Source organism: Equus quagga, chromosome 6 (assembly GCF_021613505.1).
Source record: "Equus quagga isolate Etosha38 chromosome 6, UCLA_HA_Equagga_1.0, whole genome shotgun sequence".
Lineage (NCBI taxonomy): Eukaryota > Metazoa > Chordata > Mammalia > Perissodactyla > Equidae > Equus > Equus quagga.
The window spans coordinates 70963704-71035792 of record NC_060272.1 but is presented as its reverse complement, the minus strand read 5'-3'; the positions used below and the strand labels follow the sequence as shown (position 1 = coordinate 71035792).

Genomic DNA, 72089 nt, shown 5'->3' with positions numbered 1-72089 from the left:
TCTTACTTCAATGCTGCTATCTTAAAATTCTTTTTGGTACTTTTGTACTAATGATATTTAGTTCATCAAGTAATTATAAACAATAAAACAAAAATTTTTTTCCATCAAGAACTTGCAATACTAAAGAGAGAAATCAATCAAGGTTTAAAAATAATCTCTTTTTCTTTTCTGAGAACTATAAAACAGTAAATTTAACAATTTACTCAGGATTACAAGAACCCTAAAATTCTTTTTAGCAAAGAAATTTTAATTTTTTTTTATTGAACTAAAATCATTTTAATCTCAATCTATTTGAGTCCCATGTTGTGTTAATTTAAATGTGGGAAACAGAAAGAGAGAAAGTAAATGGAAAAGAAAGAGGCAATGGGAGGTGGAGAGAAACACGTGAGGTAAAGAGAAAAATGGAAGAAGGAAAAATCACCCAATTACTCCATCAGCAAATATTTATTGAGGGTCTCCTATGTGCCTGGACCAGTGCTTAAAAGGTAGAAGGGGAGAAAGAAGGAAGGAGTAAAAACAAGAGGAGAAGCCCAGTGGCTTCTGAACCAGAGAGTGTCCAGGGTTAACCGCATTCTCCAAGGCTGTGCCATCTGAGGTGCCGTCACCTGGAAGATGAACCTTCAACACTTTGCTGAGTTAAAATCTGCAGTTCAAAGTTCTCCACAGCGCATCATTAAACCTTCACAGACTCTTCCCAACATGAAATAATCCCGGCAATAAAATTACACTGGGGGCTGCAGAAGCTCTTGCCAGGCACTCACACAGGGGATATTTGCCAAGATTCACAAGAACTAGAGCTGAGGCCCAAATTTGGCCCATGGGCTGGAGGTTTGCCAAATCCAAAGTAATACAACATGTTTTTCCAACAACTATTCTGCAGTACGGGATCATGTCCTGAGTTCAGAGTTTCATGTAATGAAAAAAGGATCACAATCAAGCGTTACTTTTTAACGGAATGCCAACCTATTTATATTCCTGAAAGAGACATTAAATGAAAAGTGTTCAAATATAGACGAAAGACGTAATTGGAGCCTGTTATCAATTTCAACAAAGACTCAGTTTACTAAAATTAGTAATGAAAAACTTTTTAAACTACAGAACTAGTTCAACATATGCTAGCTAAAGACAGACTCCGCAGACTTAGATTTTCACTGTTTGCTTCAGAAAATAAGGTTCTGGTTCATTCAATGACTAGAACTCTGGACTGTGGACGATATTTTCTCTCTCTCCTCTCTAGTTTCCTGTTAGCAAAGGCTTCCAAAAAGGGCCAGCAAACATGTCTGAGAATGCAAAACAAAGATGAAATACATCCTGCTTTAAAATATTGGAGAAAGAATTTCATAAAACTGCAACTTTCTAATTTAGCAATTGTGTTCAGTAAACTTCTCATTATTTATCATTTAAACCTTTAAGCTAAAATGAGAAAAAGTTTTGCGTAGATTTTTTCTTATATTTTCCTAGATCTTATTTGCATTTTGTGAAATTATTTTACTGGAATTGCAATATCTTTCTTTATATACATTAGTTTAAAGGATATGCTGTATCATGAAACATGGTTTTCCTGACATCTTAAGGCCAAATATTTTCTAAAGAAAGATATTTTTGGTTGTATAATGAAAATCAATGAGTCTTCCTAACCCAGTGGAAAGAAATTTATTTTACAAATACTATTGTCAAGAATGCAACTATTTCAAGATTCTCTTGTGCATTAAGAACTTGGGCTTTCGGCAAAATTCTTTGACAAGGCAGTTCCCACTGAAATTCTGTAAGATACGATGTGTAACAAAACAGAACCCAGCTAGTGGCCCCTGGCTTGCTTCCTGCCAACCTGTCTTTAAAATACTCATGAAAACAAGAACCCGGTAAAAACTTGCTACAGCGCTGGAAGTTAGAAATGAGGGTCAACATCTAGGGGAAGCATTTCACCTATGCAAAGTGTAGATGGGGCCCACAGGTAGAAGAGTGGGAGTAAAGTAGAACACAGCATCGCACGTGTCTCTCTGTGTTCTCTACTTCACAGTTACTGGAACCTTGCTGGGCGGGGGGTGGAATGTCAGCCTCCGAGTTCACAGAGTCTTTTTGAGGTAAACAAGCTTTCACAAACATAGTAAACCCTTTCCTTCTTAGGAACGCTTTCCGCTTAATTTAAGGACTATAATTTCCAGTGATACAATAGACCCAGGGGTGGCAGGAGTTATTCAAGTAATATAATTCAACATATTATACATATGTATATGGCAAGGACTATGTTAAGAATCCAGGATAAAATGATGAAGTCACAGTCTTTGCTATTGAATATAGTACTAAAATGAACACACACAAATTACAATATAAAAAGGATCCTAGAAAGAGATTTCCTAAGGTCTGAAAGCTAAGGAAGGGTGATTTAGAGATTGGAAGTTGACTATTGCAACATCCCTTCTCTCCTTCCTTTTTAGTAACTTTACCTTGTTTTTTAGCTTGCATATTGCCACCTGGAATGAAAGACGACCTGTCCTATTCTCTCTTGTGGTCTGAGCCCTTGTTGACATAGCGGAGCTACCAGACCAGCCCTGGACAACCAACATTTCTAAAATTACTTTATGTGAGAAAGAGAGAAATTTTTCTTTTATACTGTTATTTATACTTCAGTAGATAAACATAAATCTCATACAAGGGGCTAGTCAGATTAGGGGAAAAGGAAGAAAGTGCTGGCTTGAAAGATAAAAGCATGCACGCTGAATCATACACAGGGCCAGAGAGGGGAAGTCTTCTGACAGCAGTGCACTCTGCCATGGTAGTTTTTCATACCCTATTTCTAGTAAAGGAAGTCCTAAAATCTCAGAGTGTCACTCCTTATTCTAATAGAGCCAGAGTAGGTAAATGAAACCCCTACTTGATAAATTTGGCTAGAAGACCAGCACATCAACTAATGTTTCAATGGGAAATGAACTAACAGCAGCAGGGAGGGTTCCCAAGAGAAAGCACCACGAGTAGTTGTATATATTAACCATCACAATAATCAGGGAAGGAAAAATGTCACACTCACTTTCTTTATGGTAAATTTAACTTTGTTCTCAAGTTCCCACTTCAGTTAATGGCAGAAAACTCACACTTGCCTATTGTGACAGACAGGTTCAGGGTGACCCCTTGTGATGGTGATCCCTATCTCCTTGTGATCATGCCCTTGTGAAATCCTCTCCTTTTGAGTGGGAGGTGGGACCCGTGACTTGCTTCTAACCAGTAGAATATGCAAAGATAATGGACTATCACTCAACGATTATGTTGTATTACATAAGACTGTGTCTTGCTAGCAAACTTGCTCTAGAAATTTCTTTGCTGGCCTGATGAAGAGGCCATGTTGGGGAAACTCACATGACGAGGACCTGCAGGAAGCCTCTGGGAAATGGGGACAGTCTGTGAGAGCCAAAGGCAGTCTCCAGTAACAGCGAGTAAGAGGTTGATGTCCGAGGTCCTAGAACTGCAAGGAAATGAATGCTACCAACAACCTGAGTGATCTTGCAAGTAGATTCTTCCCCACTCGAAACTCCAGATAAGAAAGCAGCCCAACCAAAATCTCAATTACAGTCTAGTGAGACCTTGAGGAGAGGACCCAGCCTGCCATGCTCCTCATCCCAGACTCCTCATCCAAAGAAACTGTGAGATAACAAATGTCTGTTATTCTAAGCTGCTAAATTTGTGGTAATTTGTTATGCAGGAATAGATAACTAACACACCTAGTCAAGGTAACTTAGTCACTTCCAGCTTAAAACTTCAATTTTTTTCTTTTATTACCTTTGCATTTTGACACATAGTTAGAAAGTTTTTCCCTACACCATGGTTAAAGAATGGTTAAAAAACCATTCTTGTTTTCTTCCAGCACTTGTATGGTTTCATCTTTTATGTTTAGCTCTCTAGTCCATTTGGAGTTTATTCTTATGTTTGATGTGAGATATAGATTTAATTTTATCTTTTTCCAAATTGCTCTCCTATGCTCTGGTCTCTTTCTCCTTACTCTGTTCCATCTTCCATACCACTACTTGACCAGTCTTCCCAAAACATAGCTTCCAGAACATTCTTCTCCTACTCAATGACCACAAATGGCTTCTTGTCACCTGTTGCATCAAGTCCAAAGGCTTCATGCCAAAAAAATCAATGCCCTCCATAATATGCACAATCTAACGTATTCAGTTCCATCTCCATAATCCTAAAATGCATGTTTTCCAGTCTTTCAGACTTAAATGTAAGAGCTAAAATTTATGTAAATATACACACAAAATTAGTATATAAGCTATATTTTTTATTTTATTATATCTAAGCTATAACTCAATAAAATGATTTAAGTGTATAAATATTTATCCATTATCGTAATACATTTTTGTTTATATTGAGCATAATAAAAGAATGAGTTAAAAGTTCCTTTCTCCTAGAAAGACAGTACTTTGCAAAGTACTCAATTCAAACCATTACCTTATCTAGGATCTGGAAAGTCTTTCCTGGGAGTCTTATAAAGCAAATATCTCCATTTTATAAGAAACACAGGGTTTTATATGAAGTTTTAATTTTTCCGGAATATTCGTTCCTTTATGTATCACTAGAGGCTTCATATATTACTACATTTGGCAACAGTTATAATAATTATAATTTTGAACAAACCTTAATATAGTTACCTCAAGTGCTTCAGATTTGTTTATGAAAAATTTCAACAGCAAAAAACTTTAGGTAAAAGCTGAACGACATAAACATAAGGAAATGACAGCAGGTCTCTGCTCTAGGAAAGTCAAACTGGCACCTCACTACATATTTTTTGAGCACCCAGCTCACGTGAATGTCATAGTAGTCTATGATGATGTAAGTTCTTCCCTTACTCAAAAACCAACAGCTCACCCACTCCGGGAAAAACTGCTGTTTGTTGCCGAGCCCTGGATTGCTGTTCTGTTAACAATAAATACGATCCTGCCTCATATGGTTGTGTGACTTCCTGAGTAACTGGTTGTTAATTGTCTCAAACAGAAAATAACACAGCCAGGTGTGAGGTGAACAAAAACTGTAATTTTTATTAACATATTCTTGGAAGGGAAGCTTTTTCCCTCTCTGAGCTTTTCCAAACAGAAAAGAAAAAATAGACATAATTTTGACATTTTGTTTTTTCTTCCATGGGCTTACTCTAAGTACGGCTATGACATTCAGAAACATCCCACTGTTTCAGCCCATTTTTCTTCGTTGTTCTCCACTGTCCATGTTCACTTCCTAAGTATTTGTCGTTAACTGTTCCACTGCTTAGTTTTTTTCTCTTGGCATAATTGCTTTTCAAATACTGTACTCTGATGATGTGTCTCCTCCCTCTCCCATCCTCCTAAGTCATTACATATATTATAGCTAAAATGAGCTTCATGTATAGATTAAGAGATGCAAAGAAAGGGCATTGTCTGCAGCCTACAGAGGCGTGTGGAAAAGGAAGAAAGTACAGATTCTAGGCAGCCAGCTGTGCTTCATCATATATATAAGAATGTCAGGCCACTGTTGGCACCAGCCAGTGAAATCATTTCTCTCCCCAACTTGAGTCTCTTTGAGTTCCCTTGGTCCTCACTGGAATTCAGGGAACTCCTAAAATAAAGACCGAGAGTAGGGATCCCTATATGCATCTGTCTCAGGGACAGCTCTGTGAATTAAAAGAGAATTCTAGCCTTCTTCTGGCCCTGAGCTTGGAAAAGTCTAGCCCTTTGGGCTCATCAATTTGATTCTGAAATTAGCTGCTATATCATATCCCATGAAAATAAAACTTTTCAGTATTTTCACAGAATTTAGCGTTTACTCCCATCCATTTGTTAACTTTAAGTACCTTAAGTATCCATTCTGAAATGCAATAGCATTGTGTCGACAGGATCTAGCTAATTTTCTGCATATGTGCATATAATTACTTACAAAAACTCACCTACTACCCGTGGTATAGTAGTTTTTCTTTCCTCGTGTCTTTTACTTTGGTTTACTGGAATGGAGCACATGGATGCCACTCATCTAATGAATGCTCATTAGATGGTAATCTGAGGTTAGCTGTATGTAGCCCTAGTACCTCGAGTGCCTTAGAATTTTAATGATTTTTAAATAAAGCTTCCTAATGAACATCTCTTATACATAGCAACTGAATGATTTTAAATCTTTTATTGTAACTTTTCAATCCCTTTATATTAAAGGGTTTTAAGCAATCATTTTTACAAGTGAAATTCCTTATTTGTCATACCACACCTCCCTCCTGAATTCTAACTATTTCCACCTACTGTCTAGACATTGCTATCTGGATGTCCCTCAGGCCCCTCAAATTCAACATATTGAAATATTCACTCAACAGTGTCTCTGATACAACGCTTCTTCTCCTAGGTCCATTACCCCATGGCTCAATCCAGAGACCTGGAATCACCTGCCGTGTCTCTCCCTCCCATTCTCTCATTGCACATATCCCTTCAATTCTACCTCCTGAATATATCTTACATTTGTTCCCTCTTCTCCTTGGCTTTCCCAGACTACAGCAACAGATCTCACAGATCCCCCTGCCTTCAGGCTCTGTCCTCTCCAACAGACCCTCCACACAGTGGCCAACCAACCTACTCCCCCCTTCAGTTTTATTAAAGCTTCTCAACAACTCTCCCTTTCCTGCCCCATAAGGTCTACATTTCTGTCCATGGTTTAGAAAGCACTTCACGTGCTCATCCCTTCTCCATGTAACCGCTGGGTACCCTCCCACAGCCCCCTTCACTCCAGCCCTCTGCGCGTGCCACAATCCCTGCCTCTTCAACTTAAACATTGTTAAACTCAGTAAGTGTTTGTTGAACAAATATGTCAACAAATGAAATAAAAATACCCATCACGAGTTGTCACAGGGTTGCCCAAAGATGAGCAGAGTTAACTCTGCTATCCAGAGATTATCCAATTCATTGAGTATTTGGGGCCTTCTTTCTGCTCATTCTCCCATCTAAAATCAACCATCTGGGCACCTCTCTGGATATTTTATCCAGCCACCAGAATGTGAAGTAATAGAATGAAGAAACAGTGCAGAAATCAGTGTTCATACCCACACAAAAGGCGAAGTAAGAGAAGAGGATGAGAATAAGGGCCGTTATGAGCATTCGGGCTGTTTTGAGGGGTTCTGTGGGTTCTGCCAGGTTTGTATTAGGTCCTTATAAAATGAAGGGCTGGCATAATGAATTCAAAAGGAACTTAGATAAAAATGATTTGTGGCTTCTCACTTTAAATCAGAGATCATGATCCAGCAATGTCCATGACCATACTTTATAAATAAATGTACATTCATTTAAGGTAAACTCAATACATGGAGTTGAAAATTAAAACACTCACCAAATAGTGTTCTAATTCATTTTATGTTACCAGATGCTTTAAAATGTAGGCACTTAGAGACCATGATACATATGCACTAGAAAATAATACCTATTTACTAAGTGCATACAGATGTTCAGTCGTATTACACAGAATTGCAGAAAAACAAAAGAACTTAGTCAATGTTTAGGAATCATTTTCTGAATACTGAAGGGACTGCCACCTTTGGAAGTAATCCCTGTATAATTTACTCTAAGAAACTTGGGAATAGTATGTAATGTGGAAGATATTCCAAAAGAAAAACATTTCTGCAAAGAAAAATGGAATTTGTGCATTAATTTATCCAATACACGTAGCACATGCCTGTAGGCCAATATCCTCAGTTTTTATCCTGAAAAACAAGGGAGTGAACTGATGACTTCCAGATCTATCTGTCTGAGTCAGGTTTTGCTGTGGCAACCAAGATGCCTACAACAAAGTCAAACTTCCAGTGGACACAACGACAAACATGCATGCCTCACTCATGGATCTGTGGGGCATCTGTGGCTCTTCCAAGCTTGGCTAGACTCAGGTTCAAGCATGCTGCATGTGACTCTCATTCTGGCTAAGGAGTAGGAGAGCACAAAAGGCCAAGCCATACCACATAAGCACATTGAAAGCCTCTGCTGGAATGAAGCACATGCTGTATCTGGTCACATTCAATTGGTCAAGACCAGTCTCACGGCCAAGCAAAAGTCAAAGGAGCAAAGAAATATACCCTACCTGTAAGAGGCACTGCCAAGTCACATGGCAAAAATTAGGAGTGCATAACCCTTTTATAGGGAGTGGGATGATTGGAACACTGATCTCATGTACTACAATATCTTTGCTGTGCTTTTTGAGTATCTATCCTGTCTTTGGCCTGGCCATGTATGTATGGCCAGGATTCTCTCAGTTTCACACAAGTACAAGAATCTGCTTTACTTTCTCCTATGTTCAGCCTTACATGAGTGTGTCTTAATACCACTGTGAGAATCGTTGACTCGACTTCTTAACCTCTTAATTCATTATTCAAGATGGAAAGTGTTCAGGTTTCAGTAATGGTCTTCACAACCCAAACAGATTGTTTCCTTCCCTGAAATACCATTGAACTTCTTATCTGCATCTTTCATTTTGGTTCTTACTTAACTTTTTAATATATCTTCTGCTTGACTTTATTTTATACCCTCTTTAAGAGATAGTTTTCCTGGGTACACAAGTTTTAGTTGCCAGTTACTTTTCTCAGAACTTTGAGTGCTATTGCATTTCTCCTGGCTTCCATCATCGTTGAGAAGTCTGCTAGCATTTTAATTTTCCCTTTTTAGGTGACCTGTGTTTCTCTCTGGTTTTTTGTAAAGCTTTCTCTGTGTATTTGATTTTCTGCAATTTCAATACCAGATGTCCAGATGTGGATTTATTTTTATTTGTAGTGCCGACTAGAAATTATCCTTCCTACATTAGTAAGTTTTGTATTTTATCATTTCTAGAAAATTCTCAGTCATTATCTCCTCAGATATTGTCTCTTCTTCATTTTCAGTATTCTTTCCTTCTGGGACTCTAATTAGCTGTATGTTGAAACTTTCATGCTTTTCTCCAAATCTGTTCACTTCTTTAATTTTTTTCATTCCCTGTTCATCTGTACTACCACATAGATAATTTCTTCACCTCTTTATTCCAATTTACAACGTTTTTTCTCAATTATCACAGCTATTTTACCCATCCACTGACTTTTTATGTTCCACAAATACGTTGTTCATTTCTAAAAATTCCCTTTGGTCTTTTGAATGGTTTCTCATTTCTTACTCATTTTGTGATTCCATGTGTTTCTTTCTTTAAACATTTTATATTCCATAACTGATCATTTGAATATTTGAAGTTTTTGGAATCCTAACATATGGCTTTTATTTCTACTGACTCTCACCCAAGGGTGCTTGGTTGATCTCTGATAATGAGCCAACATCTGGTTGATGTTAATCTGGGTAAAATTGAGGATGTTTCCTACAGAGTTGCTGTTCCTTTTGCTTGGTGCTAGAGGGCGCCTCCTTTGACAGTGCTCAGCTTAATCCTCTGAGGGGAGGGCTGGGGGTGAGCCCTCAGACTTTCTTTGCCACTGACCCAGGCTTGGTCTGAAAGTGGCAGTGCTGGGACCTGCATTTGTTTACAGGGCCACCTTGCCTTTTACCTTTGTTTACTGTTCTCCGTTGCCTTTTCAGCATTTTATTTTTGTTTTGTACTGTGTTTTCCCTTTAGACTTAATTCCCTTCTTTTTGAAGACTCCAGAAACGTGATGAAAAGTGTTTTATGCAAGAGCTATTATTTTCAAGCAAGAAGGCTTTCCAGAGTATCTATCGCCCATACTGCCAGTAGTGGATGTCTCAGTGATATTTTTTACTCTGAATTTATAGCTATGCTCCTAATCGCTGAGCTTGTCGAGAGCTGAAATTCCTAGATAAATGGAGCATGACTTAAGTTATTTTAAAAGTAGAACATAAGAGTTAGAATCCTTAACTTAGACTTTCTTGCTCAAAATGGACTCTATATCAGGACAGGTTTGCTTGACTGACACACTGTGCTAATGAGATCATGTGATTTAGTTAGGTTTGCTCTGTCTACAAGGTGCAAATAAATCTGTTACCACTGCTGAAAATGTTACTCAAACCATCAGTCTTATTGAGTGAGGAGTTAAGGATATAATCTCATGAGGAAAGACTAACATAATTGTAATCACAAATACTTAGCTAGTATGGCTGATTTATAAAGGTTGCACTCTAACTTCGTTTATGGTAAGGAGACCACTCAAGTGAACAATGCCATCGTTGGCCTGCTGTCATGATCTTGGGATTCTGATATTTATTATTCCATAATTTATCTTTTTGAGGAAGAATCTTATCTATTAATATAATTCACTTATTGAATACTACTTTGTCCTTTTCCCTCAAAACAGAAAATGATACTAAACAGCTAACAGATCAGGTTTGGGGAATAAAAGACTAGATAGTCTGTAGAAGTGAGAGGTATTTCCAAGCCTGTATTGGCATTAAGCAGAGCGGGTGTTGAGTAAATATCTAGATTGGAAACATTAATTTGGGAAGATGGTGAATTAAAGCCTATCTGTAAAACAATCACACAAGGCTGAAAATGTGTTACAATCAGGACTTTCTGACCATATTTAGATAAATTATGTGCTGGATTTTAGAACTTTACATGTAACAGTGACTTCTAGGACATGAATAAAAGCTACAGTAGAAGCTAAGAAAACCCCTGACCCTCACTCCCACACACAGAGAACTAGGTAATTAATACTTTCAGTAAATAAACTCCCTTGAATTAGCCACAATTATATTGAATTGTGCTACAGAGTAAATACTATATCTACCTGAGCTTTTATGCTGTTATTGCCAAAAGTATGAATGCTTCCCACAGGAGACTGAAAGAAGGAATGAGTTGAGTCAGGCAAGGATCAATAAAATACACTTGTGCAAATTTGAAGTTAGCATCCAGGAATGAATCAGTTTGTACAGGTCTCCCTCTCAGCTCTGTCTGAGGCACTCTCCGGAGCTTCCTTACCAACCATGTCTCTGAGAAGAAAATGAATTCATTCACTCTTATTAAAACAAATACATTATATCCTTGTGCACCTTTCAACAATTGAAGGTTCAGCTCAAAAGCCTGGTTGTTCACACTAAATGAATCCAAGTTAAACGTATTAAATGAAACATGTTTCAATACTTGCATTTCCTGTCTTTAGAAACCAATAATGAGCCAAAGATATCCTTAACTATTATTTATCATTATTGAGTTCTGAAGTTTTTTGTGTTAACCTTTCAAAGATTAACTTTGAAAAGCCTAACACAAAGGGATGATGATTCAACTTTTTAGCAATTTAAATCTACTTCTAAGTCTTAATATTCACCAAGTCTAAAAGTTCTCTGAAATCCTGTCATTTCTTCTTTCTCCAAAAATTGTATTTTCTTTGGAATATATATTTAAAACTTCAAATAGATTTGTGATGGGTATTTAATTGCACTTAAAAATTCATGATCCAAGTTTCAGTACCAGAAACTAGCATCCATCATCTTGGCAGCAGAACACAAAATGTAAGAAAAACTGATCACCCTGATTTTTTTTTAAAATGAAGCAAGGCAATTTTTATCTAAAAAGATCTCGAGGTTAGTGAAGAAAAAAAGGTACTTGAAATGTAAGAAAAGATCTTAAAATATTTCTTCTCATTTTTTACTTTATTCTCTTTGTTGCTGTCTCTTTTGGTTTGAAAAATAAGATGAGAACACATCTCAGTGTATCTGGAAAGAGTCTTGGGGAATTCTTAGTTCACTTCTTAAAAGAGAAAAAAACTAACTACATTATGTGATAAATAAAATATTTTTTATCTCAAATTCCTTTTGAATTCTTATTCTATCAAATCCTGGAATGAAAGAAAGAACAATGAAAATCCCATTTCTTATGATTTGTGGTCACGAAACCCAGTCATCACAGGATAGTTTTTCAGTGTTGTTATGACACGATTAAAAACAACTTATAAGAGAATCTGTATCATCCACTTAGAAAATCCTCTGTCCGATGAGGACAATAAACTGATTTTTTAAAATGTTTCTACATAGACATTTCCCAGTAAGTAAAATATAATACTCTGACAACGAAATTCTCCAATGAGCTTTTGTAGAAATCTTTATGATTACACTAGGATCAAGTGAATCTCACAAACAAAAGTCCCTTTCTACACTTCATCTTGCACTACTGATGCTGTTTTAGAAGCTGCTTTCTGGGTATAAGACTAAACTATAATTAATGTTTTCTAATAGGTGTGCAACACGGAATTGAAAGCAAGAATAAAATTATCCACTTTAAAAAGGAATATGATTATAGATGAAGTAAAGGAAGTTTAAAACATTGTGTAAACATTTTACGGTAAGTAACTATTAAACACAAGGCCATATATTTTAATTATTATTATCTTTCTGTATGTCATTTGAAAATATTTAAGTGCATTTGAATAGAAGTAGATGGTAGATATTTTTCATGTATTTGCCAGCAAGTACCTTTCTGTCATTTGCTTATTGCGTAACAATATGCTTGTAGAGAATTTCATCACCTATTCAGTGTAAATATATATCCCTTCATATTTAGGAACTTCTGCACATATTTGGACTTAAATAAGAACAATTTGCACTACTTGCTGTGAGGGGAAAAAATTTGAAAAATGATTAAAAAAGAGTTTCTTATCTAATAATACCAGTCTTGTTTACGTCTCTCTGCACATACCATAATGAATTGATGACCAAGAATACAACTGTAGATTAAAAATAAAATGAAACAATTAAGAAAGAAGAAAAAGAATAGGCTGCCTGGTGACAAAAGACCGTCTCCCCTCATGCCAGTGAGGTTCTAGCTGTGAGCATGCTCAGATGCATGGGAGGCACCAGAGTTACTATATGAGAACTCCTCCCGAGGTGTAAGGAGGATACGACTAATAACTCAATTGCTGTAAGCCTATTGTTATTTTCCTGGTATTAAACCTCTCTTCAGCCGCGGATTGATGGCAATGTTTCTTCTACTTCATTTCGCTTTTCTGATAGATGTCAAAGGTAAGGCTGCTGCTTTCTCACTTAAGTGAGTGCAATTCCAAAAGAATATAATATTTCTATTTAGTTTTATCATATTTATAATAGACTTATTGCAGTGTTTGATAAACAGTCATTCAGTTTGCATTGTCGTTGCCATTATCACTAATTGCTTGTAGTCCCATCCGAGCAATTTCTAGAAGTAACACATTTTTCATGGAAACTTCCTTGATACGTTATTAAAATTGTAGATAAAATATCTTTACAAAACAATGTTGAACATATCAGTTATCATGGAGAAAATGTTTTTTAGTATTTGTAAAAAAAGTATGACAAATTAATAAGTTAAAATTTTGCCATATGAAATTTCAACCTGTTGAAATATGTTCACAACATTTATGTAATTGTGAGTTTCTATGTTTCGTTGTTAACATAGTTAAACAGGGAACTACAAAGCTACAGAAAAGTCTAAAAATCAGTATCTCTCCTTAAGAGCAAACCTCTCTAAAACAAAATCATTTAAAATTTACAAAAGTATACCTATTTAGATAATTCTTTTCTGCTTTTAATTTTTAAACATTTTTATTTCAGCCAAACTGCTAATTTTCAAGTTAGTGGCATTTTTATTGTAAAGCTAAGGAAAAAAATAAAATTTAATCTTCACCTGGTTTTAAAGAAAAATAGACACTTGTTTTGATATGAGCTTGTATACTTGTAAATAAATAATCTAGTCATCATACCCAAGGCATTTTGAGTTTATTGTTATTATTAAAAAATGTAGCTATTTAAGTTCATAGTCTTTCTTAAAGACTTGGTAAACCTCCGAGAATAAAAGTTAGAATTTGAAATTGTTTTTATTTTCTGATAAATTTGTTTTAGGTTTTTAAAATATTCAATTCTATTAAATAAATTCAACTGAATAGTTTTAATCCTGAATTAAAATGCAGTATTTATGAGAAACGATTTAAGAACTTCTAACAAATAAAAGATTTTAAAATATTTAAAATTTAGTTTGAATTTGAAATACTAAAACTTTGTGTTTCAAATTAATTTACAATGTTATTTTAATACACTTTGCACGATTTTTGTTTTGTATTTTAATCTCTCTTCCATGAAAACTTAAGCGTTATCTAAGGAGCAGCAGTATATGGTCTCATTTTGCATGAAATACAGTTGTAGAAAGCAGTCTATTTCTATGATTTAAGGTCTTCAGAAGTTCATGTCTTGGCACATTTGTAATACTCAATTTTTCATGATTTTTAAGAATAAGCAGTTAAAAAGTGGGCTCTTTGAATTCAATATACTTCATAGAGGTTATCTGTGCCCTTAAACAATTCTTTAATGTACAGGAATGTAACTACAGTTAATCAATTTTACTATATTACTGCTTTTACTTGTGGTAATGCACCTAATTGATTCTGCTTAGAAAAACAAAATCTTCATGAGATGAAAAACATCTCTTACTAAAATAATATTTTAAGATTTATCACAATGTGATGGTGTTCTTTAAACTAAAAAAAGAAGGAAAGAAATTTTAAACAAATGATTTTTGTTTGTTTTTTGTTTCTAAGTGAATGCCATATTTCAGATCCCTAGTACCAATCTGATAAATATTTATTGACTAATTATAATTCCCTGGAAATTTTTATTTTCTGATTTTATGTTACTTTCAATTGCTAATTTAAGCCTTTATATATAAAATTACTTATTTTTAAGTTAGACATGTCAATGCTTTGATATCTTCTATATATAAAAATAATAATAATTTGCTATATAATTAGCAAAACTTTTTTCTTTTTCACAATAAAATTATAGACAGTTAAAGCAGTTTGTTATAACAAAGTAAAGGCATTTAGAATGATGTGAGAGTAAAGATTGCTTTTTAAATTTAAATAAGCATTTGTGATAGATTCTTAGGCCAGATCTAAAGAAAAGGAAAAGTCAGAAGTTACATGATTGTCTTTTCTCTTCTGGCCATGATCACCCTGGAGTGCCTAAAGAAGGAGTAATATCGAATATTTTAAACTACTGACATTAATTGATACGTAAAGATAACAAATCTTATTATCACTTTCCACATGTGTTTTATCAATCTAGTCACTGGGTATCCTTGTTAGCCTCAAACTCCTCCAAAAAAAAAAAGTTTTTTATGGACTAATTAGGGACAATATTAAAAACCAAAAACATGGGCTTATATGGGAAATTAAAAGCATGAAGTATCAAGAATGCTACTTGGTAACTACCAACTGCTACTTATTCAAATCATTTGCTAACCTTGGAAAAATGCAGTTGTCAAAAGCAAGGCTGAACAGCATTTGACGTGAGCAGTATTTGACTGCCCCCTAATGGACAAGTTCAAAGCTCAGCTTGGATGATGCTTTTTCTAAGCAATTTCAGTTTGACTTGGTCACTGTGATTGGAGAAAAAGGGTTTTCAACTAAATTTTAATTTCGCACAATTGCATCCATGCTGCTGATAGCTGTGAAAAAATTATGTCGTAAGCCAGTCACACTGCGAGGCGAAGGCAGCACCTCTAATGAAAAAGACACTCACCTGTTTGAGGGCTGCGTGGAACCCGCTGTGAGGGAGGGGAAATAGCAGAAACCAGAAGACCATCTGAGATGTGTTATCTTAACGGCACCAACTAAATATACCTCTCAACAGGTGTTGATTCATGTGTTCATCTTGTTGTTAATGTTTTAAAAGAGTCTTAAGGACTCTCACTTGAAGTGACAAAATTGTCCGTCACCTGAATTTTAGAGACAAAATTGGGATGCTGCTTTCAAATAAATTGACATTGAAAAATGGTACATTTTTATCCTAGAAAATTGTGGCCTGAATAAAATTCAATTAACTAAGAATAGTTTTTGTGTACATAGTTATACAATGATAAAAGCACAGCGTTTTTAGGAGTATATATAGATTTGAGAACCCAAAACACCTTGGTTTACTTGTTTGGTAAAAATATAATTTAATATTCACCAGGCAAAATGAATGCACTGTTTTACATGAGAAATATTGGTGGAATTATCTGAAAATGAAAAATATACCTCTCATCTGTGCTTCACTCACATGCATCAGTTTCTCACCTCTATACTACCAGTTGAGTATGCGTAGAAAAAATGGTTTGAAATAATTTCAACATTGTTAAATACCTCAGAAAAGTGCCCCAAGATCAAAATAAAATGATTGATTTAATGCTCATGTGATAAATAGAAAGTTTTAAGATTAGAAAGGAATTGAAATTGAAGAGGTAACTTTATTACTAGGTGAAAAGCCTTTAAAATACGCTCTACATGCCTGACTAACACTGTGGACCTCTTTCCGATGCCTCTCCTCCTTTCCACTGTTCCACTGATTTCTGCCCTTACCTGGGCTTCTGTTTATGCCTCTCCTCTGCCCCACCCCCGCTGTTGCTCTCTTCTTAGTTTAGCTTCCTGCCACACTTTCCCCATCTTCTCCTCACCTTTGCGCACATCTGTCTTAAATGCCCTCCTGGCCTCCCTTCCCACTCTTTCTACATCGCACCTTCTCACTGTCGTCTCTGTCTTCCAGGTTTCCTCATCTCTGACATCTTTCCTCTCTTGTCTTCTCGTCTCTGTTTTTCAACTCTCCTGTTCCCTGAGCTCTTCTCTCCTCCAGCTCAGTCTTCGTCCTTTCCACAGCCCACGCTCTCTAATTCCCATATCTGCTCCATCCTGATTATTAGCTTCTGCCTTTTCATTTCCACCTTGGAACACGTCGACCCCTCAATTTCCTCCTTCCTCAGGTATTCTTCGCCTCTTATCATCACCTGCCTTTGCCTAGCTTCCTCTCCATGGTCTTCATGCATCTTTCTTGTCTCCCCTTGGGGGACCTTATTTCCTTTCTGTCATTTGTGTCTAGTCCCAAGGTCTCCTGACCTGCTCAGCAGTCACGATTTCTGTTGCTCAGGTTGCTAGAACACATGCCCAAACAGAACCAAATGAGTATTATAACTAGTTATAACTTCAACACTGGCTTGCTCTCATTTTTTAGGTCCATGGTGATTTATTTGCCATTCTAAAGTCCAGCAGGCTCTGAAAACTGAAAGTTTGAATTCTTTTGCCTACGAAATCTGGTCACAATTGACCAGAGGCTATTCAGAGGCTTTGTTTATAAACTTATTGCAAAATTTCCTACACTGTGCTGTAAATATTACCATGTTTGATTATGAGATTTTGCCACAGATCTAGAAGAGAATGTCATGTAATTTACAGCATAGCATATGCATTGCATTAGCTTTCTAAAATAAAACAAATTATACGTTCTGAAACACATCTCTCCAAAGGGTTTCTGTGAAGGTGTTATATATCTGATTAGCTGTCACCGATTCAGATTACCAACTGTCTCATGCCACTTTTATTCTTCCCAGTGGTATATAACTATTTTCTCTGCCCAGAGAAGTTCTGTGTAACAGAATAAGTGTTGGATGAGGCACAGATCATTTTAACTAACTCTCCCTTTCTCAGATTTCAGTTTATTTTTTATTCAATCTATTAAGTTTTTTAAAAAAAACTTAAGTGATTATATTTTTCATTTCAATAATTCCAACTGTATTTAAACCTATCTGAGCTGCTTTTCTAAATTTCCATTCTTACTTCATGATATTATTCCTTCCATGATTTCTCTGAGAATTTTAATCATACGGATTTTAAACTGCTTTTTAGAGCTCTATCCTCTAATTCCCCACGTAGGAATTCTCCCTTTTTTGGAGGCCGGGACATTTTCATGAAGGCGGAGGGGTTTTTCTCCTGCACACAACTCCTTATGAGTGGTTTCAAAATTGCCTCCACATAGCCCATGGCGTGTTCAGATCTGAGCCACAGTTTATGTTAGTATCTCAGGGATTTTCCCTTGTGGGTGATCCAGTTGCAGCTCTCATGCCCAATTTGCAAAGGTCCCACTGCTGCTTTCCCTGCAGGCCAAGGGTAAGGGGCAATATTCAAATCACAACCTTGGGTGGTCAGGCAGAGCAATTTCATCTCCCATTCATTGTCAGAGGTTCAGTCCCAGCACATGGCTTCACGTAGGTGCCCGCCTCTGCTGCATTCAGCCCCTTTCTCAAACAGGCATGAAACTCAGCTCTAATTACTCATCCAATCTCAGCTCCCTGTTGCCAAGTGGGTTTAACTCCTCTCACAACAGTGGCGTTTTCTCTATTGATGTTCTGTGGAGAATTTTCTCTTCTATGAGCTAAATGTGATAATGAGAAAACATAATATCGATCTTTTCTGTTTCTATGGAAAAGAGTGTGTTGTGGGGAGCATATTCAGGACTTGCTGACAGTGGATTCTTGACCCAGAAGCTCAGAAAAGATGGGTTTGCTTTATCGGAGATTGGACACAGGAGGGCAGACGCACCAGAGGTTTGGAGTCATGAAGTAAAGTGCTACGCAGACGGAACAGAGTAAGATAGGACAGGCAGCAGAGTGGCAAGGATGCTAGACCTAGGGTGAGCAGGCCTGCGTTCAAGTCACAGCCCTGGTGCTTACCAACCTTTGGCCTTTAGCATACCAAATAACCTCTCAGCCTCAGCCACAATATTAGTATAATTATTGACTTTCCAAGGACACTTGTGATGATGTTAAAGACATACATTCTAGGACTCCAACCTTCACAGATTCAATAGGTCTAGGGTGGGATGTGGGACTCTGCACATTATAGAAGCAGCCCAGGTGATCTGAGAAACCTGTCCCATGGATCACACCTCTGGACATCGAAATATAAGTAGGCTTTTTTCTATAAGAGTTGCTAATTCCTTGTATACTCTTTGTGCATACCAGGACTCCTAATTGGCTTCATCTGGATTACTTAACATATTAATTCAACTTGAAAAGGTCTTTTTAAAAATTTGGGCGTCATGGGGACAAATTAAGTACTTCACAAGGGAATAGCTGAACCTACATTGTCTAATGATCAATATATAAACTCTTAATAGATAGTATAATTCCAAAAAGTATAATTAATATGTAAGTTTAGTTATAAAGTAGTCTTGATGTTAATTACTACTCCATCCTTAAGATAAAAGAAGCAATTAGTAAACCTGTGACACAAGTGGCTAGGGAAGACTCTTTTGATTTGGAGCAAGATCTTTTTTCTCATGTGTCACTTCATGTTTGTTATCCACTTTTTGGTTCGATTATGGTCCCGCCAGTGGACTAGTCATTTGCCTGTATCAGGACAGGAGTGCTAACTCAGGAGCATCCCCCCCACCTCCCCTCTTGTCTTCTTCTCATCTCCTCTCTTCTCCTCCCCCTCTCTCTCAAATTCTGTCTAAGGGTGAGATAAGAGAGTCTTTATGTAAACTTACTCATAGGCAGGAAAAGGATAATAATCCATGTTGAGTGTTATTGAAAAACTCTGTTCCCTCATTCAGAAGCTATTCATTTATAGTTGTTCCCTGTTTCCCACTTAAAAATGCACTCTTATTGTAATAACTAAAGCTAAAATGATCTACTCGGAAAAACAAGTTGACTTCCCTAAGAATGCAGGGTTTTCCAAATGCTGTTATTTTTGTCCATTGTGTGTATGAATTGCAGGAGTTTTGCAAAGAATAAAGCATGAAGAAAGAGCCTGCACTGTACCCTGATTCCAGACATGGAACATACAGTATAGAACTACGTATAGTATACCTTATGGAGAATATATAGCATAACAAGCCACGCGGGCCACCTGACCCCGACCTACGTAGAGTCCACCTGGTAACTAAGACGAGCAGAACCAGCTCTCCACTTTCATCGTGGAGAGCTTCGAGCAAAAATGCCAACATAAAAGAACTGAAGTATTGATATAAGATAAACGAGCCAAGGAAATGAGCATAGAGCTTCTGTATGCACCTATCCCACACTGATGGCACATCCAACACGCGTATGCCCAAGTTGGCCCCATGCTTCTGACATGGATTATCACTGAAGTACCCATGTGTCCCCTACTTCCTCATACAGGGATTTAGGTATATGTAGCCCAGTTATGGAAACAGCATTGCTACCCCTGAAAATGTTAATTAAATTTAAATAACAATTTTGAGGCATATGGTATGTGCTAAAAACTAAGAACTTTTCTAGTCATTGGGAGAATTGAAATTAATAAAATAAGTTCCATTCCATAGGTGGGGCACAGCAAACTATGGGAAAAAGAAGAATATCTATGATTATATTAATGCCATAAATACTAGAATAGAGGTATGTGCAAATGCTTTGGGAAGAAAAAAGAGAAAGTTCATACTCTGGAGTGGTCTTGGAGGGGGAGGGGTCAGGAAAGTTTTCATAGAAATGGCTTTTGAGATGAAAACCAAAGAATGATGAAGTGAAAAAAGAAAAATTGCCTTCCAGATACAGCAAACAGCACAAGCTAAAGTCTCAATATCTTTTGACCACAAAAGCTAGGGCTGCCAGGACTGTTTTCCTGACTGAATACACAGTTATTATAAAAAGTGAAGGAGAATTGTCCACTGGCTCTGCTTGATCTGAAAGAACTTTGAATGATTTAGTTTGTTCATTCTCAATACCATATAGTGTGCCTTTGATGAATATGCCACAATTTTCATCCACTGAGTTTTCAAAGATATTTGGAATGTTTCCAGTTTGGGCTGTTATGAATAACGCTCCTGTGAACATCCTACCCTGAGTCTCTGGGTGCGCATGCGCCTGTATTTCTACAGGCGTGCACCCAGAAGCAAACCTGCTGACGGATAAAGTTTTCAAAGGCTCCAGTTTGGTGGATAATGACAAACTGTTTTCCAAACAGTGGTTCCAGTGAACACTTCCACCAGGGTATGAGAGTCGGCGTAGCTCCACATCCTCAGCAAACAGTGTAGGACTGGTTATTTTTTAATTGTAATCATATTGGTAATCTGTAGTAACAGCTCACTGCAATTTTAATTTGCATTTTCCTGATTGCTAATTAGATTTAATATCTTTTCAGGTTTTTTTGGCCATTTGGGTATCCTCTTTTGTTTAGTGTCTATTCAAGTCTCTTGCTCATTTTTCTATTTACTGTTCATCTCTTCCTTATTAATTTGTAGGAGATATACATACACACAGACTTTCTGCAAACATCTACTCTGCAGCTTGCCTTTACGCTTCCTTAATGGTGACTTTTTCTCTTTTTCTTTAACAGAAGCTCTTGATTTTAATATAGTCTAAGTTAGCTATCTTTTGCTTTATGATTAATGCTTTCGAGCTTCTTTTGTTTGCTTTTGTATTCTCCTTAAAATCTCTACCCCAAAGTCATAAAGATTTTCTCATATATTATCTTCCAGAAACTCTATTGTTTCATCTTCCATGTTTGGATCTATGATTCACCTAGGACTGACTACCCTCCACCACTGGTCTACAGTACACTTGGTCATAAATCAAATGTTCATATGTGTGCCTGTCTTTTCCTGAACTTTCCATTCTGTTCCATTGTTCTATTTTTCAATCTTTGCACCAATGTCATACTGCCTGAATTATTTTACCATTATAATGTCTTGATATGCAGATAAGAAGTTCTCTCATCTTGTTCTCCTTCTTCCAGACAGATCTGGCTCTTCGTGTCCTTTTGCATTATTACCACATGCCTTTTAGAAACAACTTATCCATTTCTACACACACATGCATGCACATGCCTGAATTTTCATTGTAATTGCTTTGGACCTCTAGATCAATTTGGGGGAAGAATTAACATCTTTAAAATATTAAGTCTCAATTTATTTAGGTCTTTAATGTCTGTCGATTTTAAATACTTTGCATAAATGTTTTGCAGATTTCTGTTAGACTTATTCCTAAATATATGATACTGTTGATACTATAGTAAAAGGCATTTTTTTAAACATTTCATTTTCTAATTGTTTATTGCTGATATGTAGAAATTGAATTGAGTTCACAGAAACCTTGCTGAACTCACTAATACTAGTAATTTATTAGTTTGAATTTTTTAGGTTCACAGCCACATCATTCATGAACAATGACAGTTTTATTTCTTCTCTTCTAACATTGATACCATTGATTTATTTGCCTTGCCTGACTACATTTGCTAAGTCCTCCAGTAAAATATTGAATAGACGTAGCAACAGTAGGCATCACTACCCTGTTCCCGGTCTCAAAGGGAAAGCCTTCAAAAATTCACCATGAAGTAAATTATACGCTATGGATTTTTATAGATACTCTTAATTTAATCAAATAAGTTACCTTCTGTTTTTACTTTGAATACTTTATTTTAAAGTTAGGATCTGATAGTTGCACTTATGGGACCCTTGTCATAAGCAAAGTTAAAGACCAGTGACAAACTGGGAGAAAATATTTGTGAGTTATAGAACAGAGGGCTAACCTCCCTAAAGAATTCTGGTACCATTGCCAGATTCAATTTTCTCACACACAGTTCCAAACACTGTGTTCCCGGCCACTGCTGTCAGGACTGAAAGTTCACCAGCCCATGAGCATAAATAAATTAGTTTTCCATAAAGCTAAATGTATCTCTGTCAAAGGATTGTCTTTTCTTCTGTGAATATATTCTCTCTAATTTTTAACAATAAGGTATTATTTTTCTAATATATTATTATTATAATACATGGTAATTTAGGATTTTTTAATGTTCTCGTTTGACAAACTAAAATATTAGTAACTCTTTGCAGGTCCCTCTAAATTCTTTAACCGATTTGCTTGGTCTAAGAAATCTCTGACTTAACGCATATCAGTAACATTCAGGGTGTTGCCAAAAAATAAAGGAGCCAATGCATCAAGGAGGTAAGGGGGGAGGGCTGGACCTTTAGAGAATAGGGAGAAGGAGGAAGTAAACCCTGACTGTGAGACATCGCAAAGCCAAGGAAGAAAAGGTTTCAACCTAGTGACTGTGGTTGGCCGTGTCCAATGCTGCAGAGACCTAAGTAAAATGAAACTGTAAAATATCCATGATGTTTTCTAACAAAGTAGATATCAGTGATTCCATTGGGAAGAATTTCAGCAGAGCAGCAAGGCCAAGACTGAATGCTGAAGATTGCCCAAAGAATGGCGGGGTGAGAAAGGGAAGTCATTGACTAGTATGATTTTTCTGAGAGATCTAATTTTGAAGGGAGAAATGTGTCTCAGTTCCAGTGTTGATATAATAGGATTTGGGTTGGTTAGTTCGCTGGTTGGTTGGTTGCTTGCTTGCTTGCTTGATTGGTTGGCTGGTTGGTTGGTTTTGAAGATGGTTGCTGATTGAGTAAGATTAATGTTAATACAAATAGTGGAGAGACAGGGATTTTGAAAATATAGGCAAGAAAATAGATAATTAATAGAGAGATAGTCTAAGAAGGTGAGATTAAATGGAATATAACACACAGATGGAAGGCTTTCCCATGGGCAGGAAGGAAGACCTTCATCCTTTGTGCATCATGAAAGAAGCATGCAGAGCCTCAGCCTAGGACTGTGTGGCTTCTATACAGCTCAGCACTGGTAGTCCATGTGAAAGGTGCCTCAGGCTTGTGCGAGATACATCCTATGCAGTCGTAGGCAAACAGTCTCAGATGCAGGTAACTATGTAAATCCATGGGATTAGAATTTGGGAGAATTACTACCAAGAAGAAGAATAGCCAGAGAAAGTCCCTTGAGACAGAGCAGTCAACACATCAGAGAGGAATTAGAAGAGAGAGATGAAAGGAAAAGGTATAACCATCTCTCCTCTCCACAGTCCCCATGCCAAGTTTCCATCAGGCTTCACCCTGCCTCCTTCACAATCACCCTTCTCGTGTTCTTGTTCCCTTCACCTGCTACAGTGTTCATCCTGAGTTCATTGTGTTCAAGCAGGTTTTAGGAAGAATGTAATCTCTCAAACTCATGCAGAACATTTAAATATTAAAAGAGAAGATTTTAACCTAAAGCAATGCATTCCTAAAGGTGACATTTAAGCAGTTTATTGGTCAGTAGAAGAGATATTTTTGGAAGGGAAATCTTCCTTGTGCCTTTATGTACCTTAGAACCAAGCAAGGACTCTGACACTCAGTTTGTGACCCACATAAAAGCATGCAGCCAAGGGGGACAAGGGGCTGAAATCCATCCCTGGAGAGGATGATGTCGGCAACTTGGAATTCTCTTTTTTTCTAGTTTAAATCAACATGTATTGAGCCTATACTCTGTTCCACATAGTTAGGCATCATTTCCCTAAATCTGTCTGTTCAAACGTTGAACAATAATCCAAAGAGGGAGATGGGGTGACAGTTTCTGCAGGGAACATGTGAGTACGATCCTGAGGAACATTCACCAGTCTGAGGTGGTTGGTTTGTCCCAGAAGAACATAACAGAAAATAGGGGCTTAGAGAAATCCAATGAAGGCAGGAATCTTTGAAACAGGAAGGGTGTGGGGTAGATGTCTGCGTGAAACTGGATCTGAATCCTGTACATACTGACTGATATGGCCACACAGTACTGTCAGGGCCGGGAGGACCAAACCGTAGCATAATAGAATAGGATTTCTAGGTTTAAAAAACAGCAACAACTAGGCTGATATCTTTCTACTCACCTTAAAGTGAAAGCTTTTTTAGGAAGACATTACCAGTTTCCTTCAAACAAACCATAAATCGTCTACCGCACAAAGGTGGGCTTTTAGTGAAGCTCAGACTCTTCCCAAAAGTAAAGGGGCTTCTGGTAGTTAGACTCAGGAAATGAGCTGGATTCCCCTTTGCTTCATGTTGTTGGTATCCTAAGTGGTTTTGCTACTCCTGTCAGAGATCCTAGCACCTGAGTTCCAGGTGGGAATGGACATTGTCTGCCTTGTTGACATAGCACATAGTAGGCACTCAGTTACCATTCTCTGGATGTTAAATGAATCTTTCTTCCAGTGCTGCAGTAGTTGGCTCTTTAGAGTAAATAGCAGAAGCTTCATCTGCATCTGAATTGTATTGAACTCCACTAGGAGTGGTGCACTCTGGGAAATGGCCTCATGGACCACGATCCTCTGTGCTCCCCCTGGGACAGTGGCGTCGTCATCTTTGGCTTAGTGTGGAGAAAGTCTCAGTCAGAACACCAGGCTGAAGGATAAACCTTTCTTCCACTTCAGGCAGGTCTAGAATTGGCAGAGAATCAGCAAAACAAAGGGGAACTTGCACATCTCCATCGATTCTTAGACTGAGGTCCTAAAAGGTTGTCTTCACCTGCTGTTTCCCAACCACACAAGGGACGTGTTGGTGGGCAGTACAACATGTCCTTGGGCAGCAGGCCAGTTGGCTTCAAAAGGCTATCAAGGAGTCTTTTTAAAATCCCTTGCACAGACATGTCCAGAATATTGACCAGAAGAGAGGAGAAGAAGGGCTATTACTGAGCAATTTTCTTTCACATGTTGAAACCTCCCCTCAGCTGTGTGTCTGGCGGGGGTCCCATAGAAATTGCTGCAGAAGCTATCGACACGGCTTTTATGTAGGCATCCTCCATTTTTATAATCCCCACTCTGTCCACTTCTACAGATGGCAGGAAGAATAGACGCAGAATATGCTTTCCACAGACGGCTATTGATTGTTTTTTTAGTACATGCCAAATACAACAGGGATTTTTAATTGTATTTTTAGTAGCATAATGGCAGAACAGAATGATAAATGGAGTACATAGAAGACTAAACAATATTTTGTCATCAGAATAAAAACATAACCTTGCAACTTTGGGAAGTTTAAATTTTTAAAGGTGTTCTTTCAATTCCTCTTTCATTCCTAAATAATCCATTAATTCATTCATTCACTGAAAAAATTATTGAGCACCAAGTAAGTACCAGGCACTAAGTTAGACAATAGGGATTTAGGATACAGGGGGCAAGGCGTAGGGATTTCACTTTTATTTTCCTTCTATATAACATTTATACCTCAGGCTGTTTTAGGAAGATGCCATTCACAGCTGAAAAATAGGGAATTATGAGAAACGCAATTGGTAAGTTCTGTTTGTCCATGATCAGTCTTTCCCCTCCCCTTCCTTCACCCACACTTGCTAGATGAAAAATTTTTTTCCAAGGAAAAGGAAATAATCTGAATTCCTCTTGTCTCTGACGGTTGATTGCTCGTCCCTCTCTAAGGGAGTCTTCATCCATGAGCAGGGCACTCAGTGGGTCCAGCCCTCAAAGAACTCCAGGTCATCTTCATATTGAACCTCATAGGGGAACACAATATACCACCTTCAAAATGTCTTACACAGCCTCCGCTTTCTAGTTCAAAATTCTCTTTAACCAAATATTTAAGCATCCTTTCTAGATCATTAAGAAAACATTATTATTAAGAGGTTAGAAGAACATTTTCATTGCTTGTTTATCATTTACAGCCCTCCTATTAGCTTTCAAAGGAGATTTGAGGCTGCTTAAAATAGAAACTATGCATATGTCATAAGGCTTTTAAAATAGAATAAGACAAAGAAGTAGGAGAAGCTTTATTATAGTCCCTATTATTTCTTTCATAGAGGTCACATAAAAAATCATGCTGTGCTAAGGCACTGCAAGCTTCCATTCTACAGGGTTTCCTTCTTAAAGTCCCATTTTCTTCCCTTGTGTTCAAATTGCCCGTATGCCGACATTGACTGAGAGAGTACCATGGGCCAGGCGCTCCCCAGAGCTTCACAAGCCTCAGCTGGTCGAGTTCCTGAAACATGTCCATAAGGGGGATATTATCATTAACTCTATTTTAAATGAGAAAACAAATTTAAAGACGTTGAGTAGTTTGCTCAAAGTCACGCAGCTAGAAGTGGCAGAGAAAATTCTAATCCAGGTCTGATGGTCACCAAAGGACTTCATCACTAATGAATATTTTTAAATAGTGGGTCACATCCCATTGGTGGATCATGAGATCAACCTAGTGGCTTGTGATCCTTTTTCAAGTGAATAAGATAGACTGGCAATGATCAGAGTTCATCCCACATAGTGAAAGGTAAGCAATATTTCAAGAAATGTTGTTTTCAGTGTGTGTATGTGAGTTTTCGTATGCTGAATTGTGATACAAAATCTATGTCTGACTGCGAGTTACTAACAAAAAATTTCAAAGCTGCCACACTAGGATATATTGACTCTCCCTCATTCATGTTCAAAACATGGGAGAATTAATAGTTTTTGTAAATCTGCCCTCTATAAAAATCTTTAAAAGAAATAGGTTAAGAGATTTAAAAATCTGTGACTCAGCATGCCTCTCCCTGTATGAATAGACTTAACAAGCCAACCCTCAGAGCCGCGCAGCAGAAGGAGTTTTCCTAAAATAGTCAGACCTGACTGGTCTTATGCCTCATTGCTAACAGTGAATAGTTCATTTACCACTACAGCAATAGCAGAGAAAATATGCTTTGCTTTTGTAAGAACAAAGATCCAGTGGGTACAAGAGCATTCGAGGGCCACCCTCCCCATTCAGAAGGCCCAGCAGATGCAGCCGCAGAAGCTTCAAGGGAGAGGGTGCACTGTTCCATCCGGCTGTCCCCAAGAAAGGGCCTGAGCCTACTCTTTCATGTGTTTGCTGGATCTTGAGGGCCATGATGACTAAAGGACTAAAACTCAAATAATCTACATTCTTTCTAATATCACTAAAAGTTTGACAAGCACTTGTAACTCTGACATAGCTTTAGTGCCTAAACTCAAACTCCTGCCCTAAAACAAGTGGAATTACTTGTTAAACAATGACTCCAGCAGACTTCACCTACCTTAGGAGAGCCTGGACCAGTCTGGTGGGAGGACATCTCGCCATGAGGCAGCATTTGCTTGGAGGGCCCAGACCTCGCAAGGGCATTTTCTCAGGAACCAGAGTAGAAGTGCTTTCATGTTCTTAGTCTTCGTTTCCTAATCTCTACATAGAAATAATAATAACAACACAAAATTGCTATTAAGATTAAATAAACTAACTAGGAAACCCCCAGCACAAAGTAGGTGATGCTCCATGAAGATGTATTCTCTAACCTTCTGCTCTATCAAAAAGCATCATACCACCAACCCAAGGAAATTCCTAGCCATGACGCCAACCTTCAGTGGCATGGTTAGGAACACTGACAACATCCCTTGCTCTCTTCAATTCATCAGAATGAACTGTAGCCATGTCTGAGTCTATACTCTCCTAATCAATTTCTGTGAAGTTTCATCTCGCACTCCCTTTTAAAAAACATACGACTTCCACAATTTTACTAGACTATTTACAAAGAGCACATCTCTTAGTTTTCCAGAAAGCACCCTTTCAAAAATGAAAAAATGTCTCTGGAATTTTTTTGGTCATCCTATCCAGAGATACAGTAAATGTTCACTATATTTCCTTTCTGCCCAGCAGTTGCTCAACTCTCATTCATCTCCTTTTATGTTCCCTGCACAAAAAGACTATTTTTAATTTGTCCTCATAGAGGACTTAGGCTCCTTGAAAGGCAGGTTTCTGATTCAGCTATATCCTCATAGCACGTTGGTTAAGATGGGCCTCTGGAGTCAGGGGGATGACCCAAATCCAGCTCTGTGACTTTCCAGATGGATGACTGCATTTAACTCCCTGAAACATGGTGGATGATATCACCCACGCCAGAGGCTGCTCTAGCAATTAATCTATTAATCAACTGAGACAAACCACTGTGCAAAGCACACAGTAAGCTCAGCGAGTGTGAGATATTATTATGTAGTAATGTCTTTCCTAATTCGAATGTGGTTCTGAATTTCTTTCTCGCTTTTAAACTGTCCTTTTCGTATACGATATACTTGTATTGTAAGTCACCTCAAATCCTCTTGTAAAGGATTAATAAGTAAATAAATCCATCCACGAGATCCTGTCAGCTCATAGTTTTACCTTTCTGTTTCCAGGAGTGAACAAGTTTTTGATTTCACACAAAAGCAGAATAACTGCTTTGGTTTTGTTTCCTATTGCCTTCCTGCAGTGAATTCAAAATGAGCCTTGATTCCACTCTTGGGATAGCTGGTGTTAGGTATGACTGCGATTGATTAAAATGTTATAATGAAGAATATTGTTCATAAAAATTTTGCAATATCACCCGACAAACTCAACTCATAGGGTTCTTGTGAAAATTAAATGAGATAACATAAAAAGACTTTGGCCATATGAACCCTTTCTTTCTGTTACATAAGATTTTTATCCCCTCTTTTACATAGATTATGTACTCACTGATGGCAGTACAATCACTCCTTTGTGCCAAAAAGGATATTTTCCTTGTGGGAATCTTACCAAGTGCTTACCACGAGCTTTTCACTGTGATGGTGTGAATGACTGCGGGAACGGTGCTGACGAGGAGAACTGTGGTAAGACCTCCCGCTCAGCTCCACATGCGTGTGAACTCCCCCAAACTGTGGGTGGATCGAATAATAATTGTAATGAACTGTAATGATGGAATAATAATTGTAATGGAAGAAAATATTTGGTATTCTATAGGGAATCTTTCTGTAACACAAATAATTACTCCCCAATTTATTTCTGGTAATTACCTGAATTTTCATGTATAGAGGCTGCTTAAATCAGAAATATAGTATTATAAGATGTCATATTTGATAAAAATTGAAATTATATTTTAAAATCTACTTAGATACTTATATTTTAATTTTAAATAGCTTCCTGTGACTACCTCTTTATGGCGTGGTAGTTTGGTTCAGCTGCAAGAATATCCATGAAGTGTGAATGGGCCTGCCCAGAGAGTTAATCCATTGAAAAGACCCATGTTGAGTGCCCTCTATGTGCCATCGCTCTCCGAATTATCCAGATACAGCAGGCTCAAGGGAGATTAGGCGTTCGTTCACATGGACAATGTGAACAAGGAGGACAATAAGCCTGTATGTAAATAAGCTAAATAATGTTAGAGAGTGATAAATGTCATGAAGTGTATATAACAGGATAATGGGATAGAAAGTGACTTGGAGGGAGGGCTATTTTAAGGACATAACCAGAGAAAAATCTCTCTGAGCTGATGCCATTTGAACTGAGAACCAAGTGAAAAGAAGAAAGAAACCATGAAATATTCTGGAGGAACAGAGTTCCAGGCAAAGCAAACACCATGTGCCAAGGCCTTGAGGCTGAATGGAACAAGACAATGTGTTTGTGGGACAAAAAAGCCAGGATGGCTTGAGCAGAGTGAACAAGGATATAGGAGGTGAAGAGGTAAGCAGAGGCCAGATGACGAAGGATCTGCCAGGCCAATTTAGGTCTGCATATCAGGACTGTATATATTGTCTAATCTAACCTGTGTATTTTTTTTCTCGAAGAAACTGATGCCTAGAGAGGTTGACATGTCTAGTTAGTCACAGAATAGACACTAGAACCCAGACCTCCTGAATCTGAAAGAATCCTGTGTGTTTTCTACCACAGAACTGCCACTCCTTGGCACTGCCCAACTAACAGTCAAAGCGAGACAGCAAAGTCCAGGAATGCTGGGCATCTGTCTCTAGACTCTGCTCTCCTGCCCCTGGGTACTCGTGCATGCTTCCCTCTGATGGAACCTTCTGCCCTCACCTCCTGTGGATCACTCCTACTCAACCTTTAGGGTGCAGGTCAGGTGTGCCCCGGTCACCTGAGAAGCCTGGCTTCCTTGGCCACGCTTCCCCACTCTGAAGCTGTACACCAGTCTAGGACAAGCACTCCTTCTCTCTGTTGCCATGGCACCCTGGTTGTACCTGTACAACTGTACTAAGAACTGCCTTGTCTTTTCACTGTACTTCTCTCACTAGACATGAACTCCTGGAGAAGAGTTTTATTTGTGTCTTATTTGTTTTGAAGTCACCAGAGCCTAGAACGGTAGGGTACGTAGGAGGCACTCAATCACTGCTCAGTGAGGGGAGCAGCTCTCTGGATGCTGATGGCAAGTCGCTCAAATTCTTGACATTTTCTCTTCACTGTATGGGAAACAGAGACCACGCGTGTTTATCTACCTCAAGAGGATGTCTGAACATAAATTAAATAATTCATGTAAAGGCATCAAATAGAATCATTTAAAAAATTATTGAGGGTATTAATGAGAAATAGAAATAAATTAAAGATTGTAGGGATCAGAGAAACCTGTGGGCAACTATTTAAATTTACTTTTCTATTTGTATGAACTTCACAATCACACACTGTAATGCGTATCTTATTGTTTTAATAGCAGCTGCTAAAGTAATGATACTGCAAAATCAGGTCCTTTTTGAAAGAAAATAATTTTATCACAAAAAAAGAGAAGGAAATTTGGGAAATAAAAAGATCATATCCTTTGACAAACTGAGAAATATTATTTCTCTCAATAGGACTAGACAGCCTTTATGAAAAGGAACTTTGTTTTTGTTTTATTAAAAAAGCCAGGTGACATAAATTTTATGAGAACTTGTTACATCTATCAAGTATATATCTATATATACATATGTAGCAGTATGCATTTGCCAAAATAAAATTTAGACTTTATTTTCTTCTAAGGACCTCAAACTTAAGACAAAACATTTAAAATGTCATCATTAGAAATAGGTGATATTTTTCAAGATGGATATATGAATATAAAATAATTAGCTATTTCCATTATATATTTTATGAAATATACATTTGAAATATTTGTAATTGCAAAAAAGGGAAAAACTCCAGATGTTTGTGTAGCTTTTTCTCCCTTACCATCAATGTTATCATTCTTTTACTTAAAAAATTTTTAATTGATTTCATTATCAAATTTTTATACTTTTGTTTTGTAATTTGATATTTGATTTATAGAATAACTGACACATATTCATCACCATTTCACAGGAGACACTAGTGGATGGGCGACTATATTTGGCACAGTCCATGGAAATGCTAATAATGTGGCATTAACACAGGAGTGCTGTAAGTGGTATTGGTTCAAAGACTCAGTATCAGCTTTGCGAGCAACATGATTTGTGGTGCATGGATTTATATGGGTAGTGTGATAACTTCCCTTTAGGATTTCAACTTCAGTTCAATGTATTTCAGTAGTCAACTGCTGTATTGTCTGCCCAGGGAACTAAAAAACTATAAAGGAGAAAACATGCTCCCTTCATGCTCATTTTTTGTATTAACCTATGATTGCAAGAATATATAGTTATAGAATAATTGTGATGAATAACAAAATTCTTATTCCCTTTAATTACTTTCTTCAATAAAGATATCAAGCACCAACTACTTTCCAGCCCTTACGTTAGGCTCTGAGAGTACAATGATAACTAAGATGTGGCCCCAACCAACAAACACCTCACACTGTTGCAGGAAAGACAGATCCTTATAGAAGCAGGAATGATGCAATGTTAGTGCTAAACTGGAGGAATGATCTTTGCACAAGAGAACCTAAAGCTAGGGATGGGGAACAACCAGAGAAGATGACATTGAGAGGGACTTGGAAGTCCTTAGATGGAAGAAAGAGTAAGAGGTAACAGGATGAGCAAGGAGCAAGAACAGCAAAACACTGGGGTAGGAAGGTGCAAGGGGTACTTCATGATGCCTCTCACGATGGTCTGAGTGCCTGAGGCAGAGGAGCAGGAGCTGATCCTAGAAAGGTAGGGGCCAGCCCATAAAGGATTTGGGGCACACACTTTGGCATTTGGCCTCTATCCTGTGGATTGAATTGTGTCTAGACATAATTATGTAGGTGTATGTATAATTACGTACACACATTAGTATGTATGTATAATGTATGTTTATAATACATATATTAAATACTATACTAATAGTATAGTATGTACTTTATGATACCAGTTTATAATTAACACTTATTATATACCTTATTATACACAAGTACATCATCTATAAAAATTAGAATTAAAAAGATTAAAAATAAATATAACTGTCTAATATTTTCTTCCTAAACCACAATGGACCTTCTTGTACACATCCCCTTGTTGAGATCACTGCTGTACACAATGGGCAATCACTGAAGTTGTGGGCTTATTTTCTTTTAATGAAGAGGAAGAAGCACATAATGAGACGTGTATGTGAGAATGATTCTTCCATCAGAATTGTAGAGAGTGGACTAGAACAGTGGCTCTCAACCTGGAACAACTTTAGCCACAGAGAACATTTGGCAATACCTGGAGACACTTTTGGTTGTCACAAGTGGAGGGGGTGGGTTGCCACTGGCATCTAGTGAGTAGAAGCCAAGGATATGGCTGAGAATGATCCAAATGTCAACCTTGTCAAGGTTGAGGAAAAAGAATGGTGAGAGAGATACTGATTATTATGTTTCTTGCAATGCTCCAGACTAATTAATACTAAGAATCTGAGCCTAGAAAATACCATTGGGAACAGAGAGGTAGAGAGAGATGCAAGAAGCATTTCAGAAGAACAATCCACAGGGCTTGGGGTATGACCAGCTTGCAGATGAGGAAGGGTCAAGAGTCATGATCACATTTCTGGTTTAGGCAACAGGCCCAGCTTAGACCATATGGAACTCTTTTATTAGTAAATAAGAGTTTCCAACCATGGATTTTCAATCTAATAGCATAACCACTATTTTTAATGTCAATAAACATTAAAGTAAACATTCTGAAGTTATCTTTAGGAAGCTGAGCTAATTAGCATAAACCTATAAACAACATACAATATTTTCCAAAACTTTATACACTAGAATGCATCTTTTGAATTAAGCAGGTACTCAATAAAAAGTTTGTTGAATTTACTAAAATTCAGTGAAATTGATTTTAAAAATAAAGTTTGGATAAAAGTGATTTAAAAGAAGTAGATCAATTGAAAGAACTCATTATCAGGTTTAAATAAACAATAATAAATATAAAATTTTAAAAATAACTCTCATTTTCTTAGCTCCGTCAAAACAAATACCCACAGGATCAGAGGCAAAATCAAACACTCCATAAATGTCCTCCCCTCCTCTCTCTCCCTCTCTCTCTCTCTCTCTCTCTCTCTCTCTCTGTCACACACACACACACACACAAACACAGACAAAGTGATTGTTCCATGGACCAACTTGGCCTGGTTTCCCCATGGATTTCTCACTTCTTTATATACCATTATCTTAATAATTCTGTAAGTTTCTTCAGAGTAAATTCTGAAGCCTTTTTCTTTCCTCTGAATGCTTATAGATGAAGATGAATGCTGAATGACGAAAGGTGGATCTTTGGTTTTCTGAGCTTAATAGCTTCTCTACGACTTTCACCTTTCACTTTAACTTCACAGTAACAAAAAACAAAGAACCAAAATGAGAGATTCTCTGAGTTGGTTGATTTTAATAAGGCACAATTGTGGCTATGGCAGAACCTATGTGTAATTCTTCTCACAGCTCTAAGAGAAATTTGAAAGGGGAAAATAATTGAATTTAATTTTAATCAACAAGCATTTATTGAGCAATCTCATTGTGCCACTCAATTAAATTGAATTGACTCAATTATAGCCATTAAAGACTTACTCAATCGTACTAATGTTTTGAGTTGAGAACTTAATCTTGTTTCACTATATGCTTTTATGCCATTTAAACATTTCTATGGTTTCATTCTAATCACTTGTTAAATGCCTCTGAAACTGATGAACACCACATTAGTCTATATTCGACTGAGAGAACTCTGACTTGCTTTTATTATGGGCCTGAATTAGTTCATTCAGCAAGATGTGAATGTTACACATTCACGAAAAGAGGACAATGTCAGTTATTAGAGATAAACTCATAACTAAAGAAAAGGATTTTTTTCCTAGTGAAATCTTACTCTTTTTTGCCCCCTAGTTCTAAACCAGTATCCACAACGCTGTGACTGCAAAGAAACTGAGTTGGAATGTGTAAATGCTGGCTTGAAGTCTGTGCCAACGATCTCCAGCAATGTGACATTACTGTGAGTAGAATTCAACTCTTGGTGATATTTGCCCCTAAAGTCACATGAAAACTGTGTAATCTAATCTAATCTCTCTTTGTTCTGTTTTACGTTACTTGTATACTAAACTAGAAATTCTCTTTAAAACCACCAGCCATCAGAGAATTCTGCATGCTGCTTCTCCAAGGAGAAAATGTTTTAAACTCTGTATATTAGATTAGCTGGGTTATCCTTTAGCTCACAAATCTCTGTTGTCTGGAGCTCTTATTTTCATTTTATTTCTGATTTACGTATTAATACTAATATGCCAATACTATAAAATTAAAAGTAAAACTTAAAAAACCGAGGAGCACTCACTTATTCTATCTCGTTTTTAATAGTAATTTGTCCGAGACTGCAAGGTATAAAAGATCCATTAAACTAGCTGTCTCGTAATCATGCAAGTCTTTCTGGACTTTGAATAAATGTTTTGAGAGCCTCAGGAATTTGCAGTCGTTTCACAATTTGGGCACACATAATTTGGTTAGGATTTTCATTGCTTTTTGGTTTTGTTTGTTGTGTTTCGTTAAATTACCCAGAGAGTACAAGAAAAATTTAAATCACTGCAGACTTTCCAGTCTATTTTACTAACTGGATAAACTTGTCAGATATTTTCAAATTGCTTTAATTTGGAGTTGTGGACTTTTTCTCCTCACATGAGAAAGTTTTCAGTTACGGCAATCACTTTCAAATGTGTGTGAAGTGGCATGGAGCACCATCAAACGTTCTCTTCTCAAGCAGCCCACTTCTAGAGGAGAGTTTGGTTCATCATAAAACCCATAATGAAGCCTGCTTTACATGTTATTTTAGGTCTCTCAAGAAAAACAAAATTCACAGTCTTCCAGATAAAGTTTTCGTCAAATACACAGAACTTAAAAAGATGTAAGTAGCTATTAACAGTATTTTTATGGGAAAATCTTTGTAATGTTTTGTTTAAGATGTTTTTGACCTAAAAGTAAAATGAAACATGAAGTTGATTACCTTTATCATTAAAGTTATTTTTAAAAATGTAATTAAGATTAGAAAATAAAGCATTGAAAAGTCTTTTCTTTCCATTTGTCTTTCCATTCCATATTATCTTTCCATTTCGTAATTTAAAGTAGCTGAACAGATTTTATTTAAAATTGTTTTAGAGTTAAATTGGAGTTGAGATGAAGCATCTCAATAAGAAAGTACATAGTTCCATGCTTTTACTCAATATGTTTTGGAAAATGACATTGCGGATTCAGAGGTGCTAGATGCACTTTTTAATGTGGAAGAAGAGTGTTAGCATAGACAGGAACTATCAGATCATTTAAAACACTTAGTGATAGGATGGGGACTGTCTCCCAGAATAATAGGAGCAAAACCCTGATGGTAGTGAAATCAGTGATATTAGCCTATCTGAGGAAAGAAAAGTTTAATAAATGGGTCATAGTAAGCAGTGAAGAAATGGTAGCCAGTGAGGAACAATGCTTCCAGCATCGTCCAAGAAAGAAAATCAGGATCTGGGGGATAAAGTCCCTAGAGAGAGTCTCTAGTGGAGAACTGGATGGATTGGTGATCTCCACCACAACTTGCGTGAGCTATCTTTTGATGCTCTTCCATATCAAGATGGAGATTCCCTTTGCTTTGATTCCCTGTTCACCAAGCGGCTTTATAATGACTATATTAACTTCCCAAATTATTCATACTAAAGTATTTGGGAAGTTACCTTGGATAGGGAACAAGAACATTCCTGTCCGTGGAATGGGATACCTCCTATTTAAATAAAGAAATTGAGAATAGTTAACCTATTGTGAGTTTGGTTACTGTGGCCAGTCCCTCTGAGCCCTGTCACTGGGATAATGGAGAGATCAAGATTCTACGCTTGCCAAGATGGTCATTAGACTAGATTAAAAAACTGGTAAGGTAATGCTGTGAGGCCCTTTGGCGGTACCATCATCTTACTGTTTTATCCTTCAGCGCTCAGCACAAAGAATAAAGTTTCTAGAAATCTAAAATACGTTAAAAATCTAGGAATAAAAATAATCTGATTCTTTGCTGATACTAGACAAACACATGTTTGAAATGCCACCAACAGTTCTGTATTGTTCATGAATTTATAGACAGATTCCTTTATGCAAGAAAGGAAGTCACTGGAGGAAGTCCACTAGTCGGGTAGTCCACTAGTTCGTGAACCGGGGTTTGATTATAGGCTCTGTAAATCCCATCTGCAGAAAGGACCTTCCGCTCCATCTTGGAGCACGTGGTCATGTTGTTATTGTCACATAGGAGTAGCTATGTGTTGGTTCTGGGTTTCCAGACTCGTCTAGAGAAGAAATCCTAACTATACTGCTTCTAGTCTTACTGGAAATTCTTAGAATCACAACTTATTCATTCTCTGAGTCAATATTATCCTTTCACTTCCTGAATAATGCTCCAGGGAGGAAAAATAAAATTGCACTGGCAGAAAGGAAGGAAAAAGATTCATGTTTTAGAGTAGCTGTTTAAACTCTATTATCTAGAGTCATAGAAGTTTTATGAATTTCTAATTAAATTGTCTCATTATTCACGAGGTAACTAAAGTTTGCAACGGTTAAATGATTTACCTATATTCTACAACTAGTTAGTGGAAGAGCCAGAAGAAGAGTCCATATCCTCTGATGCTCAATACAGTGTTTATTTTACAATAACCAGAAACCTAGACGTGGAAATAAATTGTTCTGGCATGTATTTGAGTCGTCTGCCAGTACATACTGTCCTGCCCCATGCAGAACTCCCTTCTATACCTTTTGCCCCCTGATTTGGGGAAAGCCGACTTATGAGGAGGCAGAGGGGTCACTAGAGGATCAAGCGAAGAGAATAAAAATTAGACTTCACATGCCAAGTCCTTCCCTGAACCGCTAATCCATAGCTTTGCTCTATGTCAATATTTACCTCTCATGGTGTCTACTAGCCTACTGAAGCAAAGAATATGAAAGCACTAACTTCAACAATTTAGTCCCCAATTTTTCCCAGTAGGAATTAACCTTCATTGCCCAGATCAGCTGGAAACTTGTCCGAGTAAATGTTTAATTCTACTTTGTCTGAGAAAACTTAGGTACCACATCATAACCTGAATACCATTCAGCAGGTGTTCTCCCGATGCAAGCTGCTTTTTGATGCTTTCCAGACAATTTGATTCTCCCAGAGACTAAGAGAAAAGAGATTATAAGACTCTCACCGGGAAGCATTCACTAAGTGTCTATAATATGCAAGGTACAGCACAGGAGATAAAACAGAATTGCTTACATTTGTATATAACTTTTCAAAGTTTGCAAAGAATTCCAACACGTGGAATTCTCACTTGGACTTTGATCCTCAAAGTCGGCAAAGTAGAGTAGACATCGTTAGATCCCTTTCAGGAATGAGGAAACCCACCCTTGGAGAAAAGAGGTTTTTTTGCCCAAAGTCAGCTAGCTAACAAATATTATAGCTTGGCCTCAAAGCTGAACCTCTGACAATGATCCTTTGGAAGCATACCCACATGGTCCAGCCTCAAAATATTGTTACTGTTGGGCTGGCCCAGTGGCAAAGCAGTTAAGTTTGCATACTCTGCTTCAGTGGCCTGGGGATCGCTGGTTGGAATCCTGGGCATGCACCTACACTCCACTCATCAAGCCATGCTGTGGCAGCATCCCACATATAAAGTAGAGGAAGATTGGCACAGATGTTAGCTCAGGGATAATCTTCCTCACCAAAAAAATATGTATATATTGTTACTGTTGATGAAAACATCCAGTAACCAAACTTCAATTTGAAAATAGTAACTCAAGTTCTTTACAAGCATTACTCAGATATCCTAAAGCAGGTCATATACTCAGCAGTCCTTCCTTAACTCTTCTTTCTTCCCATTCCCTTTCTTCACACTCTTCAGCTCCTCTTGCCACTTTAAACTTCCAGAAAAATCTCCCCCAGCCTCAGCCAAGCTATTGTCTCTCCTGTCCTTCTACTCCTACATTTTGCTTCCCAATTCTGCATTATAATAGCCCAAATAGCCAAAGTAGCAAAACCCAAACCATCTCAAGGAAAAGGTGTCAGAGGAAGGAAAGAGCTAGATTAACAATCCTAGAACTCTTGGTAACAGACATCAGGAAGGCATAAGCTAGCAAAACACACACGTTCATTCCTTCTTTCAACAGATATTCATTGATGCCTATGAGGTGCCAGGCACTGAGGATACTGAGTGAACAACACTTATGAAAAGCCCTCTCCTCGTGGAGTTTAGCTTCCAATGGAGGAAGATAGAGAACAAATCAAAAATACATAGTATGTTAGATAGTGATTAGGACTATGGAGAAAAATAAAACAGGAGGGGAATTAGGAGGTGCTGAGGGTATGGAATTTCAAACAATATGCTAGTAAATTTTGTCCCATCAGATAACTCTACTACTGCCCCAGGGATCTCTAAAGCTCCCCATCGTTCTTTGATTTACCCCCATGAGACCAATCAGAACACAACCAACTAATCTTCTACATAACTCTTCAGGTGTTTAAAGCTGGCTATCACCCTGCACCCCACTAAAAGTCTCTTTTCCAAGCAGCCTCAAATCCTTAAATTCTACCCCAATGGGCCTGGTTTTAAATCTGTTCATCATTCTTGTCACACGACTCTACATATGTTCACTTATATTTTCCTTACATGCAGTATCTAGAATAAACGTGATATTATCAGTGTGACACAGCGAAGGCAGAACTTGGGGAAGATGGCAACACTTCCTTTCTAAACTCATGTGCCCCAAGGTTACATTTGCTCTTTTGGTGGCTACTTCATAGCCTTAACTCCTAGTGCTCATGCCTCTAAAATTCCTATCTCATGCCATATGCGCTACTGCTAAGTCATGGCTTCTCCATCCTGTACTTGTGCACCAAGCACTTGAGAGCTGGTTGTGGATCCTCAAATTTATCCCTATTCAGTTTTATCCTGTTAGATTCAGCTTTTCTTACCAGACTGTAAAGATCTTTTTGGATCATCCAACTCGTTCGCTATTCCTCTCAGCATTCTGTCATCTGGGAAAAAAAAAAAGGAACCTTCTTCACTCAAGTCATGGAGTAAAATATTGAAGAAGGCAGTGCCAAACCATCTTTCCAGATCCTTTCATCATCCTTCAGATAACATATATCATGCTTTATTTTGTCCATAAAAACATCATAAAACCACTAGATCAATGCCTGGTATGCATATATGCGATGTCAACCACATGTTTTTGTCTGATCAGTCTTTCAAAAAAGAAAATCAAGTAGGTCTGACGTGCCTGGTTTCTTGTGAACTGCCTTGTTCACTTTCTTTGAGGTGTTCACAAAGCAGCATTCTAGTAGCCTGTCCTATGATGTCACCCAGAACCAGCATCGAGCTCTCCAACTATAGCTTGTGAAATCTACTTCTTCCCCTTTTGAAAAATCAAAACTGCATTTGCCGTCTTTAATCTTCCAGCTGTCTTCCCTCCTTCAGATTCCTCAGTCATTGATCCTGACTCCGAGTTCTCATTTTTGGTGTTTCTCAATTGTTAGAAGAAATTATCCAAACCATATGGCTTTAACTCATTCCGATTAACCTGTTCTACCATCTTGGGCTTTAACTGCCCTACTGCATATCCTTTCTATTCACTTCAGTCCTGAGATCATCTTATTTGAATGAGAAGATAAAAACAATGTAGGAGTTGAGAATTTACATTTTTATATTATTTCACAACATTATAAAACAAGTCCCATACAGCAGGTTTGGCCTTTCCTTAACATTTTCTTGTCTCTAAAATATAACTAGAAATACATTTCTATTTCCCATAATATTCTTCACTATCTGAGTTTTGAAAATGACCTAGGTCATTCTTTCAACTATGATCCACTTTTTGTGACCCCTCCACCTGCATTCATCCTTGAATTTTGAAGAAACCCCTCATTGACCACTGTACTATTTATCAGTTTATTCCTCCTTTTGAGTTGGACGGTCCTTCTGGTTATTCTGTAGTACCTTGTACCACCACCACCACCAGCAGCCCCTCACTGTTGCATATGTTGAAACATATATGAGAATCATTGAGTATTTGTTGAAGGAATGATGTGTAGGACTAACACACTGGACTAAAGAGAAGGTGGGGAGCTTCTTGAGCAGGAAGAACAAAGAAATGTAAGAAGAAACACTCAAAAGATATTGAGAAGAGAGTGACAGAGCAGTCTGTCTAAAGAAAGAGTTTCCAGAGGAACTGATGGAACACACGCTGGAGAGGTCATTGAGTCACAATTGAATGGCAGGCTAAAGAATCTAGGTTTTATTCTTTTTGACCAGGGAAAAGACATGCACGAATATGTGTTTTAGATTGTATTGAGGTAATAAAGTCAATATGTAAGTTTAACTTGTATTGGGCTATATTTTAAGAGACCATTGTATTTAATGTTAAGTGAATCTCTGGTCTGGAATGCTCTAGATATAAACACAGTGGAGTTGAGCTCATTTAGACAACTAGAAAAATAAATTTTTAAATCAAAATGAAATTTTAATTGCCAGATAAATAAATATTGCTCAACTTATCTGAATGCCTTTACTATAGATCGGTTTATTCATTTTAATAATCTTTTAAAATATCAAGCCTTTCTACCATTGGGGGAAAGCAATTTAAGAGAAGTAAAATATAATTTATGAGATTGACCATAATACTTTATCTCTGCTACCAAGGAAACCAACAGCGGTTCTCCTCCTCATTGTAACATAAACCTTGTATAAATTAGGAATTTCTTCTTAAACTGAGTTCTTGTTTAATGCAATCATTGGCAACAAAATGTAATTCAAAGAGTCTGCCTGGCTCATGAATACAAAATGTTGCATCAAAAAATAGCCTATAAACATGCATGTCATTAAAGCATTTATTTGCTTTAGTTTCAGGTACATAAATTCCTGGCGTTTCTGCTTGAAAAGTCCTGACAGCTGAAACAGCAGGAATTCATGAACCAGTAAGTTGTTCTTAGAAAAGCCATTCAATGTAAAGTATACAAAATGGGCTCATATCTCAGCTCTGAATACAAAGAGGACACCACTTGCCAAATTGTCATGTTTCCGAATTTTCCCTCATATTCACCAAGCTACTATTCTGCAAAGAAGAAAGCGGATGCTAGAGGATCAAGTTAAAATTCAGCAGCCTAAATCTGAGATGAGCGACTTGGGATGCTAGTTCTCTATGGGGTGCCAGCAAGCTGACTAAGTAGAAGACTAAAGGCTGTTTATTATTTAAGGAGTTGGAGTCTTAACTCATGTCAGTGAAGGCAGATAGGCTGTACACATCGAGTGAGTCACACAGATCAAAAGCACAAGGTCAAATCATAATTTATGACTTCACTTGTCTCTTCTAGATTGACAACACATAGATAAAACGTGCATTGCACATTTTGAATTAGTTATCTTGAAAAAAATGTAAATAGCTCTAGTTAGGTAGTAAATTTTATATTTAAGAAGAACTTCAATATACTTACGCTTTTTCTATTTTCACTTGCTATTGTAACATAATTCATCATATTAACTTTCATTACATCACTCTAACGGCTCTGAAAATGCTAAAACAGATATTGATCTATATAGGTTCATTCTATTTATAGCAGAACTTTAAACCAAAAGCAGAATTTATGCTGCAACGTGAAGCATCTTCTCATAGACACAGTGCAGGGGGAGGGGATTTGGAACGTCACAAGGTCACACTGGGCTTCAAGTTTACTTTGTAGGATTGAAATTAATGCTTTGCGCATAACTACAGATGTAATTCATGTATCCTGCAGTATCAACTTTTTCCACATGGTGATACACAGAGAAAATGACAATATTTGTTCAACACTTGGGGTAAAAAATGGGTTTGCTGATAACCATTGGCAGCTGACCTCAGCCTTGCCTGGCTACCTGGAGGGCTGAGAGCATCGATATTCTGGCACAACTGGAGCACATTCATAACCCAAATGGGAAGCTCTGCTAGGGAATAGCTGTAGTATAACAAAATTCAGAGTACAGCCAGATGCTGACAGAGCACACGTTCTACCAATAGTTTTGCAGGAAAGTAACATAACAGTTAAGAAAGTGTTGTGTAATATTTTAGGAACTAAATCAAGTCAAATTAAGAGATATGGAGGCCATTCAGGCTGAGTGGTTAAGTTCATGTGCTCTGCTTTGGTGGCCCAGGGTTCGCCAGGTCAGATCCTGGGCGCGGACCTACACACCACTCATCAAGCCATGCTGTGGCAGCGTCCCACATGGGAGAACTAGAATGACTTACAACAAGGATATATATTACTACGTACTGGGGCTTTTGGGAGAAAAAAAAAAAAGAGGAAGATTGGCAACAGATGTTAGCTCAGGGCCAATCTTTCTCACCAAAGAAAGCATTAAAAAAAAGAAACTCTCAACATATATCAAATGCTTGCCAAACAAAAGCCTTAAAAAAGAACACTATTTAGTCGTTAGTTGCTATTATTGGTGTGGATAGTTCTTGTCCCTAAAAAGGCCTTTAGGAAATATGAATTCAGAAGGGCTAACCTCCCACTGTATAATGAGAACAGGAAATGGAAATTATTTACTTAGATACTCCCAACAGTGCTATTATCAGATCAGTACTATATTCCATATTGCTAAATCGTGTCAGAGGTTAAGTACGTCATGATCCTGTGAGCTGAAGTTGGTATACCAGCTCCAGTTCAACTGTTGATGCCATTTGTGACTTTGAGCACCTCACTAACTCTAACCTGTCTTGTGCTTCTCGCTCTGCATCTTGACGTAGAAAAGAATAAGACTTGCCCTCTCCCTTTTTCATGGGAATAGAATGAAGAGAAATGAGAAGGTGGAACTCTGGGCTGAAATATAAGACAGCTCAGCAGTGAGAGAGCGGCTAGTCTCACATGGTGAGCAACCCCTGCAAGTCAGAACAGGAAGGCCACCATAGTTTCAATTTGCAGCAACAAGACTAGTTCCTTCCTCAGAAACATCACATCAGAGTTCGCTGGTAGAAATCAGAGATGCCCCAATCTCACTGCTTGGGTGCTATGGCGACAGCATGCATCGGCTGGGTCCAATTATCCCTCACTAGCAATGCCTCTGCCTCCCAACATGGGAATGAGACTTGGTAATTTATAAGCCAGTTTCACAAATTGTCTTCAGGTGAAAAAAGTGGAGTGCACATTCAACACCCTGATAAAGTACATAAGCCATAATCACATGATTCTTCTATCTTATTCCTACCAGGTATCTTCAGCACAATTGTATTAGACACATATCCAGGAAAGCATTTTTTGGATTACATAATCTGCAAATATTGTAAGTAACTTCTTTATAATTATATTATGAATACAATTTTAAGTAAAGATTAAAAAGGTAGAACAGTGCTTTTTTAAGGCTTGACTTGGTTGTAGAGAAACGAAAGGAATAGGTTATCACCAACTACTTATATTAGTTATTATATTGAAAGTAGTAAAAGATTCCTAGTTTTACCAGAAAACAGATACAAAGGCTGCCCTCACCCTGTCTTTTCCAGCTTGGGTCATGTCCACAGTATTTTATTTTTTCTAACACTTGCTAACTTACCTATGTACTTTCATAAGATGCTCGTCTATTAAGGCTGTAACCAAAAAGGACAAAAGCAAAAGTTGCTCCGTGTATTTATTCTGCTCTTATACTCAAACATACCATAATATCCCAACACTGTTTTCAGCCGCTTTCCTGGGCCTGGCCCTGCTGTGCCGCTCACTAGGCTGTGGTCCTCTGGATCCCATGGCTGTTCCTTGATTTTTCCCCCTCTGCTCACCAGTAGAGCGCTTTCCAAAACAGATGTGCATAGTTCACAACATCATCAGCGGCTCCTAGTCTAATTATATGTGAGTAAAATGGAGTACTGAATTTGCCTAATTGACTCATCATGTTATATTTAGATATCTCAACCACAACTGCATTACAACTCTCAGACCTGGAGTATTCAAAGACTTACATCAGCTAACATGGCTGTAAGTATTCTGATTTTTCCCTCCCCCGTAAAGGATCACAGTCTTAATGATAGACATCAATGCTCACAGTTTCCATCTATTTATCTTGTTTATTATACTTATTTTTCTGATTCTCACATAATCTCGAGCACTTTACCCAAGCAGTTCAGACAATGGCATGCCAAACGGTAGTTGTGTGAAAAGAAATCCATGCTACACGTTTTCAGGTGGCCTTCTGAGCCCAGTGGTAGGCGTGCTAAGCCATCCATCCATCCAGTGTTCCCCTACAGCAGGAATTCTCAACCTCAGTTCTATTGGCATTTTGGCCTAGACAATTCTTTGATGGGGGAAGGAGGGAGTATGCCTTGTGCATTTTAGGACGTTTAGCAGCATCTGTGTCCTCTACCCCACTAGAAGCCAGTAGTACTCGTTCCCAGAATTGTTGCAAACAAAAATGCCCCCCAAATTCCCAAATGTCCTTTGGGGAGAAAAATTGCCCTCTGTTGAAAACCACTGACCTCGGTAGTAAGCAAGTTAAGGACTTTCTTGATGCCCAGAGCACTTACAGAAAAGTCTGAAAATATGGCAGCTTGTGGTGTTTCACCAGTTTCTAGGCCACCAGCTTCATCCCAAGGAGTCTCACATGGTGTCTGTGTTCTCATCAGGAAAATGAACGAGGGGCAGTCAGAAGGCCCTCTGTGCCAATTTGCCCACTTTCTGTAGGTCAGCCTGGTCTAGTGCAGAAAGCCAGGGCTTCAGCTCCATCCACACCCTTGTGCATGCCATGGCCCTATGTTTAATGTTCCAGGGAACTTTCTTAATCTTCTTAAGCCTCCTTTTCCCCATCTGTAAGCTATAATCATAATTCCTTTTCAAGAGCAATGTTGTGAGGATTAAGTCACATAGCACAAAGTGCCACACACAGAGTGCCTGGCATGTAGGAGGTGCCCACTGTAGCTGCCTTCTCCAAATCCTACCCTAAGGGACCTCTGAGAGTGAGAGGAAATGGTACCTGGCTTCAAAGGCAACAAGAGAAAGGAAGGGCTATTTCCTCTTGGTCTAACTTTTTTTAGGAAAATCTCATTTATATTTAAAAATAGTGATTTGAATATATAAACATTTTCACTCTTTCTCCCTCAAAGCTCCAAATGAGTTTGTTTGTACAGACCTTAATAAAGACATCATTTAAACACCATAAGATCAAAGAACCGTTTGTGATTTCCTAAAAATGTTTTTTTTGTTCCTTCTTCATTCTGTTAATCAGTGGGTGAAAGCCCTTATGGAACCCATATTCAGCCAGTCAATAAGTGTAGCTTGCACTGGACCCAGGTCCCCAGAGATGAAAGATGTAACTTGGGTCTTTAAGTCCAGTGGGAGGTGGGTGCAGGGAGAGAATACAATCAGGATGGACTTGATAAGCGCTGGGGTGGGGATTGTGGGAATTCGGAGGAAAGAGCTGCTCCAACCACAGGGTGAAGGGAAGGCTCTTGGGAAGAGAGATCTGAGCCACACGTGGAAGGACATGAAGGAGGAGAGCAGGTGGGGGGTATGGGGGAGGCAGCATCATCATGGGCCTTTTCTTTTTCCTTGGTTTTATTTCACAAATGTCTTTAACACTGGAATTGGTTGTGATTTTTTTGTCAGAATTCTAGATGACAATCCAATAACCAGAATTTCACAGCGGTTGTTTACTGGATTAAATTCCTTGTTTTTCCTGTAAGTATTCATCCACCTTTCAATAAATCTGTCTCTAAATTGCAATGACACCTACACTAACTTACTAAAAGGGCTTTAAAAAAATCAAGCCCACAAAAATTTTTATTGATCAAAACCTTTTCTGTATTTCCAGCCATAATTACTGTTGTTACTTCGTAGCCATGGTTCATGGTATATTTTAAGTCTACCAGTTGATTTCTTTTGGATCTCCTTTAATTCCCTTTAATCCTAAAGTATGTTTTTATTTGCAGTGGTTGAACAAAGATAGTACTCATTTTTATCTCCTAACTACACTTAAATCTATTAGACTCTCCCAGGAGTGCAGCTCCAACTACATTTATTTATTTTTGGCTGAAGATTAGCCCTGAGCTAAGATCTATGCCAATCTTCCTCTACTTTATATGTGGGTCACTGCCACAGCGTGGCTGACGAGTGGTGTAGGTCCCTGCCCGGGATCCAAACCTGCAAACCTGGGCCACCGTGGTGGAATGTGCCAAACTTAACCACTACGCCTTGGGGCTGGCCTCTTCAACTACATTTTTAACAGAGGAAAATGTGCCTTTTCCCAGCAAAAGTCATGAAAATTCCCAAAATCTTTGTCCTATCAACAGAGCTGTTACATTTTTACTGTTTATTAAGCACTGGAATGATTTATCAGCAGGAGATTGTTTTGTTCCCTTACAGTTGATAGTATTGCATCATTATTTTTCCATTTTTCAAGAGGGACCACAATATCATAAATTAATCATGCAGGTTAACATGCTTATGAGTTGTTTTCTTTCCCCAAATGCTTCCTACTATCACTTCTTAGATTTAATCAGCTCTCAATGTGGCCCTTGAATATTTTAAATGATTAATGTTTCCTTTAAGAAGAAACTTTGGATGTATGATGCTGGAAATGATTACGGATTTGAAGTTTACGAGGAAAATTACCATAAACTTCAAAATTATTACCCAATATACATTTTTGTTCCATCTCATAAAATTAAACTGTTTAATATTTATTCCTAGGTTATATATCATACTCGTGCATTTATAGTTTCTTTGATATCTGTTCCCTTATCTGTGCCATACACATATCTAGAGACCATTTTGAAGAGGTAGTTATATTTATATTCTTCATCCTAATGTTTCGACTTTAGCATGCAAGTTTCCAATTGTGGAAATAGTTTAAAGTGGCGTATTATCTTGTTCCTAATTAGTATCTTCTTCACATACAGGTCTATGGTTAATAACCACTTAGAAGCCCTTCCCAAGCAGATGTGTGCCCAAATGCCTCAACTCAACTGGATGTGAGTATGCATTTAGGAGCTAATTTGTTATTTGCCCAGATTAAGGAAACTAGCCCTGAAGTTAGTTCACAATTACATAAAAAGCCCACCTCTGATCTTCTTTCCTAAACTGAAATCTCATCATTTTACTTCCTGGTTTAAAAATCTTTTGAGAATTCCCACAAGTGTGAGGGTAAAGTCCAAACTCCCCCCTCGAGCACCCAAAACCCCTCATTTTATATCCCTCATTCCATCTAGTCTCTTTCCCGCCCCTCCTCTTCACACATCTTCCTTCCAGATCACCAAACTACTGCTCCTACCATCACTTCCCTGAGCACGTGTTGTTCCTTCAACTTGAAAAGTCTTACTCCTTTATTCTTTTGGCTAACTCCAACATTTCATTCAAAAGTCAGCTTAAACACCACCTCCAGGAGGCCATCCCTGATGCACCAACCAGTTCCAGTGGCTGCCTCTGTGCTCCCATTACATCACGAATGGACTTCTACCACACCACCCACTTTCTACACTGCACATCTATCTCTCCATACTATCCTCTCAGAACCCTTGGTTTACTTGTTTGTCCCCTACCTTCTATAAATTCAGCGAGGACAGAAACCTACCTTGTGATGTTATACCCCAGCATTGGCACAATGATCAGCACATGCCAGGTGCTCAACAAACCCTTGTTAAATGGATATGTAAATCATTTCCACTCCTTGTTAGTTTTTAACCAAAACATGTTTAAAACATTCATTCAAGTTACTTCATGACCTCACCACCACTACCCTCCATTGCTTGGTGTGTTCACCTTCACAGTCCCCTGAGACAGGGAGGACTGTCACAGGCGGCGATCTCCTGCCCTGTGAAAATCTTAGCTGTATCATCATCCCCCAGACCTCTTCTCGTCATACCCATAAAATGATGAAAGTTTAGTGCCTCAACTTTAATCCTTTCTAGACTCGCCTCAAAATTACTGCTTATAACACTATTAGGTGGCTTTGTGTTCACTTACTGACTTTCATTTTTTTGTATGTGCTTATATACCTGTTATCAAAAGGCTTTTAAGGCAATAGAAGTTTCATATAAGGGTGCCACTGTTCAAGAAGGAAATAATGGTCCGAAAAACATAAAAATAAAACTCGTTAAGACTAGGTGACAAGAATACTTAGAAACTAAACAGGTACACACTCACAGTGGGAAAGAAACAGGAAAAGTTCAGAGCCCCAGCCTGCCCTCACCCTGCCCAGAATGGGCATCAGCCGCAGAGAGGTCCGGAACCACACCGCAGCCCTGGGTTCCTAGGATACTCATTTTCACTCTAGGCTTCCGCAAACACAAGGGAAAAAAATAGACCTGGTGAAAACATAAAGGTAGCAAGATTGCCTCATCACAAATGCGAAAGGGCCTTTAAGCTAAGAGGACAGAGAGCTGAGAGGTCACACCCCATTGCCCCAGCTTAGAGGCAGAAGAAACCTGCCCTGGCTGGGCTTCTCCTCCCCCACTTGCTATCGAGTAGGACTATGGCTCACAATTCCAAAGTTTTATACTTACTAGATGTAAAAACATTTTCCCCATTCTATTTAACGATATTTGGACTTTCAAAAGAGTACAGTATTTATTATTTTTTAATCACTGTATTTTAAGAGTGAAAAAAATATTGAGTTCCTACAAGACCTCCAAGATGACTTTAAAATAGGATGTAAAAGGAAGTGACAAAAGGATTGGTGATTTTGGTGTGAACGTGAGAAAGGCTCAGAGGCAGCAGAATAGCTATTGTCATATATGGGGAAGCTTGTAGGAAGCTGACTATAAAAAGAAGTCAGGAGACTTGCCAGAAAAGTCGAGTCTCACTCATTCCTTGGCACTGCTGGAATCACTAATGTCAGAGTGTTCCGGAAGGCGTTCCCTGAGTGTGTGGGATGCCACTGTCCTGAGGCGTCACCTGGCAGAATGTAATCTCCCCACCAGTGCTTCTTGAGCATCAACGTGCATCGTAAACAACGCAAAGACTTAAGGCAGATGGCTGGACCTCAACCATGGAGTTTATGATTCAATAGGTCTGGGTGGAGCCCGAGAATCTGCCTTTCTCATCAGTTCTGAGGTGACACTGAGGCCCCATCCCAGGTCCCAGCCACACTCTGAGCAGCGCTGCGCTCAGCATCAACGCCACCGAGACGTGGTAGAAAGAGCGGTCGCTTTCCCTCACGCAGATGGGGATGCGTACCCTGACTCTACATTCAGTATTTGGAAGATAACTTTGGCCTGACTTTCTCCTTCAGCAACATGGAGACAAAAATATCTCCCTGACGTTGGGGGAACGTGAGAAGATAATGATCTATGACACCACGGCTTAGCGTCTAGGCTATAGATTCAGACAGAGCTGAGTTAGAAGTTCAGTTCCACCACTTACTAGCTGTGTGACCAGAATAAAAGTGAATTTCCAAGAGCCTCAGATTCCTTGTAGGTTAAATTGAGGGGGTAATAACTCCAATTTAGCAGGAGTGCTGTGCTGTGCTCTCAGAACAGCACCTGATAGTGTAAAAGCCCAATACCTGGGAGTTACAGTATCACGGCGGCAGTCTCATAATTAATAGCATGGTATCCGGAACACAGAGACACTCACTAAATGTGGGGCTGCCCTGTCCCTCAATTTTATTAAGTTCTACCATTAAATGGAAGGGGAAAAGAAGCGCAATGTTAATTATACTAACTCTTCAAAAATTAGAAGGGAAGCATAAAAATTAGAATGAACTAAAAATAAATTGGAATGAAGTAAAAATAAAGTTCAGAACTGTTGTGGTGATTAAAAAAAATGCCTCTAGACCTATGATTTGTGCAAAAACACTAAAAATATTTTTCCTCCATGCCTTTTTAGGGATTTGGAAGGCAATGGAATAAAATATCTTACGAATTCCACCTTCCTGTCGTGCAACTCACTCACGGTGCTGTAAGTATACAGGGACTTCAGTAAATGAGGGGAAACTCAAGAGATTTGGGAATCAAAAGAAAACATCGATAAGGAATTTTAAAGTAGTGTCTTATTCATAGCCTCGGTCTGAAACTGCAGTACTAGAAAATGCACACATGAATTTATTGATTTTGATGGCGGGGCCACGCCTTATGTGTAGCTGCCAGTTAAGTTTCCAGCTGGTCTCCTTCTTTGAGGGCAATCATCATTTCTGTGCATTCTCTCTGCTCAACTGGTCCCTAATCACATGATCACCAAGGAAATGAGATAATGCATGTGAAAGTGCTCAGCTACACAACAATTAGCTGTTCTGCCAATGACGCTTATCACTTGATGTCCCTCTCTCTAAAAAAAATAATACTTTTATTCTAAAGGGAAGAGCGCCTAATGTATTCTGATTGGCCAAAGAATGTGACTGCTGGTTACCTTTTTTATGGAGGTGGGAAGGCAGATAGATTGGTTAATTGGCACATTTGACTGGTAAGCTTAAAAACACAAGAATTTTGCTTTTGTTTTAATCATAGTTTTCCATACATAGTGAGCAGTTAGTAATGTTCTCTGGCTGGATGGGTGGTTGGAAAAGAAAAATCAGAGTATATCCATTTGTAGTGGTCTAACTACTTTTCTCCAACAAACTGAGAGATGGGGCTATTTACCAATCAGATTGTGGATTAGTAAATTTAATGTGAAAAGAGACTTTCTCATTTAGGAGATGCAAGTTTATTCTTTTTCTCATAGATAAATGAGAGAGGAGACTGGAAAACTAAACAAGCTACATCAGCGCCTTCTAGTTTATCGCTCCATGTAGCTTTTGAGTCACTTTCATGCTCATTATCTTATTTGTTAAGACCTCTGTAAGGCAGTTAGCTGCTGGCCCCTCTTTTTGCCATTCGTCTTGGAGGATTCCATTTCTAGACAAAGGAAATGTAAAACCACTGTCCCCTCACCAAATTTAAAATTGGCTTGTGGCCCCAGAAACTGCTCTGGGGTTGGTTCAAGCTTTGCTCTTGCTGGCCTTCTTCTAAGGAACATGCATTAAACAAGCGTCCTCTCAAAACCTTCTCTGAAAATCATTAACAAGGTCCAAAGTTGACATTACATGTGTGTATATTGGGAAAGAAACACTTTCGAAAACAATCAGAATCCAAACCAAGTGCAATTTTATAGACCACACTCAGCAACTCAAATTATTTATAGTGGCACTTCGTGGAGAGAACGTGTGGCTGTCCTCGGAGAGACACTCCTGCCTTTTGCTCCACAGCAGAACATGCCTCTCTTTGAGCCTTCAAAGGAGGCTCATTAAATCACGCTCAGATCAATGGCGTCTCCCAGTGAGAACTGGTTATTTCAGCAGACACAAACCAACAGTGCTGATTCTCACCATGTCTTACAGGTTTCTGCCTAGAAATCAAATTGATTTTGTTCCAGAGAAGACATTTTCTTCATTAAAAAATTTAGGAGAACTGTAAGTAGCATTGTCTACTAGGAAAATATGATTGCTTTTTCTAAGATTATACATTTAAATGACTAGTGAGACTGCTTTTCCACTAGTAGCAATCAAAATCCTGTAGACTACTGGATATTCAAAATCAATTTAAAAAACCGACATTATCCTAAAGTCAAAAGCAATTAAAATCAGACAGTGGGCTTAATGTGGATTTGGCCTGCTCTAATTTCCCTGCCTATTTTCTTTGGGTGATTTCATATATATGTGTGTTTGAGAGCAAATGAGTTTCCCATAGCTCCTTAAACTCAGGGATCATTATCTCTAATGACTGGAGTATAGTTAATTCTCCATAAATGCTTGCTGAATGAATAACTGACTGACTGAAGTAATGTTAATTAATTTTAACTGAACAAACGAATGAAGATGCTTATTATCCCTTGGGAAATTATGACTTCTAGAACAGATGAGCAAATACTAATGCTTAGAATGAGAATTAGGTTCATTGCAAAATATTCAGAGAGTTCATGTAACTTTTTCTATTCAAATATGTTTTGAAGATCTAAGCCTTTTAAAAAGCATCTGTCTTGCTATTAATTCATCACTACCCACATAATTTGTGTACCATTGGAAGTTGCAATTAAATATGTTCTCTTATAAATAGTGACGATTAAGGTAGAGAACTCCTCCTCCTGATCTGAGGCCTAAAAATGGAAATTAATTTCTTTTTCTTTTTCTTAATTACTCCCCCCCCCCCCATTATTCATACCTTGTTTTGAAATCCAGAAAGGACTGGGGAAAATAACTCAATAAGAGTAATTTGAAAAGTAATTCACAAATAATTAAGATAATTCCATCTAACTAATGAGTATCATAAACCAAATCCACAAGTATTTATTAAGTGCCTGGTGTGTGCAAGGCACTACATTACAACTAAAAATATTATCATTTTATGGGAAAAAACTAAAGGCAGCCCACTCAGAAGAGCTCACGCTCTTCTCATGGGGGCATTCCAGATCAGCTCTTGGAGGATGGATACGGATTGGGGTTAGCGGGGTGGAGCGGAGCAGCAGCCCAGGACAAACAGGGGCTTGTTTTAAATACAGCCTGCAGGAAACAGTGGGATGGAATCCACATTCTGAAAAATATCCTAGTCCTCCTCTTATCCTACCCTTAGGCAGTCTCTCTCACACGCCCACCCTCCTCAAAAACAGAGCCTGGTTAAGAGACACTACCTTGCTTTTTGTAAGACCACCAGTAATCCATTCCAATCCACTTAATCTAAGAGAAAATCAGAAGTTAATATAATAACTTGAAAAGGCATTTATACTTCTTGAGTTCACAAAAATGTTAGATAATTTTACTGTGCCTTCATGACAACAAACCCCTCCTGGAGAGGAATCTGCACACTTAGGTGAGGCCACTAAAGTCTTTCCCCCAAAAAAAACCTTACTTTATTTTTCAATGTAACACTTTGAAGAATGTTTTCTAGGTGTACAAAATCATCATCGTCTTGCTCCGTTGTCACTCTCTCTTTGACCTGCGCACACCTGTGGCTTTCCTTCCGTGCATGACCCAGGTGTGCTCCTCCCACGTGGAGCACCAGATCAGAGTTCCCAGCTGACAGGACATCTACACTTGGATGCCGTGAGAGCACCTCAAAAGCAATCTGTTAAAATTAATTTATAGATGACCCTTACCCGACTACCAGCTTCTTCCCCTAGACTTGCCCTCTTAATGGTATCAGCGTCCTTCCCGGCAGCCAGGCTCAGAGACTGCTCCCTTTCCCTCTAAGCCTCTTTACCATTCGTGTCCTATCAGACCATAAGCCCTGCCAGTGCCCCTTTAAACCCTCACCTGCTCTCTCCTGGTCCAGAGTTGAACCCTCCTGCCAGGTCTCTGCTCCCTGACTCTCTGGCTTTTCAGTTTATCTTTCATGCTTCTGACGGAATTATCATCCCATAACCCAGAGCGTATTAAGCCACTGTCCTGCTTAATATTCTCCCTCTGTGTTGCCTGCTGTTTAGCAAAGTCCTTGACACAATTGTCAAGTGTTAATATACAGAAGAATCACAGAACATACTGGCTTTAACAACATGTTACCAGGCTCCCTCCCAGAGATTCTAGTGTGACGGTTCTCGAGTGGATCGAGCTCTTTTTACAAGCATTCTCCTTGATTCTGACACCTGAACTATATTCTGGGAAACACTGCCTTAGAACGTATTCATGGCCCTCCCATTTTGTCTCCATGCTCCCTTCCAGGCTCCCTTCCTCTACATGTCCCCATACTTTCTATCCTCAACCCACATTGGACCATTTGTTGACTCCTAAAGATGTCATTGACTTCCAAGCATCTGTTTCTTTGATCCTGCTCAACCTTCACCTGAAAATCTGCTCTTCTTTTACTCCACCTATGAAAATCATCGAGCTTTGTTCAAACACTTCCTAATTTCCCAGGCCATGTTCGATGACTCCTTCCTCTGTTTTTTGTCTATACTTCTGTAATAGCACTTGCTTCATTTCTTCCTTGTTGTATGATCTAATGTATACTCTAATTGTAAGCTTCTTTAAAGAAAGAGCTAAGTCTTAATCATTTGGAACTCCCACATATCTATCAGCAGCACCAAAGCATCAGAAATAAATAAATCTTTTGTTTGATTCTTAGGCAATTTCACATATGTTTCACTTTTAACTTCTTCTCTGGCTCAGAAGGATATTTTGAGCTCTCAAAGATTCCTGATTCCTTCTGATTCTAACAAATCTCTTTTCCACATTCTGTAGAAACACTTCCCTATGGTTCTTTCTGGATTGGGCAGTCTTATTATAGTTAATTAAATTTGGTTAAGTTCTCAATTTCTTTTAAAAAAATTGCACCATATAAAAGATTAAAAATGTGTGAATTGATCCATTCAAGATAATCTAGGTGAATATTATGTGGCCAATATTATCTTAGTTGGAATGCAAAATAACTATAAGACATAAGTCTTGACCTCAGAAAGCTCATAATATAGTTAGACAAACAAGAAATCATGTACATGAACCAAGCAGGAATCATAGAAGCAATGAATTGTCTAAGTGTACAAAGAGTACCTAAAACAGAGGAAATTAATCAAAGCAGACATTGAAGCCATGTTAGGAATGTGTTGGAGAGGGGCTGAGAGGAAATTCCAGCTAGGAACTGGATGAACAAAATGTCACATTTCTGAAAAGTGATGGAAAACATATCCATTCGGCTGACTCAGATGGCCTTGTGTAACAAGTTATCAGGTTGGTTAAATTGAATCATATTTTCTGTTACGTCAAATAGGATGATGTTAAGTGAGGAGTAATAACTATGTCATTTATTTCCAATGTAATTGCTTTGGGTTTTCACTGTCACCAACAGGGACCTGTCTGACAACATGATAATGGAGCTACCACCCCACATTTTTAAAGACCTGAAGCTTCTGCAAAAACTGTAAGTTCTTCTTCTCACCATCATCAGATTTAAATGGCAACATCTTGAGCTTCCAAAATAATAACATCCTGATGCTTCTCTCCTCCTTTCTTCTAATGGTACAAAAGGAAACTGGCGTCCAACCCTCTTTTGTATCTCCACAAGAACCAGTTTGAAAGTCTTAAACAACTTCAGTCTCTGTAAGTGAAATATAACAGTATGTTGATGATCATTTCAGTGGATGTACTTTACTTCGAACCACATTTATTTTTAAATGGGTATTTTACACTAGGAGGGCTTTTAATTTAAGCATGCATCCTCAGAGAGCCGTGAATATCATTGTTACCACCAAGTGTAAACTCATGACACAAAGCCTCAGTTTTTACCATTCAATATGGGTAAAGACCATTTCTGTGTTTGAAGCTACATATAGCTCTTTTCTGAAAACTGGGTTCACATGGAAAAATCTCATTCTACAGTTTTCACAAAGAATTAAATTTGCAATAATTTTATTAGTAAACAGTTGGTTAAAAAAGCCAATTATGTAAGACTTACCTGATTTTTCCTTTTCCCGTTCTTACAGCAGTCTACTTGATATCAGTCTATAGAGCATGCTTTTTACTTTTCAGTCAGTAAAAATAAAAAATTATGTCACAAATATAAACATTCAGACAATTAATGTTGTTTAGCATTTTAACATTTCAAACATATTAGGTTTCAAAGGGGGTCCAGAACTCTGCCAGTTATCCTTGAACTTCATCATGCCTTTCCCAGGAATAGTCATCCTTGGCTAAAGTTTGTTTGTTTGTTTGTTTTCACACAGAAAGCGTACTATATTGCCTGATCTCAGCCTCAGCCTTTCTTCATTTAATTCCAAAAACCAATCTTTAACATCACTTTTTATTTTTGCTAAATAGTTTTCTATTTGAAATTAATGCAAGATTTAGGTTCTCTCTTAATGGATATTAGTGAGCATCCATTGATGTAAAAGACTTGGTTCCTGCTCTCAAGAAGCTAGAATATAAAAAATATATAAACAATATGTTGTTTTTAAATATAATAATAGACCTCAGGATGTGGACAAAGCAATTCTTCCCTTCACTCACCACACTGACTTCTGAAAGCCAAAGTATGGATTTACCACATCATGCCTTTCTGAAAAGTCAAAGCAGTAACCGCCTACTCCGTGCTTTTCTTTCTTCATTTCTTTTATTTCTTTATTGTCTCATTTATTTTTTCTAGAGATTCATTTACACCTTTCTTGCACGTTTACTGCCCACCAACTTACTTACAGCACTGTCTTAGGCATTCAGGATATAGTGGCTTCTGGCTCTTTTGGAAACTATAGGCTGTTAATCAAGTGATCACACACTTCATGTAAAGCTAAAACTGTGATAAGTCCAGGAGAAAGCTAGAGAGCAAAACCCTCAAAAAGGACTCGAGAGTTTCCTGCAGGAGGGGCCCCATGATGATTCGATGGTATAATTGATCCCCTAAGTTTCATTCCTGATTGCCAAAGGGCAAGGCAATTCCTCTATGAAGGACTCAAGAGGCAAAAGAAAACCTAGAACCATGTCAAGATCCTTATTAAGATTAATCAAAAAGAAACTGAGTGTGAATCAAACATCTTTCAAAGCAAATCTTAAAAGTAAAAGACTTCTTTTTTTTAGAGCATCCACTCTCCATTTATGTTTCCTGAGAACGTGGCAGACTCCCTTAATTCACGGCATCCTAAAGAGGTCTTCAAAGAATCTCTATTTGAAGAAGCTTCTGGATAAATGAGGAATATAGGGGTTACCACTGGAGCCCTCTGAGAACATCTAATGGGGTCTGGAAGAATTAAAGGAATCATGCTTCCCACTGTTGTCTTAGAAAACAATTGTCCTGCATTGGAGGTCCTCTTACAGCTTCCATGGTTTTCTACCCTAAAGACACATAGACAAGGAAGGAATGACTGTATTTAAATCCAGATTCTCACAAAACTCACTTCAGTGATATTCTCGGGTTGGAAAAGTCAGCTCCTTTCTGAAACCCTAAACTCACATGGCATGGTTTATAAAATCAAACCACAGAGCCAATTTCATAATCACACAAATCATCACTGAAATTTTTAAATCAAAGAAATGAATGAAAGAGTTCTATTAGAATGTAATTTTGCATTGAAGTGACAAAATCAGCTCCAACTGACAGGAGGCATAAATAGAAATGGCAATTTTCTAAGATACTTACTGTAAAGTTTTCATCCTAATTTGAGTTGGTAACATAAGATTTTGAAGCATGGTATTTAGGATATGACAAAGAATGCAATTATTAAAGGTTAAACCCTAAAAACATGAAACCTATTGTGCATATTTTGCAGAGACCTGGAAAGGATAGAGATTCCAAATATAAACACGGGAATGTTTCAACCCATGAAGAATCTTTCTCACATGTATGTATGTCTGAAAGAACGGAGAAGAGAGCATGGTGAAATGTTCAGATGTTCTAGTGTAAACTGTCTAATGTATCATTGCAATGTGTTTTTATGCTAGAAAAGTCTTTTTATTGAGAGCTTTTTAATTTTGTCACCTTTGGTCCCTGTTATAATAGAGTTCAATATTATGATGTGCCGACATGAATGACACTTCTCTCTGGAAACACGCTGTTTATCCAATTGAGGCCCAATAAGAGATCAGGGTACCAGAATGCCACATATTACACAAGATGAAGTCACTGGCTAAATGGTACTCAGGAGACCTGGAAAGATTAATTCACTTCACATGAGTGAGCAGTCGGCTGCTCTAAGATTTGAGCCCTTAGGAAGAAAGATGCTATATAAATTCCAGGTGTTGTTACTGTTACTAAGTGCACTACAAAATGGAGGTAATTAATCTTTATAGTAGTTTTTAATAAGTCACTTTAATATATTTGGCTAAAGTGCACTATGTAAGTTGTGTTAATATATGTATTTATGACATGATCATTTCTTTATCAACTGTATAATCTATGTTTCATGATTTCAAAAATTAACCATTGTTATCCACAACAATAGGGAGGATTCGATGTAAGATTACAAGTTGGGTGCAGCAAGTGGATGAAATGGTTGGTGTGAAGGTGCTCTTTTGGGAGAACATTTTGTTTATGTTTGTGCAGTAGGTGTGATTACTAAAAGTCAAGTATTTGATGCGTATCCACATGATTTTCATAATTTCTCTTTCTGTGGCACCAGTAGGGAAATATTTAATGGGGTTATCATTTCCTTGTCGCGGGCAGAGGTGAGGTCTTCTTAGAATAGAGAAATTCAACTTTTTAGAACTTGATGGAGAAGCTGCTGCTTTAAATGTGAACCTCATGTTAAGGTCAAGAAGGACACAATAATTAACATAAAATGTGTTAACTTAGTTACTTCTCTATTAAGTGACCTAGTTGTTCCGTTTTCATCTTCCTTGTCCACCACTTATGGAAACACCTCAACCGCATAACCCCATCCCTTCCACCTGCCAACCGGTGTCATTGTCATGGTGGGAGCAGAGGTTGAACCACTGAGAGACCCTAGCTGGCTCCATCTGAAGACAGTGGACATAAAGGAATCCTGAAAGAACCTAGATGTCAAGCATATGCCAGGGACTCCAGGAAAGAAGAAGAAAACAAAAAAAGTATATGTCAAGTTCCTTTAATTGGATAGATGATATCTGGAAGCTAGATTTGTAAGCTATTGAAGGGCAGGGATTGCCTCCAATTTCTCTTCCTACATACCCAGCACTAAATTATCCATCATTCATTTGCCCAGCTAAGAACTATTTGTTGAGTACTTCCCATGTGCCAGGCACTGTTCTAGATCTGAGAACACAGGGATAAACAGGAGAGAAAATTGTCTGCTCCATGGAGCTTCTATTTAGCGTTGGGAACCAGAAAGTCAACAAGTAAACATATAAATAGTTAACAAACGCTATGAAGAAAAGTATAGCAAGCTAAAGGGATAGAGGGAGGATGTCGATGGTTCACGTAGAAGTCAGAGAGATGTGACATTTGAGCAGACCCTCATGGAGGAGGGAGGGTACAGCCCAGGCAATATCTGGAGAAAGAATCTTCCAGGCGAGGAAAAAGCAAAAGCACCACACTGAGAAGGGGATGAGTCCGGCTAGTTTGAGGATTAAAAGAAGGCCAATGTGTCGAGGTGGAGTGAGCGAGGAAGGTGAGGAGGTGAGGTGGACAGGGGTCCAATCACGGGAGGACTTGCAGCCGTGGCAAAGTAAAGCTTAGCTGAACTTGCTAGTCTAGCAACCGAAGGGGGAGATGACAAAAAAGGATTAGACAAAAAGAAGTTAACTAAAAGAGGAGGTAAAAGAATATAAAAATGGAATGAGTTTTATGGGAGAAAATCCTAAACACACAGGTTTGGGGAATGGCAATAAACCAAATGGCCTGCCCAGTTCAAACCCTTCACAATTGCACACACCTAGATCGTAAATACATTGATCACGAACAAACCTAAATTTTCCTCAAGAAATTGCTTAAGTCCTTCCAGGCCCTGGTAAGAAATCTGTGCTTAAGGCAGCTGCTTCTCCTCCTAGCTGGATTTTCCTAGTCTCAGAGACCCTCCCTTCCTGCCAGTGTCAGGGAAAAGGGGGTAGGTAAGTAAGTTTATTTAAAACTAAGTACAAGACAAGGACATTTTGGTGAGCTACTGTAGGTCCCTTACATCCCAAACCCAAGCCCCTGAATGTTTGCTAGAGACCAATTTAACACTGACACTTTACTTTTTATAATACCCTAGAGAGTAATCCAAGGTGACAGGGAAAATTAGAGTCCCGGAGACTTCCCATTCTCATGTCCTCCCCTGACTCAACTCAGGCAAGCCACGGAATTTCTATGTCCTTTAGGTTCTTCATCTTTAAAAGAGCAGCCCTTTCTAGAGTAACATACTATTTAATGAAGACCTCTGTAACGACATAATCATTACTAAACAAAAATAAACAGACCTAGTGAAGTTGCATACCCAGCAGAGCTGAAGCCCTGACAGGATTGCAACTGTAGTTTCTGTGTCATTGCTGGAAAGTGACTCTTTTTTTCCCTTTAACTTTAGTTATTTCAAAAACTTTCGGTACTGCTCCTATGCTCCCCATGTCCGAATATGTATGCCCTTGACTGACGGCATTTCTTCATTTGAGGACCTCTTGGCTAACAATATCCTCAGAATATTTGTCTGGGTTATAGCTTTCATAACCTGCTTTGGAAATCTTTTTGTCATTGGCATGAGATCTTTCATTAAAGCTGAAAATACGACTCACGCTATGTCCATCAAAATCCTTTGTTGTAAGTATGTTTCCTATCTAAATAGATTTAGGCTATCTTCTGTGAGCTGTGCACTAGACATATATTGGCCTTCTACAAATGGCATTTAATAGGAATTATTTATGCTGGGCAATTTTTTTTCTAAGGATGAAAGTACTGTTTTCTTTGACTGCTCTGTTCTAGATTGCATGAGTTTGCAGTGATCTAGTACTCACATCTGGGGTTATGTCTTGGAACTGGGGTAACAGGGAGTCCATGAATCAAGCGATCGATTCTGCAGGACAGGTTGTGGATTATAAAACTAAGCTTTATTTAACCTTCAATTACAATAGCACCCAGGCTCCTTAAGCCCAGAAAATTATCCCCTTTATTAACCATGCAAGTGATACTTGTATACTTTTGAAAAACTAGCCCCCCACACACACAAAATTACCTCTCCATCACCAAATTTTTTTAATTGTTTTTTTTTCCTTTTTCTCCCCAAAGCCCCCCGGTACATAGTTGTGTATTCTTAGTTGTGGGTCCTTCTAGTTGTGACATGTGGGACGCTGCCTAAGCATGGCTTGATGAGCAGTGCCATGTCCGGGCCCAGGATTCGAACCGATGAAACACTGGGCCGCCTGCAGCAGAGCGCGGGAACCCAACCACTCAGCCATGGGGCCAGCCCCACCATCAATTTTTAAAATTGTACAACAAAGATGCAGCGTGGTGCTTTAGAGATGGTAGTACACCTTTTGAAGTCCATTGGCTTCTAGGTACTATTGAAGGTGTTTACAGTAGTTCATTTAACACAGGATGAAGGAGGTAGACGTAATCAGAATACTAAAACAGCGATGCTGGGAACTACCAACATACACGGTATCACTTCTTCAACAGGTGCGGACTGCCTCATGGGTGTTTATTTGTTCTTCGTCGGCTTTTCCGATATAAAGTACCGCGGGCAGTACCAGAAGTACGCTTTGCTGTGGATGGAGAGTTTGCAGTGCCGCCTCATGGGCTTCCTGGCCATGCTGTCCACCGAAGTCTCCGTCCTGTTGCTGACATACTTGACTCTGGAGAAGTTCCTGGTCATTGTCTTTCCCTTCAGTAACATTCGTCCTGGAAAACGGCAGACTTCGGTCATCCTCATTTGCATCTGGATTGTGGGATTTTTAATAGCTGTGATTCCATTTTGGAACGAGGATTATTTTGGAAACTTTTATGGAAAAAATGGAGTATGTTTCCCACTTTATTATGACCAAACAGAAGATATTGGAAGCAAAGGGTATTCTCTTGGAATTTTCTTAGGTAAATTATATTTTTCATTTCCTGGACAAATGTGATTTTGATAGAAACAGCATACATTTCAGCAAAGGTGTATTTGCCCATTACAGACAGTAAACACATATAGTTAAGACTATGTCCTTTCTTAAAGAAAAGTTCTTGCTGTGCATTTATAGAAGTTTTTATTAAACTTTTATTATAGAGATTTAGTATGGAAAACAAAAACATACTGTCCTGATCTCTGGATGATCTTTTTATTATCCGTAAGACCCATGTTTATACATTCTGACTATGAGCTGGAGGAATTCTAGTTGAGTGCCTTGTCCTGTGACCCTACTAAATTATTTGAGCTCTTTCTGTTTTTTAATCTAGATATGAGCTAGGTAAATAATAATAATAGAATTCTGGAAACTCACTAACAGGAGATTATCCGAACGGAAATGCCAGGAAGGTTTATTGCCTTTTGTAAATGCAGTTCCAAAGACAGCAATATAAGGGTGCTTAATAAAACTTTGCTTTTCACTTTTCTTAATTCCCCCTAACTTTTTAGAAAAGAATATCTTACCTTCTCTGTTACAAATGGATGAAAAGTTTATCCCTTTAATGTTAAAAAACTTTTTTTATTGTCAACGGGTATCTCTCTTGCTTAAAATTAAGGCCGTTCCCATGTCCTCTCTTTAGCTAGAGCAGTGTTATCATTTCAATCCCCGCTTCTCATCTTTTCCTCTCATCTAAGTTGTCAATAATCTGTCGTCCTTTCCTTTTCATCAAAGATTTTTCATCAAAATATGCCTCTGTCTTCTGTTTCCTCCAGTCTCTATCTACTGCTATTATCTTCATTTACAACCTTACTGCCTCAACCCTGAAGTATTACATTAGCCCTTGCTGGTCTTTTGTCCTCTGTGGCCTTCTCTCTCTTCAGTACCTGAGAACTGAAAGGACTGTGCATGCCTCTGCTCAGAGACCTTCAATGACTCCCTCCTTCTAACCAAGATCAAGTTTAAACTAGTCATTTAGAGCCCATCCCAAAATGGCCCTAACCACCATTTCCAGCTCTTCTCCGTCTATTCCTTCTCTTATTCCTCTGAAAAATAAAACACTTTATTTCCACCATTTTAATAACACTGCCATGTTTTATAGCTACTTTTTCATGGATATGTCACTCCCAGGATATTGTAAGCCATTCCTAGTATAAGTGCACTTCATGGCGAGCCTCCCTCCCACACACATACGCGCACACACAACATTACACTCATTGATTCCACAAGCATTTATTAAGCACCTACTATAGGCCAAGAACTATTTTGGGTACTGGAGAGACAACAGATTGGCCCTCACAGACCTGCAGCCAGAAAGGAGAATGAAGACAAGTAAACAAGTCCTTACGTCACAGACTGACGAATGCCACCAAGGAGGAGTACAGGGTGTTCTAGGAGCCCCAGATCTGAGGACTGGGGAAGGCTTCCCAGTAGAAATGAATCCAAACTGAGATCCAAAGGATGAGGAGGCGTTAGGCAAGAGAAGGCAGAGGCTGAGTTCCAGAAAAAGACATAGTGGATTTAGAGGCCCAAAGCCAGGGATCAGACCCAGATGAAGGGCGAAAGAAGTTCAGTGTGGCTAGACCTTTCAGGTAAGGCATGGGGGTCGGCCGAAAGGGTTTTAGCACCTGCGATATATTCCAGGTAGATAAAGAGATAATAATATATACACACGCACACATCATCTACATATACATGGCTTATCTGTGAGAGAAGGAGTCTCAGAGCCCTTTTTTCTGTTTAAAGAATATAAGAAAACACAGTTTTTAAATTAATTTTTTATTTTAGAATAGATTTAGATTTAGAGAAAATTGCAGGATACTACGGTTTCCATATACCCATCACCCAGTTTCTCCTCCTGTTAACATCTCCCATTCCTACGGTACTTTCAGAAGGTGCATTTTTGATACTTTCCATAAATCTGTTTTCAGAATTTGTACCAGAGGATCATCTTAAACCATCACTTTATTTTATTCTTAACTAAACTTTCTGACAAGAGGCCTAAGATAAATCAATTTTATAAAATTCCATTGTATGGCTTTATAATGAGATTCCATGGAATATGAAATGTTTTGGATAAAAACAACAGAACACCTTAAACTTAAAGTATTTTCCCCAGACTTCACCAGTCTTACAGACAGTCTAATTCAGATGAACATTTTTTAAACAATTTTGAAATTATATGCAAATTTGATGTTCACTATAAGGAATAACAGGATCACTCAGGATTTTTATTATAGCAAAATAGAACAAAGTAGAAGTCAACATTATAGGATAGTGATATTAAGGGAGAATCTTCTAAATGTATTTGACCCTAAAAGAGGGATTCATATAGTTGAATTTTTTATTTTTTCTGCCCTTTTTTCCTAAAACAAGTCTAAAAGGTTTTGAATTTTAGTTTAAATTACTGTAAGCAATCTAAAGAAAAATAAACAAAGCTTTATTTCTGTTCTACGTATTATTTTTATTTAGGACCTAAAAACATGAGAAATCATGTTTTTAAGGCTATTATCTCCTTGATATTCTAAAGTTATCCTATTCATATTTATACGATAAAGGAACGGGGTCATATTTACTTGTTGAGATGTACATATGATTGCAGTAATCCCTTAAAAGAGCTAAAAATGAAAATAGCTTTTTTTCTGTTCTAAAAAAGCTAAAATTTACCTCACGATATACCTAGATCTGAATTTCAGAAGTCTATAATTCTTCACAAAGGGTTTATGTATTTGAAATATCTTTTTGATCTGGCAAACACAATTCCTTATCTTATTTCGAGCTTATAGCCTTGGATTCAAAGTTTTAGCTGTTTACCACCTGGCTTATACAGAAGAATGCTTCTTGGAAATGCAGTGTAAGAGGCACCATACTGAGCATCTAAGTGACACAATATTTTTACTGTTGATTTCTACACCTGAGATGTTAAGAGGTGTGCTTTTCCCAACAGGTGTGAACTTGCTGGCTTTTCTCATCATTGTGTTTTCCTATATTATTATGTTCTGTTCCATTCAAAAAACTGCCTTGCAGACTTCAGAAGTGAGGAATCACATTGGAAGAGAGGTGGCTGTTGCAAATCGTTTCTTTTTTATAGTGTTCTCTGATGCCATCTGCTGGATTCCTGTATTTGTAGTTAAAATTCTATCCCTCTTCCGGGTGGAAATACCAGGTCAGTTCCTTCTATTATTCCCAAGTACAAAGTGCCTTCTTACCCTCCTTGTCTGACAAGAACAGAATACCGTGCCTTCCATATGGTAAATTCTCCATAAATACCAACAAGTTCAAAACAAAGAGTTATTATTTCCCTCAGTGTTTTATAATCAGTATTCTAAGATAGAAATGGGGTCTTGATGCAAACCAGAGAAGAGTAGTCAGAAAAAGAGGAACTAGAGAAAAACTAAGTCTTAGTGTCTTATTTCTACCTGAGCTAGATGGTGGTTGTTAGCCAGGAGTACACATATGAAAACAAACTATACAGGCCCAGGTTCCATCCTGGCCTCTGGATTTAGTCTCTAAGGAGTTATGGCCTACACACGGGTGTTTTGGAAAAGCTCCCCCTGTGATTCTGAGGCACACACCCCTGTTAACAGCCACCAGTCTATCTCATGGTCCCAGCCAAGTGGTTGTCACACTGAGCTCTGTGGAGTGCTAGATGATCCACATTAGTGCTTCATCCAGAAGGCCAGGCTCCTCACACACACCCCTACTTCATTAGTTAGGGGTTTGCTTGAGACCCTTTCTGGAACCTAGAAATTACAACCATCCTACAGCCCAAGGCTTTAGCCTGACTCTCAGTGAAACAGAGTTTGGGGTAATCTTCAACTCATTGATTCAGCCTATTGCCAACCTATTTTGGGAGCTCATCTAGGGCAGGAACTGTGTCTTATTCATGTTGGTACCCCAGTGTCAAGCATGAGGTTGACACATTGTAAGCCCTTATAAAAGAGTGGTGAATGTGCAGCCACAAACTGCTGCAACAATTTATGTCCCTCTGGCTTGTGCACAAAGTCATGGGAGGTCTTGTAAAATGCCTCACTGCAAAATGACACACAACGTCCACAGCATCCCCTAAATCCGTCAGCTTGTCTCACAACAGGCCATAGATGTCCCTCGAGCCATGCAAGGCGGGGAAACAGAGATGGGGAGGGAGATCACAGCTGACTACTTGGGAGCCTTTGCTAAGTAGCAAGAGCAGAAGCCCCAAGATATGTGTGAGACCACTCAGGGAGAGCCAGCTGTACGTGAGGAGCAGAGTTAGCTAAATATTAATGGTCACAGATGGGAAACTCCACAAACAGTCTCCAGTCTACTGCAACTTCCTAGACATCTCAATTTTTATATCCTAACATTTTAAATTCGGCAGGACGAAAATGTCCTTTGGCCTCCATTGCTCATGGAATAAAGCCCAAAGGTGGGGATTAACATTAAAACATTTCTCCCCTCCCACCCTACCCTCATATTCTGTGATCCAGGCCCATTAGAATTATTTGGCTTTTTTTCCTGCACCTTTTTGATGTCTTGCCATTGCTGAAGCTGTTGTCTCCACCTGGATTGTACTTTCAACATGCAAAATTCTAGCCTACTAAACACCCCTTCTCATCCTCCAAGGGTCAACCCAAATACTCCCTCTTTCATGATCCAAACCTCTCTCCAGCCTATTCCCATCTAACCCAGTTGCTTAAATGGCTATTACATTTTGTTTGCGCTTTGTTTATTAAACTCATATCAGTGTTATTTTTTAATGTATTTTTTGCTCCCTTCAGATTATAAACTTCTGGAGGGTAGGGACAATGTCTCACTTATCTTTCCACGGTGCTTTTCACATAACATTATTTAATAAATGCTTTTTCAATGAAAGATGCTGAGCTGGTCCGACACTGGTGGAACAGGTGGGATTTGTCTCATCAACCTCCGCAGCTCCTCTTTCCACAACTTTTGATGTCCTTCCTCACACCAGGCACTCACTTCTCCTGGATGTGGGAGGAGGCAGCCTTGTGTAGTAGAAGGACCAAGGGAGGCAGGAGTCCCGGGTTCCTGTCCTGACCGTGGCATTGACAAGTTGAGGGAAGGGAGAGACGACATAAATTTATTTCTCTTTATATAAGGGGTCAACAGATTTCTGCCAAGGCCTCTCTCTTTGGCTTGCAGATGGCTGCCTTCGCAATGTGTCCTCACGTGATCTTTCCTCTGCACAACCCACAATGTCTCCATGTGTGTCCACGCTTCCTCTTCTTATAAGGACACCTGTCAGATTGGAATAAGGCCCACCCTCATGGCCTCATTTTAACTTAATTACATTTTTAAAGGCCCTGTCTCCAAACACAGTCACATTCTGAGGGACTTTGGGTTAGGACTTCAACATCTGAATTTGGGGAGACACAATTTGGCCCATAATACTCTCTAATTTTTAATCAGGAGATGTCTGGTGATCAAGGGTATCTGACAGCAGCAAGAGTTATTATCATCCTTGGAGAGTCTCAGACATTTCAGATCATGATAGGGACTTAGAACAAGAGAAAACAAAAAGGCCTTGTGAAAACATTCATGGGCCACACATCAGTCTATCTCTACATTTATAGTTCAATACTTTGAGGTTTGTCTTGAATACCTCAGAAGACCTAGGAGAGAAGTCTTTATCACATATGACTAAGACCCTTCTTGCCTGTCCAGCTTCCCATGGTGCTGTAGGAAATGCTGCCCTCACTGGCCTAGACCCATCCTGTCCCCATGTTGCAAGAACTCTGGGGTCTGCTCCCTCACAGCATATCACTGACAGTACATGGGATCAGCCCAACAGATAAGCCAGCTTTAGCTCTCCTGTCTCAGAACTCACTGCACACCTGACATTGGTGAGTCGCCCGAGACTGAATAGGAAGTCTCATTCCTGCTCACAATTTTCTTTGGGGACACAACAGACAAGAAGCAACTTTGTCTTGTTTCACTTTGTTTGTCATCAATTATGAACGGTTCATGTCATCTAATTTTTTTTAAACTAAAGACAAGTAATATAGTAATTAAAACTTTATTTAAGAAATCTAAGGGGCCAACCTCGTGGCCAAGTGGTTAATAAGTTCACGCACTCCTCTGCGGTGGCCCAGAGTTTCCCCGGTTCAGATCCTGGGTGCAGACATGGCACCACTCGTCAGGCTACATTGAGACAGCGTCCCACATGCCAGAACTAGAAGGACCTGCCACTAGGATATACAACTATGTATGGGGGGGATTTGGGGAGATAAAGCAGAAAAAAAAAAGATTGGCAACAGTTCTTAGCTCAGGTGCCAATCTTTAAAAAAAAAAAGAAATCTAAGATATGCTAAAGATGGATATTTTATTTCCATATTCTTTACAATTAAAAGAAATAAGGACTATAACGAGAAGATGGGATGAAGAAAGAGGAAGGCAAACGTGGAAAAAGGAGAAGGGAGAGATAAGAGGAAAGCAGGAGAGAGAGAGAGGAGGGAAGGAAGCAATGGGAGAAATGGAAAGAGAAAGAGAAAAACCTAAAGGACGGAAGGAAGAAAGCAGGGCGAAGAAGAACAAGTGACCATGTTCAAAGGATCAGAAAGTTATGAGGTGGGGAGGAGGAGAGGGCAGGAAAGGAGAGTGAGAGAGAAAGTATCACTGGTCTTACCATCCAGCTTTTCACCTGAGCTGGGAGTTCTCAGAAGTTTCAAAGATATGGGAGGAGGCAGCCTTGGTGGTGGGGCTGGACAACCTCAGGTGTTAGTGCTGAAAAGCCCACTCCAGGCCAGCCCCCTGACTTCAGTCAAATAAGTCATCATCAGTGCCCTTTCACAGATAAGGCAGTTGAGGTCTGGGGAGCTTAGGTGACTTGCCACAGTCACATAGCTAAGAAGTGTCAGATCTGAGGAGCAGGTTGCATTGAAGGGGGAAAATACATGTCACTATAACCAAGTAAATGATGTCCTCAGAAAGCACACTATCATCCCAAATTTCTCCCCACAAAGAACTTTTTGCAGCATCTTTCCTTTAATATTCTATTAGTATTTGTAAGGCTTCACACAAAAGAAATTCACTAAGTTTGGAGATGAATTATTTCTTGCTCTTCAAATCTTCAGACTCTACTCTGAACAGGAGAGTTGGAATCTGAGGGTGGGGCAATGAGGCCCTCAGGACTGGAGTTCAAACCAAGGTCGGATCTGACCCTGGACCAGAAGTTTCCTGAACAATGTTCTATTGATTAAGAATTATTTCCTCATTTTCTTATTTTTCTATAAAGAAAGGCAAAGAAAAATACATTATATATCAATTTATATAAACGTATAATATATTAAATAAAAATATATATCAATATATAACAGTTTATGAAGTGTTTTCACATATTTTCTCTCATTTGGTCACACAACAACCTACAAAGTAGTTACTCAAATTCAGAAAAGTTAAATAGTAGGACTTTGAATTCATAACTCCTATGCTTTTCCAACAAAATGACTTTCTATAAGGTGAGAGAAAACTTAAGTGAATTAGGTAGCCCTTTCAAAAATAGCATTGAATACAAAGTGTTATGTGTGTTTTGTGTCTATGTAAAATTTCAACTTCTGTTTTTCACACTTCGTTTCCTTCTGCAGGCACAATCACTTCCTGGATAGTCATTTTTTTCCTTCCGGTAAACAGTGCCTTGAACCCAATCCTCTACACTCTCACGACCAGCTTTTTCAAGGATAAATTGAAACAACTGTTGCACAAACATCGGAGGAAATCGATTTTCAAAACTAAAAAAAAAAGTTTATCTACATCCATTGTGTGGACAGATGACTCCTCTTCACTTAAACTTGGTATTTTGAACAAAATAACCCTTGGGGACAGTATAGTGAAACCAATTTCCTAGCAATGGTTTTGAATCACTAGACTTTCAATGGACTACCTAAAACAAGGTATAGCATTTGGAAGATGATGTCTGCAATGCTTTTCACCTTTACCAGTAGCAAATCTTTCTGCAAGGAGAGCACAGCAGAGTGACTTCTGGCACTGCATCCCAATGGCAGCTGTACTATTTGTCAACTGTGCTAAGAACTGTACCTAAGGATTCTTCTCTCCCTTACATGCTTGAAATGCACAAGTGAATCCATATATAATAGGCTGATATGCAGTTGATCTCTAGCTCATCAGCACTACCAACCTACCAGTGAATGCCCACATGTTGGCACTGCGTGATCTGCTTTTAAATCCAGTTGCACTATCCATAAAATAAAAACATTCAAGACATCTAATTCCAGTGTGGCCATAACAACATAAGCCTAACATCTCTCTTCTTGCTTTTTTATTGTCAAATGAAACCCTCAGCATCCTGCTGAACTGATAACAAAGGATTTCCGAGATGTTCACCCACCTTAAGTCCTGCCCTATGGAGGTGAGCAGAATAGCAACTTTGAAAGCAGAACTTCATACAAGATTCCTTGTCCAACATATGATCAGAGAGGCACACCGACAAAGCCTAGAATCAGTCACCTTCTTGGCTTTTACTTAATGTCAAAAGAGCTGAGATCTTAAGATTTTTTTTTAAGGGTGCCCAGGCCACAAAGGAAATTTGGACACCTCAACAGCCAAAAACTACATTTTAATATGTTTTTAAGCATAATTTCTTTCGAGGAGTCTCCCTATTGCTGGAACGTTCTGCCTTCATGGAGCACACAGAAAAGATGTGTGCAAGGAGATTTAAGAATAGCGGTTTGATTTGAGACCACTTGCTTACTCAGATAAATTCCTATTGTTTTTAACAAAAGGGCCAATAAGTTTGGACTTATTTTTTGAAAATGAAGGGTAAATGTGAAGGCCTGGACATGTTTTTATATTGAAAGTTTAAATGTGAAAAAAAGAATCAGGTAAATAAAACTATATTTTGCATTTGTCTATATATTATTTTAACAAAGACCATAGACAGGGCTTATTGACTATTACCCATGCTTTTCCTGATAGAGAATATGGTGAGGAAACAGCAACTCAGTTAACAAAAGACATCTTAAATTTGTCTTTCTCTTTCCCCTTTTTCCAAAGCATGAGGCAGTAACTTAATTTCTTTACTCTCACTTCATTCTGAGTTCCTTTAAGAGATGAAATATAAGCAGCCAACTGAGAACAGCAGATCACCTCCTATCACATACTAAATGGATGCCCTTTTATCCAGTAACATCCAGGAAAGAGTCTCAGAGCTTATGTGTCACAGCTGTTCCAGTAATTTACCTGTTATTACTTAATATTGACTAAGACCATCATGTGAGTCCCTTCATTTTGATCAAGAGAGATATTTCTCACATCGGTGAAATATTTGCATTAGGATTCTACAAATAATGTACTAAAATAAAGTAGGCTGCCCTTTTTCTTTATGGTTTCAATCTTTTCTCCGTCTTGTCTCTTCACTATGATTAGTTGCTTCCCAACTTGTTTTCTGTGGTCTCTGACATTTTCTTAAATGTCCTTTACCAGTTCTTGATCATCATACGATTTATTTCCTAGTATATTTCCCAACATCGGGAGCATAAACAAGGAATAGACCCTGAGCCTAGCGTATTTCAATCTCAGCACAAATGTGTGTCTCCTCTTCTTGAAAAACACCAAGCATGGCCCATGAACCAAGCATCCAGGAACTGTGTTCGTGAACGTCTGGGCCCTTGCTATTGAGCCGTGGACCTGAGGAGAAGCACAAGGTCAGATGCGTCAGGGAAGCTGGCAGCATAATACACAGAAAAATAGAAGCTATATATTGGTCAGCAGCATGCCAACAAATAGTATAAAATTGAATTCTAATAGCTTATTGATTTCCAATTTAATTCTGTACTGCTATAAAAATAGAAAACTATGAGAAATATGTTTGATTTTAGCAAATAATAGTCTTTCATCTGGATTATGTGAGGTCTTTTGTGTTAGATCAGATGTTTTCTAAAGCCAGTATTTCTGTGTGGTTATGAAAATACCACCTCTGTTTGTGAACCATCTTCCACAGAAATATAAACGTCACTCCAGAATTTAAGATAGACTGCTCTACCTCTGAGTGGGAGAGAGTGAGGGCAAACTGCCTGATCCACAACCCCGCCATGCATCTGTGTGTGATGACATCAAGTGTACAAAAAGAGGGTGCAT

At 38.4% G+C, this 72089-nt stretch overlaps 1 protein-coding gene across 1 annotated transcript; it reads left to right on the top strand.

Moving 5' to 3' along the window:
- Positions 1–12851: 12851 nt before the first annotated feature.
- Positions 12852–70801, top strand: RXFP2 (relaxin family peptide receptor 2). Its single transcript, XM_046663756.1, has 18 exons — positions 12852–12932; positions 28976–29122; positions 31575–31652; positions 34513–34618; positions 35447–35518; positions 43851–43922; positions 44534–44605; positions 46229–46300; positions 47521–47592; positions 50447–50518; positions 51933–52004; positions 55369–55440; positions 55548–55619; positions 57779–57850; positions 60485–60714; positions 61570–61980; positions 64942–65160; positions 69581–70801. The coding sequence occupies exons 1-18, from the start codon at positions 12884–12886 to the stop codon at positions 69838–69840; spliced, it is 2220 nt and encodes a 739-aa protein (XP_046519712.1). The 5' UTR covers positions 12852–12883; the 3' UTR covers positions 69841–70801.
- Positions 70802–72089: the final 1288 nt, after the last annotated feature.

Coding starts and splice junctions, on each gene's coding strand:
- RXFP2 (XM_046663756.1), top strand. CDS start 12,884: ATGGCAATGTTTCTTCTACTTCATTTCGCTTTTCTGATAGATGTCAAA. Junction 47,593..50,446: donor ATGCCTCAACTCAACTGGAT/GTGAGTATGCAT, acceptor ATGCCTTTTTAG/GGATTTGGAAGGCAATGGAA. Junction 57,851..60,484: donor ATGAAGAATCTTTCTCACAT/GTATGTATGTCT, acceptor CTTTAACTTTAG/TTATTTCAAAAACTTTCGGT.